Below are 51,529 nucleotides of genomic sequence, written 5' to 3' on the forward strand. Positions count from 1 at the left end.
CTAGAAATTCGGAGAGATCAGAATATATGAAGAGGATTTTGGTCGGGCAACAAGAGATAAGTATGATTTTGTGGTGGATGATAATAATAATAATAATGATAGATATAAAGGTCGAATTAGTGGGAAACCTAATAACTTAATAGAACAGAGCCACTATAATGTGGATGATGAGGAAGACGCGGATATGGATGACAATGTCAATGATGACGGAGAATATGGCCAAGTCGAACTTAATGTGGAAGATTATATAATTGGAGGGGGACTCAAATAAAGGCTACAATCAGAGATGAAAATGAGGATCCCTTAACCTCATCAATGTAGCATAGAGAATATATGTAGTAAAAGTAGGCCCATAAGTTATTTTTTGATATTTTGTTTAGCAATGCAGGAATTGGCCAAATATCAAGTGTCTGGGATATAATATGTATTAGCAACAGAAAAAAGAATATATATTATGTATGATGCAAAATACTGAAAAGAAATGTTATTTTTTCCTTATTAATATTGCAACAGTAGGAGAAAAATTATGTGCCCGATACCATATGACGCTGGTAAATATTTATTATCTCTTCTTTGAAGTGGTAAGTGATCCATCAACAAAGTCATGTTTGTTTTTGGAACGAAGTGTCATTGGCATTGCACAACTCCATTAAATATACTTATCTCCTGTTTGCAAAGGAGTAACAAGAACAGCTACAGGATTATCATATTGATGACCGACACAAGAGTCTATGTTCAAGGTTGTTGTTGTTGAGCGATCAACTGTAAGGAAAACTGGTGGTGGTAAATACATGATGAACAATTGGAAACGACAACTAATATCAAAGAGGGCAAGGAACAACTGATACCATGTAAAATAATAAAGGAGTGACCAATCTTAGATCATAACTTGTACAATGAATCAATAAATTTAAAAGTAAAATAAATGTCTATCGAATTTTTCATTAGTATGAAATAAATACAATTGATATGAGAGCATATCATTGAACTAAATTCTAAAAACTATTTATGTAACATCCCGGATTTTCAATCCAAGACATTACGTCTATTTCTTTCTTTTAGAAAAATAAGACTATCTTTTATTTTTTACAATGTTTAAGCATAATAAATTCTTCACTAGAACTTAACAAAAAGAGTTAAACTAATTTAATTACATACTTGACATTTCAAGCCGAGTTAACTACGAAACTAATAAAATTCAAAACTATTTTAAACTACAATTTAGAAAAAACCCAAATTTGTTTCCCCGTGTACACACTTCAAGCAAAACATCAAGCATATATCATATCTCCTTTGGTACATAAAATGTTGGTGGTAAGGGTTAGCCTTCAACACCCATGGAATAAAATCAATAATAGATTAAAACATCAAATAAGAATATACAACCATCATCTAGGAATCGTAATAAGACATTTCATTTTAGTTTAAAATATTCATCACTTTAAAATATACTATAGGAACAAACACAAGACTCAATGTTAATGCAGATGCATGAAATGCAACTAAACCATGATCCGGATATCGCCCAAATTGGCATAACAATATTAATCGCCCCATTTGGCAAAATAAATTTTAATCGCCCCATTTGGCAAAATGATTTTAATCGTCCCATTTGGCAAAATAATTTTTAATCGCCCAATTTGGCAAAATGATTTTAATCGCCCCATTTGGCAAAATGACACTTAATATGAATCGCCCTATTTGGCACATGAATGTGAATCGCCCCATTTGGCACTTATGACACATTTATATGCAATGCTATGAATGCAATGTATTTTTCCTCCAACTCTTTATAGTTTTATATTCTCAAGCCACATAACTTATCAATTCCACAGAATCACCAACACCTCAAATTAATGAAATTTCTCAAAACCTCTAAGGAGAAAATCAACAAAGAGTCACTTTAAATTAATAAATTATCAATTTCACACACCAACAATCATATATATTAATCAACAAATCATCAATCATACATATAATTACCAAAATTCACATATTCTTAAAAAACAATAGCAAAGTTTACCAAACAACAATAATTTTTATATTTATTAATAACACTTAGTCTCTCCGCTCATCCATTGAATCAAGAAGTGTGTCAAATTTAATATCATAACCTATTATTTTCATTTAAATCATGGTCAAAACTAGAGCCCTTACCTTAAACCTTTTGTTTTTAAGCCAAACTCTAGCAAGAAACTCTAAAGGCTCACACTGAAGGTTGCAAGAGGATTTATATTTGAAGCTTCGATGAAAGAATAATCAGAGAATTAGAATATAAGGAAATGAGGTCGATAAAGAAAGAACTATTTAAAATATTATACCTTTAAAGCTTACACGAAGAGTATAGCTGGGCCAAATCATAAGAAATGATAGACATGGATGGTTTTGTATAGAGTAGCAAGTTACTCGTTTATTAAACGCTTAATAGCAGTTTTAGCCCTTTAAATTTCCCAAAGTTGTGATTTTGACCCTAAGAAGAAAAAAAACTACAAAACCGCCCCCTAAGTTTTGCATCTGTAGCAGTTTTGGCCCCCAAGACCAATTTTGACTCTATATACAATGATGTGGCACCCTAAGTGAGGTGCCACATGTTATCTTTTTTTTTTTTTTTGCCCAAAACTGTTACAGTTGCAAAACTTAGAGGGCGGTTTTGTAGTTTGTTTTTTTAGGGGGCTAAAATCGCAACTTCGTAAAAGTTAGGGGGCGAAAACTGCTATTAAGCCTTTATTAAAATAGAATAGGATTGGTAACCAAAGTATAGAAACAATGGATTTCAATAGTTTTGTAGCCATGAAGATCAAGACATTAGGTAGGCACTTAGTGATGAGAGCAAGCAACAATTTAGTCAAGGTGCATGAGAACGTGTGATAGAAATTGCCATGGTTAACGAGTTGACCATGTGAGTGGTTTAACTTGAGAACATACAATTTTCAAAGGAGAGAGACGTGTAAGGGTCTAATATATATGTTGGCATGAGTTGTCTCCTATGTAAAAGTCAATAATTAGGAGATACACCCTCTGGCCGCAACATGTACAACAATATATATATTAATCAACAAATCATATAAACAAGGTTACGTCTGGCCTCTGGCCGCAACATTCGGTCTATTTCGACCATCAAATCAACAAGGTTACGTCTGCAATGAAGTCAATAAGCAATAGGGTGAGCCCTTGTTTTTGTGAAAGAAAGTAATCATAAAACACTTGTATAGAGCAAGGAAGCTTTTGAAAATTGAGATTGAACATAAAGATTGAAGGAAGAAACTCGCAAATCTAGGAAAATCCTTGATTCATAATGTATTTTCATCAATCATTCTCCCAATGATGGAAGCTCTACACAAAGTTTATCTATTCAAACTAATGTCATGTTTTGATAATCAACTTAATTGAACACTTATAGTATAAGAATTTATCATATAAAGGTCTTATATTTAAGTTATTTATGTAAATAAAGATAAAATGAAGTCAAATTGTGTTCATATAAGCTGAAAAGAGGTTATGGACATGTCATAACTCATAAGCTATTTTTATAAGATCTCTCTCAAAAAGACTAACAAATGCTTATATCAGTAGATAAGTTCAAATAAGTCAATCCAAAAAGACTTGAAGTTGAAAAAATATACTATTAGAGTATAGTAAATAAACCATAGTTAATTGATAACTTAACTATGGTTAGTTGGTTGGTTAGGTTGTTAGGAGTTAGTTAGACTAACTCACGCCCAGGCCCGGCCTGGGGGTGCAAACAGCTCAACAGAGCTGGGCCTCCCCCAGCCATGGGCCTCAATTTTTTTTAATACCCACTAATACTACTGCCCTCCAAATTTTTTTTAATACCCTCAGTCATTCTCTGTCCTCTTGTTTTAGCCTTTTAGGTCTATTAGAATTAGGTCCTCTTGCTTTTGGTGTTAGGTGGGGGTTTCTCATGTATACGGTAGTCATTTTCACCTTTGGGTGTAACGCATATATACGGAACCTTGTATTTATCTTTTAAAAAATATAAATAGAACATTGCTCTTTTAAAAAAAAAAATACGTTTTGATTTTATCACTGGCCTATTTTCATTCCCAGAGCCAAGCCTCCGAATTCTTAGGGACGGCCCTGCTCACGCCTATAAATAACTCTCAACTATTGTACTCTCTTGCATTCATCTTTTATCAAATCTAGTTCATTCTACTATGAGTCTTTATGGATATCTCCCACATGAATACTCTTATACACTATTCCCTGCCGATCACTATGACATTTATCCCTGGGATTCTATGATTCATAACATATACCATTAATATTTAATAATGTAAACATTTAAAAGCATTACACAATACATTTATGTATTATATGAAGCAAAAGTAATCATTAGTTTAAAGTCGTCATATCATTTTTAATGATTATAATTGATTGACAATGTAAAAAATGTTTACATTGATAGTATATTATTTTTTTAAAACATTACATTGACAGTGTATGTACAAATTAAATTCATAAAAAAGTATAATATTAAGTAAAAAGACTAAAACGTACATAACTTAAATGGTCTACCCCCCACTCAAAATAAAAAACCTAAATGGTCCTAAATATGATACAGCATGACTCGTATTAAGAAACAAATTTGAGAAAAGAATAATTTTTTAATAAAAATCATTGCATATATTGTCAAAAATAAAATAAAGAACCATCCAACTACTCAACTCACCATCAAAATATCCAAAAACTCCCTCCTCCAACTACTCAATTCACCATCAAGAAACAATACCTCCTTTAACACCTTGTAGGATGATCTAACCGAGAAAGATCCACCCACATCCGGACTCCACCGCCAAGCATTTGCCTCGTCCATCCCCTCTAACAATTCATTGATTATCCCCGATTCCCAATTAAAGAGATAGTGTAATTTGTAGAATGATCTAAAAAAAATTTGCATTTGAAGAACTATTACTGCTCAGAAAATAGAAATGATTCGTTTATGCCATTCTTTCATTCAATAGGTTGTCAATGACCCACAAATAAAAATGACGTCTTAAACATAGATTCAATACGGAAAAAGACATTTTTATATTTTTGAGCAAATTATACAAACATTTTCTAAGAGATACTTAAATTACATTATTTATCTTTCTTACGCCAAACTATACACTCTCTGTCCAACCCAAATATTCCTGAAATCGAGTCACCAGCATGATCAAATATTCTTGAATCTTTATATGAAAATGCCTCATCCTTTTGGCGGAAGCATGGGTGACAATCTTGGCACTGTAACTAGGTGAGAGAGGATCCCGTGTCCAACATCAACCAATAGTGCATAGGGTTTTCAAGAGCTCCTATACCGATTAACAGGGCCGGACCCTGGGAGGTGCAAAAGGCTCTACTCCAAAATTTGGGGGACCAAAAATTTATTTATTTTAATAACGCATGTGAAGTAAATATATACTATTAACGCAGAAAAACTTCTAGTCATGCAGATACGGCCCAGCTGTATAGCAATCCATGTTGATACTCTCCTCAAGAACTACTTGAGTTCAACTCCCACCCAGGATTCATTATTTTTTTTGTTCAACTCCCACCCAGGATTCATTATTTTTTTTCTTCATTTAATTATGTTTTTTGTTCTTTTTCTTTTGGGACTGTATTATTAACAAACACATTAGAACTTTTTTTTTTTGTACTTTTCATTTATTCATGTTATATTTTTGGCCCATACTTATAGTATAAAATAACAAAAAAGCTCTAACAATAAAATTATAATTATTTTCGTAAAAAATAAAACAAAACAAACGTTATAAACATTTTTTTCTCTTTAAAAAAATTGAGTTTTTTTCCTAGGGGCCTCTCTTTATTTTGAGAACCGAACCACAAATTTCATAGGAACGGCCCTGCTGTAACCATCATATAGTGCAGAGAAGAACACAATTCTTGTATGTTTGAGGAAACAAATATAGTGAAAATTTGAATGTCTAGTTTATTAAGATATTTATATTATATATAAAAAAATTATTTTTTTAATTAAAAATTTGTGAATGTGTTAGAAGCACATATGCATAATGAAAAAAATGCATAATTGAATAAAATTTTGAAAAGAAAAAAAATTTGATTGAGTCAAATTATGTTAACATTTAATTAGATCTTAATTATTCCTACAAAAAATATCAAAAATTAATTAAAAAAATTAAATGAAAAATTAAATATCAGAAATTATGTCAAATAATAATTGTAGTTTGATGAGATATTTATGTCAAATAAAAAAAAATTATAAACATAAATAACTCTATTGAAAATTCAAAAATAAAATTATATTGTTATATAATTAGAGTATAAATGTGTATGTGTTTTTGTTTTTGCAAGCGTATATGTGTGTCTTTTGTTTTAATGGAACAGATCTGTGTAGTGTTTTTTTTTTTTTTATAATATTGTTAGTATGGTATACGCATAATAAATAAAAACAAAAAATCAATCCTTAAAATAAACACAAAATTAAATAATTTTTAAAAAATTATTAACTCAAATTCTTTTATTGTTACCCATGTGTGCATAAAGAAGAAAGAAAGAAAACGAGGTAAATACAAAATAATAGCCGAAGTAAAATACGATATCAATGTAATAATTTCTGACTACGTTTAAATTGTAGTAATGACAAGAATTTCAAATTTGTCCCAACATTAGAACATTACAAACAAAAAATATGATTATTAAGAAAAAAAATATCAATTATTTAATAAAGGACTTGACAATCATTTTATATTTCTAACATATATAGCATTCTTTATCACTTAACATGTGAGACTCCAAGAATCATACTTCATACGTGATAAATTAGGGAGAATGGATTCAGTAGGCATGCATGTAGTTGGTTGGTTGTATTATTTTTTATCGATATGCATATAGTTGGTTAATGATGTTCCCTGGTGATTGATATACATGACTCAATGATCATATTTATTACATGAAAGTGAGATAGAATCAATTGTATATGATTTATCTAATAATCAAAATTAAATTAATATGATATGTTATTTAAGTTTTCATCCTTTCTTTAATTGAAATTTGTAACACTTAAATTTATAAATTAAACGTAAACTTTTATATTTTAAATTTAGTTTAAAATTAAATTCTCAAGAGTACCCTAGTTTTTTTAATCTCTAACTAGAACAATAATTGACATGTTCTACTGACCTTCCGATTAAAATTTCAGATTGCAAGAACCTCCTTCTTGGTTGAATTTTCAAATTTTAAAATATATGATATGATTACCAAAGCTTTTCTCCGGGTTGAATTTCACAAAACTATTAGAAAAATAAAATATAAATATTGCTTAGGAAAAGTTAATAACAAAAAATAATCGTTATCAAATAAGATAACAAAAATTCATATCGATCATATAAAATAATTAAAATTAAAAGCATTCGAACAAAACATTAATCGTTTTTCTCATTCCCTTTTATTTAAACAAGTATTAGGGTCAATTTTTGACCCCAAGTCACTCCTTTTTCTCCTTCCCCTTTATTTAAACAAGTGATTTTCATATCAAATTAAGATTTTCTTTCATGATTTCGTCGTTTTAGTGCGACACTGTTTTGTTTGTCGTCTGTGCGTCGTTGTTTTTTTTCCTTCTTCAAATTAAAATGACTACAAAATGCCTACAAATAATACGATAAAATTAAAATGATTGGAGTTCCCCATGCCTCCGAATCTGCAAGGTTGACATCCAAATCATTGATTGAATATTTGATCTTTCAATAGGAGCCAAATGAACACCGAAACAAACAAGACGAAAAATCAAACAATGCTGCACAAGACGGCGAACAACAAAGCGTTGCACTCACACGACGAAATCACGAAGAAAAAAACATTATATCTATATGAAAATCACTTATTTTTATTGAAATGGAGAGAAAACCTAGATAGAAAACATCCCCTCAATGAAGGAAGTGGAAAAGAACACCTAGTGAGAGAAAACTAGAACCGATTTGTTGGAGAGGAAATAATCTAGCAAACCCAATTCAAAATGCAAACTCAAATAAGTCATTAAATTCATTAAATAACACTGATTTGTTGACCATAATAATAGAGTTATATTATTTTGGAACATTTTGAAAGTTCAATTTCTTAAATTCATATATTTTTTTATCGATTTGTCTTTCTTTTTTTTTTCTTTTAAATTCATCGTTTTTTTATGGATTTGAACTTTCCTCTCTTTTTTTTTTTTATGATTTCTACTCTTTGTTTTGTTTTTTTTCTTTACAGATTCCTTTTTGTTTTGTTTTTTTATGGCCATCCATGTCATCAGTTGTTTTCATAAGTTTCCTATTAAGTTTTTATGAGAGTATTCCAAAAAAAAAAAAAAAAATGTGTTTATGAGAGTAGACAAGTCTAGTTGGTACAAATTCCTTTTTCAAACAACGGTCGATATATCAAAATAGAGATATAAACAATAATAACAATAATGATACCTTCAAAGGAAGGCTAAAGAAGAGAATCCCTAATGTCTTATAGTAACAATATCAAAAACAATAACACCTTTAGCGAGAACGGTAAGACCAACAGTTGCAGATTCAATAATGTCGCCGAGAGAGAGAATTCATGTATTATCCTGAAGTGGTGGTTTGATCCATGGGATAAGAGGTCACTCAACTGTGCATACAGTTCATGCATTTAATTAAGCCAGCCCAATTCTTAAAAGCCCTAAGTGCTTCCATTTTTCTGACATTCTTTTTCCTTAACCTGGCCACTTTGAGCTTTTTATGTGTCTCCATGAACGCTTGCTTGTATCTCCATTTATCAACAGATATTTTCATCTCTATAGATTTCTCTACAACTTGCATCACAACATCAAAGAAACCTCCATTGACCATAACATACAGGAATGCATCAACCTGATTCTGGTCAAATTTGATCCCCTTCGGCCCATCCCTCGCTAACTTTCTCTTAACCTCATTCCATAACATCATTACATCAAAATATTTTTCTGCCGAAACATATCTGTTAATCAGGGACAAGTATGTCTGGTCATTCAGCTCAAATTGTAGGAATGTCATCCTTCTGAAAGTTCTTCTTGCATCTTCTAGCCTTCTGGCTTTACAAAAAGTGTGGATTATAGAATTCCAATCATGAGTACCAACTTCAATACGAGGATCCTCAACCACCTCATCTAAGAAAGCTAACATCAATTCAGGTTGATGATTCTCCATCAAATCTGTCATTATAGTGAAGTAACTCCCTTTCAAATCAAGAACCCTCGCCCCTCTCATGTCCCAAATGGAATACTTCAGCTATTAGAACCCATTAAATGGTTAGGATAATATATCAGGAAAAAAGTTTGGTAAAAATGCGATATATTACTATGATGATAAAACACCATCACAATACTAAAAAAGTAAAGGCCAACAGCCACCATGCAAAAACACCCAGCCAGTTTTCTTTTCCTTAGACCATCAAAAGAAATAAGCTAAGGAGTACTATTAGACATTAGTTGAAGTGAGTGATAATTTGTGAAAGTCTTGATTCAAATCATGGTAACAATGATTATTTATTTAAAAAACCTAAATTACTCGGTTCATATCAAAAGAAACAATCGAGAATCCTCTGAAAAGAATAACGTGAACCTACAACATCGACCTTTAATTTGTTAATTAAGAGTGGATATTGCCCATTTTACACTCTAAAATAAGTTGCTCACTTTAGAAAAGCCGGATTCCAAAAGAACAACCATTAAATAGCCACATTAGAACAATGATTATTCATTTTCAATGAATATAAGTAATTTTATATAAAAGCATTGAATTACAAGTTATCCTTATATATATCTAAGACAAAATATAACTAACATAGGCTTGCACCTTCCATATAAAATAAAACTTGACAAAGTCTTCATATTTTTCCATTTCTCTCATAATATCCTAACCTTACTTTCTCCTTGTATACACAATGAACAAGAAGGGAAACCATATCCCTTTGATGCATATAATAGATAATTCAAAACCACCATCCTCAGAGTCTTATACCTCAATTACACAACTATGTTAGTGGATGAGAATTAGAGAGTCCAGAAGGTCTTGGTCGCAACTAGGATTTTATCGTTGCCTTGTGATCCAGGCTCTTTATCATATATAGTAGATCTCCACCTCACGGCATGAGCAACACGGGCTACTTTGTCAATTACTTCCGGGATATCCCTCACTATAACAGTGCCCTCTGGCCGCAACATTCGGTCTATTTCGACCATCAAATCAACAAGGTTACATCTGCAATCAAGTCAATAAGCAATAGGGTGAGCTCTTGTTTTTGTGAAAGAAAGTAATCATAAAAAACTTGTATAGAGGAAGGAAGCTTTTGAAAATTGAGATTGAACATATAGATTGAAGGAAGAAACTGGTAATCTAGAAAAATCCTTGATTAATAATGTATATCAATCATTCTTCCAGTAATGGAAGCTCTACAAATAATATCTATTCAAACTAATGTCATGTTTTGATAATCAACTTAATTAAACATTTAAAAGTATAAAAATTTATTGTATGAAGTACTTATATACTATAAGTTATTTCTATAAATAAAGATAAAATGAAGTTAAATTGTAACATATAAGCTATAAGCTGTTTTAATAAGTTATTCTGGAGAGCTTATGGAAATGAGTTGAAAACAGCTTATGGACATGCCATAAGCTATTTCTATAAGATCTCTCTCAAAGAAAGTACTTATATCAGTAGATAAGTTCAAATAAGTCAATCCAAAAGGACTCCAAGTTGAAAAAGTATACAGTTAATTTTCATATTAAAATATGAAAATGCCAGCATTTAAAAGCATTAAAATACATTTATATATTATATGAAACAAAAGTGATCATGTTAAAATAAGTCATATATTCAGTGAAGGCATTCATTACAGATCTAACAAGTTAAATTAATAGCCATGAGTTGGTACAGGGACAGGGAGCAATATTTTCCTCAATCTCTTCCCAGTTGTTTGTGCCAAAAATATTTCAAAACAAGCACTGATATTTCCAATTGGTATATACAATCATATCATAATGCTCCCTACGAAATCCTGGACCAAACATCAAATTAGAATTTTATTTAGCATAAATACCTGCTTTTCCCGGAGGTTGTATCCTTTATAAGTGATTCAATGCCGGCCACATGAATCAGGTCATAGGAGCGGGGATATGTGGAGAAAGGTTCACACCTGGGAACAGTAAATAAACAACTTAGATCTGAAATATCAACCTGTTACAAACTGTAATAAATGTGCAGTGGTAAGAAAGGTTTGACCTAAAAACAGAATCCTATCAAAAGTCTAAAACAAGTCAAAGGTGAAGTACTTCCATGTTCATTTGTCTAAAGAAAAGATAACACTAGAAGCAGCGCTATTATTGTGTGATACACTATTTAGTACAAAATATTGTGAACTATCGGGTGCAGCAAGCTTTATAACACTGTAGCGTAGCAGAATTTGAACTAATCACTATTTTCCGCGATCTGCGATTCAAAACACTGCTTTCAATGACCATAAAAAAAAAAAAAAAAAAAAAAGATGGCTACAAATTTGATTAAGGCAAGCCAAAAGGTAAATACAGAAAAACTAATAAAATACTTGAAATGCTAAGCTAAAACCTACCAATCATGATAGACTCCGATAAGACCCCTGTCAAAGATCATGTCAAGAGTGGATGGCTTGCGAGATGGAACTACATTCATTACCCAAACAGGATCAGATTTCAGTGCTGCTGCAAAACCTCCAAAAAATGCATTCATGTCCATGACATTCCGTACGGCCGGAGTCCCCAACTTTATGTTTAGAGAATTCTTATAGTGTGCAACCCTCCTTACCCAACGCCTAGTGTCAGCATCATATACATCAGCAACGTTTTTTAGGAGTGTTGACCTAGGTGGCGGAGCCGTTAGCCTTTCTGGCCACTTGGGAATCGTCCCAACAGCATATTCTCCTTTCACAGAAGATGTCCTACTGGCACATTTCTTCAATTTGAAGTACCTGCAAAATAGATCATATTAATTTTGGAAGTCCCAAGTAACCACCATTAGAAGTAAGTATGTATTAAGTTTTTATATCAAGTCTAATTCATTCTTACAAAACTAGATTGTAAGGTGAGAGATGTTTCCCACTTATAAACACATTTTTAGGCCGTACCTTTTTTCAAATATGTCCCTTAATGTCTAGAACTATTGGGCTTGGTGCAGAGATAGTTTTGTTGGTAGCCTGAATGGATCTTGGATAGGCTTTGATACTATCTTAAAATTTCGGTTTTTCAAATAGATAGGCTCTGTTACTATATTAGGCTTTTGTAGTTGTAAACAAATAACTAATAGGTTTCACCTTAGGGATATTCTTATTAAGTGCATATGATACAGATTTTTTTTTTTTTTTTGAAGGGATGATACATAAATTTTTAGCAAGCATGAACGTTTATATCTTATAAATGTTGGATATGGAATAACATGAAGCAAATATAGTAAGAGGAAAATTGAACTCGCACAAGCAATAGCGTACTGGAAATTACCAAGCGGAATTTGGATCATCTGATTCATCACATAACTCAAGACCAAATTCGTTTTGGTTGGGGAGACACAGATCCCCTGTTGACTTCTTCCAGATGACAGTGTTTCCATCTACGGCAATCAGTTCATAACACAAAGCTCTTGCTACACCCTGGAGATCGGACCACTCTTTGTCTTGTTTAGCCCACTGAACAGGTGGGCCAGATACTACTAGATATCCACCAGGGCGAAGTAACCTATCCACTTCAAGGAAATAAGTTGCATCTGCAAGGCATATTTTTGGCATTAGGTCAGCCATGTCCATTAAGAAATTTGCAAGATATGTAAAAGGAGAGGTGCAACACAGAACTTACTGTAGGCTGTAAATGGAATTAAACAACGAGAGCAATGGACTAAGTCGAAGCCAAATGCAGGAAATGGAAGTCTGCGAGTACCAAGCATGGCAACAAAGGCTGGTATTCCTCTTTCAAGAGCAAATTGTATCTGTGATTTATGTGAATCCCTTGGAGCAAAGGACATAGTTAAAATATTTTGTGATAGTAGAAATCCTCCAAAACTAGCAACCTGTAAATGAGAATTATGTTTCAGTTGCGCATTAAAAAATAATAAATTCTAGATTTAGATATGTTTTTGCCTCCATAATTATCTCTAATTTTGTTTTAGGTCCCTGTATCGACTTTTTAGTCCCTACTCCCTACAAATAACAAAAATGTGTGGTTTTAGTCCCTAATGAGGAACTAAAACTAAAAGCATGTAGTTTTGTAATTTGTAGGGACTAAAATGTGGACACAGGAACTAAAAATAAAAGGGTTAATTATGTTTCTAGTCCCTGTAAAATAGCGACCTTGTAAGTTTAGTCCTTACTTAATTTTAATAGCACTTTTAGTCCCTAATTTTGTTTTTTTGCCCTGAGTATTAGTCCCTACTCAATTCAAATTTGTTTAATTTATGCTTAAACTCTTAAATTTTTGAACAATTTTTTGCAGACATGTTTAGAACATTACTAAAAGTTCCTCCGCAAAAAATTATCGCAAAATTTGATTTCTACATCCAGATTTTATTACTTTTTATCTTTAACTTTTGTCGTTTTAAAAAATTCATATTTAATTCATTTCATGTCTGAAAATTCTAAATTTTAGTAAACGAACCTTTCATAGTGTTCTAATATTGTCTCAAAAAAATCGTTCAAAAATTTAAGAGTTTAAGGATAATTAATCAAACTTTGTTTTAGCAGGGACTAAAATTATAAGTAATTTTTTTTTTATAGGGACTAAAAATGCTATTAAAATTAAGTAAGGACTAAACTTACAAGGTCGCTATTTTATAGGGACTAGAAACATAATTAACCCAAAATAAAATGTGTAAATTTTATAGCGACTAAATCATATTTGACCCTAAATTCTATCTACTAAGGTCTTTAAAGGAAATAGGAAATAGCTCGTACCCCACACCCCATATCAAGAGCAGTCCTCAAAACACCACCATTCATTGGAATGTATTGACCAAGTTTTTCGATATACTGCTCTGCTCCATCTGGAAACATTGTGCCGCCTCCAGGGAATATAAAGTGTGGACCTTCAAGTTTCATCCATCCCTGATGACCTTTCCTGTCAGCAATTTTGTTGTGCGGCATGTTGCTGTGCCATATCTACATAGGATACATTAGAACTTTTAGACTGATGTGGATCACAAAAGACAAACATGAACATTATAAACTATTTTATGAAATATTGTTGAAATGCCTCGTCAAATGTAAATGAGAAATAAGTAAGGTATATAAAGAAAGAATGTAAACAGAGGATATTCAATTACTCAGGATCCATTAAAGCTACTAGCTATTCAGGGCCCTGTATTGGTAATTTGGGGCCTATTTGCTTAAAATATTCATTTTATTCAACCTATCAAAATACCAAACAGAATACAACTTTGTTTTCACCTTTATTCTTCATTATCATGATTTGTATACAAAAATGTAAATTCGTTCAACATTTCCTATACACCTCTTTAAAATCAAAAAACAAAATGAAATTTTTGTAACTAAAAAATGGAAATAACAACAAGAAATGAAAAAATGAAACGTTTCCCGAAACCAAACAAGCCTTGATTTGCTTAACTATTGTTTCTTTTTTCTTCTCCAACTTTTCCTTATTCTTCTATCTCTCTGTCACCCTTTCTCACTTCACAGTCACACTACATTCTAATAGATGCAAGCCTCGTTTAATGACAAATTTAAACATATCATCCAACATAAAGGCCTTTCCCGAAACATATTATTACCCATTCTGGAGACAAATGTTTTTGTCAATTAATCAAAATGCCTTAGGCCCAAGGTTACCCTGACACTTGGCAGCCATATAATTTGAACAAAGCATTCAATCAGATCACCAATTACCTATAAAAGACATTGCATTTAATATAAAAAGGAAAAAACTAGATACTATGAAGTTAAACCCGACAAAGTGCATGTTTGGTATCAGGGTAGTATTACCAAAATTACTGTGGCTTACTGCGATTGTAGTAAACTCAACGTGACACCAAACATGACCTAATAATTACATACTAGAAACTCGCAAACAGATAGTTTCATACCAAACTAAAACCCAAAAGCTTGTATCTTCCAAAACCATATTGAGTAGCTAAACATGAAACACACTAGCTAGCTCCCAAATCCCAATGCGAAAAGCAAGCAAACAAAAGAATTCACTAATTCAACAACATTCCTGAACTTCTTGAGCATCCAAAACAATCTCACCATCCATACCCTATGTAACATCCACACTACATATTGAAGACGAATATGGTGTCAGACATGTGTCCAACACAAAACATGTGATTAAATTCAATCACTTCCACTTTCTTAAGATATGCTTGGATGTAGGATTTTGGTGAAAAAGAGACGGTTTATTTTTACTTTCTAAATTAAGGAAGCTATGAAGGTGTTTCTAAAAATGACTTAAGTGCGATTAAATGTTATAGGATCCCCCTTCATGTTATTTTTCCAATTTTTTTTTTTTTTAAAATTTCAGATATATACCAAGTATAGATTTAACCCTTCAACCCCTCATATCCCATCCAAACCCGCATTCAAACACACCCTTAAATTATTAAAGTGTCGGTGTAGAGTCAAACAGCAACATGTGTTCGACACAGAACAAAACTGCAATTTAAAGTGTTGATATTACACAACATAAAAGTGAGCTACCTATGCAAAAAGCACGCCCAAAGCACCAAAATTCTATCAGACAAACTAAGGAAAGAATTCGGTAATTCACCTACATTCCTACAATACTTGAGCATCAAAAACAGTCTCATCATTCATACCCTGCCATATGCACACTGACACTTCAAATCAAAGATGTATCCGGTACTCGACACGAATCACATATGATTACATTCAAAATAAAAAATCCAAAATTGGTATCCAGTCCAAGGACCGACTAATCCAGGGATCGATTCCACCATTCACTAGCGCGGACAATTAAAACCAATTCAAAGTTGATCATTACATTCAATTACTTTCAAATTTAGAAATCATATTAGTGTCAGTACTTCATAGGTCATACCTTATGCAAACTCTCCGGCCACTGCACAGAAACCTTATAACCACTCGGCGGCGGAACAAGACAAAGAACAGTATTCTCCACAGGCGGACAATGTCTCTCTCTATAATAATTCATCTCTCTACTCAACTGACTATTCAACCTCGGATCCTCACACGGCATATGATCCACAGCATCAGCAGGACAAGCATCAATAACTCTCTGTCCTACTCCTACTTCAATCGCCGCCACCAGACGCAGACGCTGCTGTGGATCAGAGCCTGACATCAGCAGCGTCTGCCTTCCTGAGGCGGCGAGTGAATCACCTAAGGAAGTGAATACTAAAACAAAGAAAAGAAACACTAAGCCGAAGAACGCGGCGGAGATTAAGTCTAGAAGACGCCAGTGGCGAGGGTTGTAGTTGTTGATGATGTTAGTGATTGTGGGGGTGCGTTTAGAAGGTGGGAGGTTCACGTGACCCATTTGATTTGGTTTTTTTGTTAGTGTAAGATGAAGGATCTGAGATTTTGAGAGTGTAAAGTTGTTTTGATTTTTGTGTGCATGTAATTGTAGAAAGGATTTGTTGTTGGTGACAGAGATTAGATTCTGAAGCAAAGTAAGATAATACTCCACTGAGTTTATTAAGAAGTAAATTAGGAATTTGTGTAAAAATTAAGAAGTGTAAAGTGGAGTATTAAATTGTGTTGAATCTGTTGACGGTGTAAAATAATTTTTTCCACTGGTGTGGAAAAAGGAAGAGAAGGGAAGATTCTGTTTGAAGGAAGAGACCGTCAAACCAGCTGTAATTTACGCTACTCCATCGGGGTCGGGGATGTTAGATTATCCAATTAATTTATTTATTTATTTAAGAAAGATTATACATTTAATTATACTTTAATTTTTTATTTGAGGGATTTAATTATACTTTAATTAAATCATTTTTTTAATAAATTCATTTTATTTTTTATCAACTGAAACATCAAATCTACATCAAATCATTTAAGTTAACTTATAGGGTAAATTATTAAAGATATTTTTAAAGATATTTTAGAAAGTAATCTATAAAATGGTCCTCCATCTAATATCGGATATAAAAAAGGATCATGTTAACGGGCATCGGTTAAGTAAACTAAAAAATGAAGTTTTAAAATGAAATTAACACTTTTTATGCTTTTGAAGAGTTGGCAACACAAGTACCAATGTAATTTGAATCTTTAACCAGTGCCCCGGGGGCACCGGTTAACATTACCCTATAAAAACGTCAAACAAAATAAAGTAGTGTTTGATTCAAATTTTTAACAATATTCATCAACTTTCCTTAAAAAAAAAAAAATCATATAGATCAACTTTGTTTGGTTTTTTTTATGTTTAAGACAGGGTATTATCATTCATGAAGTGATTTGATTGAATACATCAGAAAAATAAAATTACACCAATTGTGTATTTACAAATTAAATCATATTTATAATATTTTGGTGTAAATATATTCTCCGCGCGTAACTGCGGAGACTAATCTTTCGAACATTGTTGGAATCAAATAGGCGACAAGTTCTCTCTATGAATTTTAACGCTACTGCATGTTCAAAGCTTAACCAAGGTCCTAGGTTCGAATCCATCCTTATTATGTTAACGAATATTTATTTTATGTACCAAAAAAGAAAGAGCAATTATTTTTCTTGTGTATATATAAAATGAAAAACATCATCTAAAATTCATACATAAACTACTATGTTCTAACTTTTAAGTTTGAACATGAATAAAAGTGTCAAACTTACTTAGGAATATTCACATTGTCGATTGAGCCAGACATGCAGACATGTCAAGTAATATATTATAAATTAAATAATGTTCAATTTTATTTTTTTACTGAAAAATAATGTTCATATAGTTAACACACTAAATATTAATATCATAGTTGTACCAAAAAGAAGATGAAGTATTGTTTAAAAACAAAATAATTATTAAATAGTAAATTATTAATGTATGTTTGGCAATACATGTTTTTAAGCTTATAGTCTATATCATATGTCTTATAAGCTCATTTAGCTAAAAAAAATATTTGTTTGGCATATCAGGTTACTTTCTCATGAGTTTATAACTTATTTATGAGTTTATAGCGGTTTGTGATAAGCTAATTCAAATAGATTATAACTTAGTACACCAAAAAGTTGTTTATAGTTTATAGCTTATCACTTTTTATCTCAATTTTACTCTACAATCTTAATTGAAAAGAATAAATATTAATTAAATGCGTATTTTTTTTATGTTTTTTCATATTTATAAATTACTCCCATCCCTAATTTTATCAAATATTGTAAATCCAATCAACTAGTTTATTCGCTATTAACTATAAGTTAGCTTAAGTTCATGCACCAAGATGGTGATGGAGTGGAAGGAAGTGAATGTGTCTGGAAATTCTAAAATGGGGAAGAGAGGGAAGAAGAAGCAACAGTTTAATGTTCAACATAGGAGAGCTATCTCTTATCAAGATGGTGATGGAGTGGAAGGAAGTGAAGAGGAGGAATTTGAGGTGCGATCTTTGGAAGGTGGCAGCCACTGTAGTTTTCCTGAGCATAGAGGTGGTTCAGGTATTGGTATGCTGCCGCGTGGTCGGCAAGGATCAAAGGGCGATCAGCTGGAGATAAGAGGGTGGGAAGAAGGGTTGACCTTAAAAAAGTTGGCGGCAAAGAAGGAGCTTTCGATTCAAAAAGGTTCCGGGGTCTCTCATTCTATGAAGGAGGGTCCAATTTTAGATAAATTTGTGGCTTTAGAAGAGGTTGCAGTGAAGATTAAGAGTAATAGGGAGGAGGTGAGAAGGTGTCAATGATAGTGACAACCTTCAATATTAGGGGATTAGGTGGGCGGGTAAAGAAAAATAAAATCCGTGAGCTTGTGCGATTAAATAAGGTGGACTTTTTGGCGATTCAAGAAACTAAGTTGGAAGAAATAACCCCGGCTTTGTGTTACTATCTGTGGGGTAGTCAAGATTGTGATTGGGCGTTTAGGCCGTCGGAAGGTAATAGTGGGGGAATTTTATCCATTTGGAGGAATTCAAATGCTATCTTGTTATCTTCTTTTCAAGGGGAAGGTTATGTGGGGGTGAGCTTGGAGTGGGGTGTAGAGAAAAAGAGATGTATTGTTGTAAATGTCTATTCGAAATGTGACTTGGTGGCAAAGAGAAGATTGTGGGAGGCTTTAGTGGAGGAGCGTGTGGGTAGGGGTGAAGAAGCGTGGTGTATTCTTGGTGACTTTAATGTGGTGTGTAGGAGGGATGAGAGGAGGGGGTGAATGAAGAGGCAACAACCGGCCAATTATTGGAGATGTATCTTTTTAACAACTTCATTGGTGAGATGGAACTACAAGATTTGAATGTGTTAGGCCGACGTTTCACTTGGTACCATCCGAATGGGAGATCCATGAGTCGGATAGATAGGGTGCTCATTTCGGAAGAATGGTCTCTTATGTGGGGGGACACTTCTCTTTGGGTGCTTCCGAGGGATGTCTCGGATCATTGTCCTTTGGTGATGAAATATGGTGAGTGGGATTGGGGCCCTAAACCGTTCCGCTTTAATAATTTTTGGCTTCAGAATCGTAATTTCAAAGGGGTGGGTGAGGAGGTGTGGAGGAACCAAGAGGTGAGTGGGTGGATGAGTTTTGTGTTGAAGGAGAAATTGAAAGTGCTCAAGGGTAAAATTAAAGAATGGAATAAGGACGAGTATGGTGGTATGGAGGAAAGGGTGGAAAGGCTAGTAGAGGAAATCAAAGGTCTTGATGAGAGAGGAGAGGAGGGTACCTTGGATGAGGTGGGGGTTTTGCTTCGTAAAACAAAATTTGAAGAGCTTTGGAGACTTCTCAAGGCAAAGGATGCGATTATAGTTCAAAGGTCTCGATCAAAATGGTTAAAGGAGGGAGATGCAAATTCAAGGTTTTTTTTCATAATTGTCTTAAAGTGAGAACGAGTAGAAATTTGATTAAAGCCTTGAAAGATAATGATGGGTGGGTGGTCTCTCCTTCGGATATTCGAAGAAAAGTGGTGAATTATTTTACGAATCATGTGGCTAATGAGAGATGGGATCGGCCTAGATTGGATGGGGTGAGTTTTGCTCAAATTACCGAAGGAGAAAAGGAGGCTCTAGTGGCACCTTTCTCGTTGGACGAGATAGAGGCGGTGGTTAGAGATAGTGATGGTAGTAAGAGTCCCGGTCCGGATGGGTTCAATTTTGCTTTTGTTATAGAGTTTTGGTACTTGATTAAGAATGAGGTTAGAATTATGTTTGATCAATTCCATGCTAATGAGGTGTTACCCAAAGGTATGTTAGTTTATTTTGTGACTTTAATTCCGAAGGTGTCCTCGCCCTTGGAGTTAAAAGATTTTAGGCCAATTTCATTGTTAGGAAGCCTTTATAAGCTCCTAGCCAAGGTGTTAGCTAGGAGATTGGCCGGGGTTATGAATTCGATCATCTCTCCATCTCAATCGGCTTTCCTTAAAGGGAAAAACTTGGTGGATGGAGTGTTGGTGGTGAATGAGTTGGTGGATTATGCTAAGAGAGCGAAGAAGGATTGTTTGATTTTTAAGGTGGATTTCGAAAAAGCGTATGACACGGTGGATTGGGGTTTTTTAGAGTACATGTTGTATCGGGTGGGTATGTGTGATAAGTGGGTGGCTTGGATGAAGGCTTGTGTTTGTGGTGGAACGATGTCTATCCTTGTGAATGGGAGCCCGACGGAAGAAATTAGTATTCATCGTGGTCTAAAGCAAGGGGATCCGTTAGCTCCTTTTTTATTCCTTTTGGTAGCGGAGGGATTTAGTGGATTGATGAGGACGGCGAGGGAGGCTAATTTATTTGAGGGTTTCAAAATCGGGGATAATGGTTTGGTGGTTTCCCATTTACAATATGCCGATGATACTCTTTGTATCGGGAAACCTACGGTGGATAATCTTTGGGCGATGAAATCGATTCTTCGTGGTTTTGAAATGGTATCGGGTCTAAAGATTAATTTTTTGAAGAGTTCGTTGATCGGGGTGAATGTTGGAGAGGAGTTTATGGAGATGGCTTGTATTTTTTTGAATTGTAGTAGGGGGAGTATTCCTTTCAATTATTTGGGGTTGCCGGTTGGAGCAAATGGGAGGAGTATGTCCACATGGGTACCTTTGTTGGAAACTTTAAATAGGAAGTTGAACTCTTGGGGACATAAGTATATTAGTTTTGGTGGGAGAATTGTTCTTTTGAATTCGGTTCTTAATTCGATTCCTATCTTCTATTTGTCTTTTTTAAAGATGCCGGTTAATGTGTGGAGGAAGATGGTTAGAATTCAAAGAGAATTCCTTTGGGGATGGGTGGGAGGAGGGAAGAAGATTAGTTGGGTAAAGTGGGATACTGTTTGTCAAGATAGAGGAAGAGGAGGTTTGGGGGTGAAGGACATTCGGGTGATGAATGTGAGTTTACTAGCCAAGTGGCGTTGGAGGTTGTTGGATGGGGAGAGAACATTGTGGAAGGAGGTCCTTGAGGAGAAGTATGGGCCTTGTGTGGGAAGGATGTTGGAGAGGGATAGTTATGCTTGGTCGAGGCACTCATCATTGTGGTGGAAGGATTTGGTGAGGATAGATGTTGTTGGAGAAAATGGGTGGTTGGAAGCGGTGGTTTCACGTAAGGTAGGCAATGGTATGAATACTAGTTTTTGGAATGTTAAGTGGAGGGGGGGGTCCGGTGTTTTAGGCTTAAATATCCTAGACTTTACATGATTTCTAATCAAAGGGAGGCGAAGGTGGGGGAGGTGGGTGTGGTGTCGGAGGAGGGTAGAGAGTGGTTGTTTAGTTGGAGGAGACGTCTTTTTGTATGGGAGGAGGAGTTGTTGGTGAGTCTTATGGAGGATTTGGAAGGTATGACTTGGTCCCCTAGAGAGGATGAGTGGTGGTGGAATCTAGAAGAGACGGGAGTCTTTACAGTTAAATCGGCGTATGTTTATTTGAGGAGGTTGGTTGATTCGGAGGTGAGGTGGAATGGGGATGAGGAACGGGTGTTTAGGAAGTTGTGGAAGAGTCCGGCTCCGTCGAAAGTTGTGGCGTTTGCGTGGAAGGTGTTGCTTAACCGAGTTCCAACAAAGGCTAATCTTGCCTTGCGGAATGTTTTAGATCCGGGTAATATTTCGCTTTGTGTTTTATGTAATGATGGTGTTGAAACAACGAAGCATCTTTTTTTACATTGTCATGTGGCTAGTACGGTGTGGTTGCGGTTGATGCTTTGGTTGGATTGGGACTTCTTGGTTACTCCAAATCTTTTTGTCCATTGGGAGTGTTGGAGTGGAAGGGGTGGCAATAAAAATAGGTTGAGAGGGTTATTGTTGATTTGGCAAGTTACTTTATGGGTTTTGTGGAAAGTTAGGAATGCCAAGATTTTTAAAGGGTTGAACTATGAGATAGAGGAGATCGTGGAGGAAATTAAGGTGTTATCTTGGCGTTGGGTGTTGGAAAGAATGAAGATTCCGGTGTGTCTATTTTATGAGTGGTGTTGGAATCCTATTTTTTTGCCTCGATAGGGTGTTGTTGCGTGAGTAATTCTGCTGTGGGGCTGCTGTCTGCTGTTCGGTTTTCTGGCAATTTATTGGGTCGGTTTTAGCAGGATTGGTGCATGCTAGTTCCTTGTAGTGCTGCTTGTTGGAGCTGCAGGTTGGCAATGGCAAAGGTCCTCTTGTTGTGCTGTCTGGTTCCTTCAGTTGTTGGTGGTCTTCGGCCAGTAGTGCCCTTAGGTGCAGTTTTGTTGTGGGGCTTAGTGGCTTTGGTGGTTTTTAGTTTTCTTGGGCGCACGTAGTCTTGACGCAGGGGTATGCTTTTGGACTGTAACTGGTATATGTTTGCGTCATTACTCTCGTGTTGGTAGTCCTTTTTTAGGGGTGGTTTTTAAAGGGGTTTTTGATCGAGCCACGTTATATCCGGCAACCGATTTCCCCTTCTTTTTTTTTCTCCACCCAAGCTTATTAGTGCGTCTTGCACGAGCTTGTTGGTTAATAAAATTTTGCCATTTCAAAAAAAAAAAAAAAAAGCTTAAGTTCATGCACTGTAAACTCATCAATTATAAGTTCAGCCATTGTTAACTAACTTATTTACTTTCTCTTCTTTTTATTAAACAGAATTTTAGAATACCTTATCTTAATGAGAAAGTCTTGTGTAGACACAAAATTTAGGCATACACACATAAATCAAAAAAAATTAAAAGATAAATAAAATAGTCACATTAATCAATATCACTTTAATCATTTTTTTTTTTTAGTTTTATGGGTGTGTGCCTAAATGTGAGGTGCTGGTCCTATTACCAAGTAAGAGTTTCTCTATCTTAACACTAAAATAGTATTGACATGCATTTGATTCCATCGCTAGCCAGTGTTGTCCAAGATGTGTTAGCTTAGGCTTTGTTTGCGAGTTTGGAGGGGAAGGAAATGAAAGGCTTTGACGGGTGCAAAATATGAAGAAAAATAGAGAAATCTTACAAATTTTTTAAAATAGTAGTTTTTTAGAGAATGATAAATTAATGCATATGATTACTTTATTTTTAATTTTAAAAATAATATAACAACCTAAATTAAATTTGAAGAATTCTTATTAACCCTCCAAACCCCCCAAAACCCTCATCCAATACGATTTTTTAGTTCCTCCAAATGAGGAGGGTTTTGTATAATGAAGAAAAGTTAACCCCCTAAAGCCCTCCTCTCTCATTTTCCTCTATTTCTTCCACATGCTCATTCCTTTTTTCCCAAGTCTTCCCCTCCCTTCCCCTCCAAACTCGCAAACAAAGCTTTAGTGTAAAGTTGTGGGTTGAGGGTCATCAATGTACGGTTGTGGGTTGAGATTTAATCAATAGAGAAGCAATTTTCAAATGTAAAACATCAGGAAAAGAAGTGATATGGTATTTCAACATGTGCAAAAAAAAAAAAATACATTTTTCCTGTAGATTGTCATTACTACCGAATAATAAGTACTAGTATGAAATGACAAGCAAGGTTGGTTGGATATGGGTTCAAAGAGACCCATTCATGACTTATGGGACTATAATAAGATTGAAGACTCGTTATTATATAAATAAATAAATAACAAATAAAAAACCTTTGGTCACAAATAACAAATAAAAAACCTCTCCAAAAACAAAAAAAAAAAACAAAAAAGACTCATTTTCATCTGTTTGGTTTGGTCGGTCGGTTGGGTGAGGGATCGAACGAGTTGGTACATGTGTGGGTCACGACTGAATGAGTATTTTAGGCCAGAACAAGAAAAAATTACCAATTTTTTATGCAAAGTTGGGTATTGTTCCATCATATATTTGTGTGTTTTATTTACAGGTTGAGTTAAATTTGAATATTAATGGGTTGAGTTACGTGAATCTGAACCAACCCACAAAATTTCAATATTTGTAACCCCAACCTATTAGCACTTGGCTTCCTACATGTTATGTTAAAACGGTTTTTCTAGAACATGGTTTGGTAGCCTCTGAGCACATCAACTAATTTGATACGCAATTACGCGTCATGAATTAAATCATTCTCAATCAAGACATGATGATTGTGTGGAATATGCTACTGACATTGATCATTTTATCACTAGAGACAGAATGAGTAGTTAGTTGTTACGTTAATATTTACTCATTTATTCGGATTTGATCTCAAGACCTGATATCACTCTTTTGCAGGTTTGAGCTATTCATATCGACGTGGACAGACTATCATGAGATTTTAGCCTAGCTCAATTAAATTTAGGTGTCATTTCATGAAAATATTTCACTTTATTCGTCTTGTATCTAATACCTGGATAGTTCTTCTCATTGCTTGGGGATTGGATTCCCTGCTGTAAATATAGTTACAGCAGGGTGCTGTAACAGCACATGGCCGTCCGATCTGAATCGTGTGGTTAATATGATTTGGAGTGATTTGACAACTGAGTTAATTTAGTGTGCATGATCTATTATCAACGGCTGAGATGCAAAACAGCGGCAAACAGCGTGCTTTTTTACAGCAGGGAATCTCATCCCATATCTCTAATGGCATGTACCATTGACCGATCAGAGTGTGCCATGTGGCATACCTTTTAAAAAAAATAAAATCAAAAAAGCTTTATGAGAAAACAAAACCAGGAACTCGTTCCTCTCCTCCCTGCCTCCTACATCAATTTTCAACTCATCATCAACTTTCCTCCTTTCCTCCTCCACCTGTCACCTCCCTCCATCACTGTTCTGCCATAGACCACCATCGATTCATCCTCTTGCCTTCACAATCTCTTTTCAAATTTGATGAATTGATTTGGAATTGACTTCAAATTGATTGAGGGTTGTTATCTCTTGAGCAATAGGTCAATTTGGGATTGGCGAATTGCGACAAAAGTGGTCAAATTACTATAATAAAGTTGCAGAGAATGGCTATAGTGAAAACAGTTGTAAGGATATGATGGGTTGATTTGTGATTTGGGATTGATTGAGGTATTGTCAAAGCCTATAGAGAATTGATGTCATGACGCAGGACCACAAAGGGAGGTGGCGGATTACAATTTACGCACGCAGGGAGATGAGGAACAGGCGTTCCTCGTTTTGTTTTCTCATGAATTAGCTTTTTTCTAAAAAAAAAAAAAACAGGTGTGTCATGTGGCACACTCTGATTGGTCAATGACACACAACATTGGCGCCATTATGTCACTGAAGTGGAATCCATAATGTTGAGCCCGAGGATTTGGGCAAAAATCCTATCCAAATAGCCTTTATGAGGGCAAGAAATCCTCCCAAATGGGGGCCTAACCAGCAAACACTCGACCTCAAGCAGGATATCTTATTCGACAGAGGTCACTGAAGTTCCACCCACAGAACAGTACAAATTAATCACTTTTTATCTCATCTCATTTTTATAATACCTATCATGGTGATACAATAACTCCAACAATTATGTCAAAGCTCCCTTCTGACAGAGTAACAATACATAAAACAGATAAGGAAATGGAGATCTACTGACGGGTTATTTAACCTATGAAAGAGTATATACAAAAAGCAACCATAAAATTAAATGTTGTACATAATACTATTTGCTGCAGCCTTGATTCAACCAGCCATAAAGTAGGTAAATCTTCTTCAAACTTTCTCTATTGTAGTTGACAATGAATATGTAAAACAGTTACCTCAGTACTGTTGTCTTCAATCCATAATCAAAGTTTCCTTGATGCCCTAATATTGAAGTCATGTTTAATAAGATTTGATCTCAGCAACATGGAACGAACATCACGATCAAACTCCCTTCCAGTTTCTAGAACCCTTTGAAAGGTGGCATTCCTTTGATCTGCATGTCGTGCATACAATATTTTATTGTGTGAGTCAATTCGAGCCTGCACAGATCCAACAGTTTCATAAATTAGGAGGTGTTCAAGTCCCAGACAGGCTTTTTTTCCTTCTTTTTTAGTAAAAGAGACATTGAAAATTTTAAAATTGAATGCCGAAGTTATTTGGACGTGTGCAAACAAAGTTAGAAGCATGCAATACTATAAGATTTGTATAATTTCCCATAAATAGCCTGGTTGAACTTGTAAGCACAACAAACAATGCATAGTAACTCAAACTGGACCTGTATTTGATTATCAGTAATCAATGCTTCGAGTTCTTTCTCAATTCCAACAACAGTTGTCTTGAATGCATTAGCCATCATATTCAAATCAACAGACACAAATGGGAGTGTATACTGGATAAGGGCTTTGTGACGAATTTGATCGTAAAGTGTCTCAACATGGTCATGCAAATGTATGTCCAGCGACAGATTTGATTTGAGGTTCCCAAGGTATTCCAGACAGGAAGCATAGTGGCTGCAAAAACAAAGAAACGAGATCAATGTTTACGTGTACACGGAGACAGAGAAGTCAAACAAACAATGCGTGCATAATACAAACAATTTGAGCAAGATAAAAGCTGTAACAAGTCCATTAATACCAATTACCGATTCAACAAAATTCAAACTCAAATTCCAGTTTTGAAATGTTTTAACTTACTGAGCACAAATCAAAAGGACAACAAATAAAATAACTAACCCCATAAATATCAATTAAGTCTAACTGTCAGTTTCTAATGAATTCATGACTAAACTCTCGATGTGAACATTCCAATTCTTTTCAATTCCGGACATTTTTACAGACAAGCAGCTTAGTACCATGCATGAAGAAGTACCCAGTGCAATTCTACCAAACTAAGACTCTCAATTTTACCTTTGATTCAGTTAAGCAAGAAAAAAATTGTGAGTTTAGTGAGCAATGCTACATAGACCATGTTAAGTAAGAAAAGAAATAAGAGACATTTGATAGAACCATATGCCTAAACTAGTGTATTATATACAGTTATCCTAATTACCATAATCACATGTACTATACATCATACAACTACCCCAAATATATATTTTTTTTCTAATAGACGACATAAGCGAACAACAAAGAAAACAAAAAGAGCACTTGCACCACTTACCTTGAGTAAAAGTCATTTATCAATTCCCTTACTTCAGGTACCAACTCTAAGAAATTGCGGAAGTTGGAATTGTCTATAACTTTACTCTGCCAACAAATAAAATCATGAAGACAATGTCACCAATGTCTCTGAGTAGTCATTAAGAAGAATAATCGTCATGAAAATACAATGGATAACTTGCCTTTAACTCTGCCCTATCAAATGTTGCAAGTGCACAAAGTCCTCCATATGTTGCAACATCTTGAGCTGCAATTACTTCATTATAGGTACTACCCAGTTCTGGGCCTGCTTCTAGAAACTGCATTAAATAGCAGAAACGTGGTTGCCAAAGAAATGAAGTTAATAGGTTATCATGCATCAAACAATGATAAATAAATGTTGAATCCTCAAACTCCAAATAGAATATTTCATAGATCAAGCAGTAATCCCTGAATAATCCAGTAGTTTGAGCAGAATCTAATTAGAGAGAGAGAGAGAGAGAGAGAGAGAGAGAGAGAAGGAACCAACCTTTCGAGCAGCAAGCTTATACTTTTTGGCCTCTAGATTTGCCAATCCTGCGGCGCATCGTAGCTTGGAAGTTATTATCGGGTCAAGGGCATCAGTTGCCTGCTCTGCCTTGTTAACATAGCTTGAGACATGAGAAAATTGACCCATCTCAATGCTGACTAGAATTGTACTCAAACACATATGAATTATATGCTTTGATGTAGTGCAATAATCCCGGGTACGAACATAACTTTTAAAAGCATCCCCTAGTAGACCATGAGAGTAGTAAAAGTCTCCAAAATCATTGTATCCCATTCGTATGCTTTCTTTAATTAAGTTTGTCTGAAAAAAATAAAAGAAAACTTGAAGGAGACAAGTATAAAATAAACAACAATCGTAATTTAATTAAGGTAGTTGGAAAAGGAAAAGGAGAAAGCAGGTCATATTGAAGTATCATATAAGACGAGACAGTCCCATCCCAGTATAAAACCTATTCATGTAGCTCAATATTTTTATTCCTATTTTTGGATTTGGGTGGAATCCGTCTAGCTTCTTTACCATGCCAATTATGGAAAGAAACACTTTTCATGTGTCAAACAAGTATAAAATAAATCTTTAAGGAGAGACAAGTATAAAATAAACAGCAACTGTAATTTAATTAAGGTAGTTGGAAAAAGTAAAGCTCCAATGGGACACTAATTCAGAATTCACAACCATATCAAATAGTAATGCTGTGACAGTATAGTCTGGCATAATTCATACATTTCATCCGAGCACCAATATAAAATGATGCCAAATTTCCAGCCTGAGAGCACACAATTGCTAACAACAGTCATCTAGCCTCAGAAGTTCACAGAACATGGTACACACAACTATCTGCGGAACCCTTTCTCGAGCCACACAACTATTTAACACAACACCAACTTTATCCTCTCGAGCTATGTACATAACCCACTACTAACTGGCATTAAGTATCAAAAAGCATGGAGAACGTAATGAACTGATACTCTATACAAACGAAAAGCTAAAATCTGGGGTTTGTGGGGAAAGTTCAATCAACACCCAAAAAGAAAACTTGACTGTTAACAAATATTACCTATCATAAACAACGCTTGTGTTTAGATTAAGGCCCTATTTGGATACAACTTAATTAAGCGTTATAGCATAAACACTAATCATACAAATGTTCATATATAAACTATTTTTATAGCAAGATAAAATATAATCAAACTGTTCCGATATAAACTATAACCTGTTCTCATAAGCTATCTTGGATAGCGTATATGAAAATAAGCTTAGAAGTGAAAACAACTTATGCACATGTCACAAATTATTTCTATAAGCTCTCCGAAACAATTTAAAGTGTTTATGCTAGTGGATAAGCTCCAAATCCCAACATACCCTGATTCATTTCATGTTGAAAACTTCTTACGATCAAAAATGTAAATTCATCAATTTGCTAGAAAAAATAGAGAAAAAAATCCCTAAACAATAATAACAAAGTTCACCCCTTCCCTCCCTTTATAAGCGGCAAAACAAAACTAACGAAGTTCAATCGACACACAAAAAAGAATTTGACTCTTCACAAATATTACCTATTATACACGACGAAAGATAAAATAACGACAAATGATGTTCCCATAGGTTATAAACTATTTTCATAGGCAATATAGTGGATCACCTAAAATAAGTCAATCCAATACCCTAATTCATTTCATGATGAAAACTTCTTAAAATCAAACTATAAATTCATAAATTTGCTGAAAAAAACAGAAAAAAAAAATTCCCTAAACAATAACAACAAAAAACCAAAAAGATGAAAAGAGAAAATTACCCTATAAGCATTAAGCTCATTCTCAAGCCTCTCTTTCTTCTGCTCCATCTTCCTCTCAACCCCATCACACCAACCCAAATCCATCTCATACCCCTCACCCAACCTCCCATCAATCTTCATCACAACTTCCCTAAACAACTGCGTATTCTCTCCTTTCTTAATCTCATCATACGCCAATCGAAGCGCGTCGAGCTTCACCGTAGCGTTCTTGCTCTTGTTCGCGATGAAGAGTAACCGCATGATCTTTGTTCGACCTGAGTAGAGAGAGGAGTAAGCTTCGATGTCGAGTTGGTCGCCGCTCATGATTGCGCGACGGTTGGTACGGTTGTTGTCGGCGTCGTCACCGCCGTTGGTGTAGATTTCGTCGATCATTGGGTTTGAGGTTTCGTCTTCTGCGTCCATGAATTGGGATTAGGGTTAGGGTTTCTCTGATTTGAGAGTGATTATGTTCAGAGATTGTGTTGAATCTGTTGATGGTGTAAAAGTAATTTTTTCCACTGGTGTGGAAAAAGGAAGAGAAGGGAAGATTCAAAACGCTCCGTTGGGGTCGGGGATGTTAGATTATCCAATAATTAATTATACTTTTTCTTTTTTTTTGGTCAAGAATTAATTATACTTTAATTAATTCATTTTTTTAATAAATTCAATTTTTTTTATCTACGTCGGTGTCATTACATTTATATGAGATTAATTTCTTCTATAGACAGCCCATGAGGTAAATTTTTTACATTTACCTCCAATCAAATCATAACAGATAAATTTGTTAAAGATATCTTAGAAAGTAATGTATAAAATGGTCCTTCATCTAATTTCGAATATGAAAAAAAAAGTTCAAACAAAGTAGTTATATTTGAGGTCACCTATATTTGATTCAAACTTTTAACAATATGCATCAACTTTACTAAAATAATTATATAAACAACTTTGTTTGGCTATTTTTTTGTCTATATTTGAAGCTGAACTATTATCATTTATGAAGTGATTTGATTAGATGCATCAAACACAAAAATTACACCATTTGTGTATTCGCAAATAAAATTACACCATTTGTGTATTCACAAATTAAATCATATTCATATTATGTTAAAGAATATTTATTTTATGTACCAAAAAAGAAAGAGTATTTATTTTTCTTGTGTATATACAAAATGAAAAACATCATCTAAAATTCATGCATAACTACTATGTTTTAAGTTTGAACATGTATGAAAGTGTCAAACTTATCAATATTCACAATGTCGATTGAATCAAACGTGCGGACATGTTAAATTATAAATTAAATAATGTTTTTTTTAGAGAATAAATTAAATAATGTTCAATTTTATTTTTGACTGAAAAATCATGTTCATATGGTTAACACACTAAATATTAATATCACAGTTGTACCAAATAAAAGAGCAAAAGAAGATGAAGTATTGTTTAAAAAATTAAAAAAATATATTAAACAGTAAATTATTAGTGTATGTTTGGCAATACATGTTTTTAAGTTTATAGTTTATATTTTATGTCTTATAAGTTCATATGACTGAAAAAAATTTCTTTCGTATTAGGTCACTTTCTCCCGAACTTATAACTTATTTATATGAGTTTATAGCGGTTCGTGATAAGCTAATTCAAGTAGTTTATTGCTTTGAGCTAATCACTTTTTTATCTCAATTTTACCCCTGCAATCATAATTGAAAAGAATAAATATTAATTAAATGCACATTTTTTTATGTCTTTTCATATTTATAAACTACTTCTATCCTTAATTTTATCAAACACTGCAAATTCAATCAGCCAGTTTAATCGCTGTTAATTATAAGTTAGTTTATAAGCTCATTTACTATAAACTCATCAATGATCAATTATAAATTTATCCGCTATAAGCTAATTTATCACCTATTTGTTGTTTTCTTTAACAAACAAAGTTTTAGAATATTTATTTTAATACTAAAATAGTATAGACAAGACATGCATTTGATTCCATCGTTGGGCATTTTTGTCCAAGATGTGTTAGCTTAGTGTAAAGTTGTGGGTTGAGATTTTAATCAATAGAGAAGCAATTTTCAAATGTAAAACATCAGGAGAAGAAGTGATGTGGTATTTCAACATGTGCAAAAAAAAAATACATTTTTCTGTAGATTGCCATTACTACCGATTAATAGATAAGTACTAGTACGAAATGACAAGCAAGTTTGGTTAGATTTGGTTCAAAGAGACTATAATAATTAATAATAAGACTCGTTGTTATATAAATAAATACTCCCTCCGTCCCGTTTTATCTGAGTCAGTTTGGTTTTTCACACAGATTAAGAAAAATATATAAATAAAGGGGAAGTGAAATATATTGTATTGGGAATAATGAAAGTAGTATTAATTAGAGTTATATTGTATTGGGAATGATGAAAGTTGTATTGAAAATTGAAATGACTCAGTTATTTTGGGACACTTTTTTTTAGAAAATGGGTCAGATATTCCGGGACGGAGGGAGTAACAAATAAAAAAGCCATTGGTCTCAAATAACAAATAAAAAACCTCTCCAAAAACATAAAAAACAAAAAACACTCATTTTCATCTGTTTGGTTTGGTCGGTCGGTTGGGTGAGGGATCGGACTAGTTGGTACATGTGTGGGTCAGGACCTGAATCAGTATTTTAGGCCAGATCAAGAAAAAAAATTACCAATTTTTTATGCAAAATACACAAAGTTGGGTATTGTTCCATCATATATTTGTGTGTTTTATTTACGGTTTGAGTCAAATTTGAATATTAATGGGTTGAGTTACGTGAATCTGAACCAACCCACAAAATTTCAATATTTGTAACCCCAGCCTATTAGCACTTGGCTTCCTACATGTTTAACATGTTAAAATGGTTTTTCTAGAGTAGAACATGGCTGGTAGCCTCTAAGCAGATCAACTGATTTGATACGCATCATGAATTAAATCATTCTTAATCAAGACATGATAAATGTGTGGAATATGCTACTGACATTGATCATTTTATCACTAGGGACAAAGGGAGTAGTTAGTTGTTAAATTAATATTTACTCTTTCGTTTGAATTTGAATTCAAGACATGATATCACTCTTTTACATGTTTCAGCTATTCATATCGATGTGGACAGACTATCATAAGATTTCAGTCTGGCTCAATTAAATTTAGGTGTCATTTCATGAAAATATTTCACTTTATTCGTCTTTGTACCTAATACCCGGATAGTTCTCGTTGCTTGAAATGAACCAACATTATTCATTCTAAATTTGACCTGAATATAAATAATGTCGGGGTTCCACTCTAGGGACATAATATCTCTAATGGCATGTACCATTGACCAATCAGAGTGTGCCATGTGGCACACCTTTAAAAAAAGAATCAAAAAAGCTGTGAGAAAACAAAATCAGGAACTCGTTCCTCTCCTCCCTGCCTCCTACATCACTTTTCAACTCATCATCAACTTTCCTCCTCCACTTGTCGCCTCCTCCCTCCACCACTGTTCTGCCATAGACCGCCATGGATTCATCCTCTTCCTTCACAATCTCTTTTCAAATTTGATGAATTGATTGATTAAGGGTTGTTATCTCTTGAGCAATAGGTCAATTTGGGATTGGCGAATTGTGTCAAAATAGTGGTCAAATTATTATAATAAAGTTGCAGAGAATGGCTATAGTGAAAAAAGTTGTAGGGATATGATGGGTTGATTTGGGATTTGGGATATGAGACTGATTGAGGTATTGTTAAAGCCTACAGAGAATTGATGTCATGCCACAGGACCGCAGAGGGAGGTGGCGGATTACAATTTACGCACGTAGGGAGAAGAGGAACGCGCGTTCCTGGTTTTGTTTTCTCATGAATTAGCTTTTTTTCTTTTTTTTCGTAAAAAAGGGTGTCATGCGGCACACTCTAATTGGTCAATGCCACATGACATTGACACCATTATGTCACTAAAGTGGAATCCATAATGTCGAGCCTGATGATTTGGGCTAAAACCCTATCCAAATAGCCTCTATGAGGGCAAGAAATCCTCCGAACTGGGGGCCTAACCAGCAAACACTCGACCTCAGGCAGGATACCTTGGTCGACAGAGGTCACTAAGGCTTTGTTTAAGAGTTTGGAGGAGAAGGGATGGGAGAGCTTTGGGAGGTTGGAAATATGTAGAAAAATGGACAAAAAATTCACATTTTTTGAAAGAACATTTTTTTAAAGAATGATAAACTAATACTTATGATTAATATACTTTTAATTTAAGAATATTATAACAACATAGATTGAATTTGAAAAATTCATATAAACCCTCCATAACCCCCCAAAACCCTCCCCCAATGCAATTTTTGAGTTCCCCCAAATGAGAGGGATTTTTTATTATGAGTAAAAAATTAACCTCCAAAGCCCTCTCCTCCCAATGTCTTCTATTTCTTCCACTTGCTCCTTCCTTTTTTCCAAAACCCTTCTCTCCCCTCCCCTCCAAACTCCCAAACAAAACCTAAAGGTCCACCCACATAAGAGTACAAATTAATCTCTTTTTATCTCATTTTTCTGAAGGGTAACCTTGGCGAAACTGGTAAAGTTATTGTCATGTGACTGGAAGGTCATGGGTTCAAGTCCTGGAAACAGCCTCTTGTGTAAAAACAGGGTAAGGCTGCATACAATACACCAAATGGTGGGACCCCTTCCTGGACCCCGCATATGCGGGAGCTTTAGTGCACCGGGTTGCCCTTTTTTATCTCATTTCTCTGATACCTATCATTGTGATACAATAAACTCCAACAATATGTTAAAGCTCCCTTCTGACAGAGTAACAATAAAACAGAAAAGGAAATGGAGATCTAGTGATGGGTTATTTAACCTATGAAAGAGTATATACAAAAAGCAACCATAAAATATCGTTAAATGTTGTACAAGATACTATTTGCTGCAGCCTTGATTCAACCAGCCATAAGGTCAGGAAATCTTCTTCAAACTTTCTCTATTGTAGTTGACTGTGAATATGTAAAACAGTAACCTCAGTCCTGTTGTCTTCAATCCATAATCAAAGTTTCCTTGATGCCCTAATATTGAAGTCATGTTTAATAAGATTTGATCTCAGCAACATGGAACGAACATCACGATCAAACTCCCTTCCAGTTTCTAGAACCCTTTGAAAGGTGGCATTCCTTTGATCTGCATGTCGTGCATACAATATTTTATTGTGTGAATCAATTCGAGCCTACACAGATCCAAAAGTTTCATAAATTAGGAGTTGTTCAAGTCCCAAACAGGCTTTTTTCCTTCTTTTATAGTAAAAGAGACATTGAAAATTTTAAAATTGCATGCCGAAGTTATTTGGATGTGCGCAAACAAAATGAGAAGCATGCAATACTATAAAATTTGTATAATTTTCTATAACATAGCCTGGTTGAATTTGTAAGCACAACAAACAATTTATAGTAACTCAAACCGGACCTGTATTTGATTATCAGTAATCAATGCTTCTAGTTCTTTCTCAATTCCAACAACAATTGTCTTCAATGCATTAGCCATCATATTCAAATCGACAGATACAAATGGGAGTGTATACTGGATAAGGGCTTTGTGACGAATTTGATCGTAAAGTGTCTCAACATGGTCATGCAAATGTATATCCAGCGACAAATTTGATTTGAGGTTCCCAAGGTATTCCAGACAGGAAGCATAGTAGCTACAAAAACAAAGAAACGAGATCAATGTTTACGTATAGTATACACAAAGAGACAGAGATGTCAAACAAACAATGCGTGCATAATACAAACAATTTGAGCAAGATAAAAGTTGTAACAAGTCCATTAATACCAATTACCGATTCAACAAAATTCAATCAAATTCCAGTTTCGAAATATTTAATTTACTGAGCACAAATCAAAATGGCAACAAATAAAATAACTGACCCCAAAAATATCAATTAAGTCTAACTGTCAATTTCTAATGAATTCATGACTATACTCTAGATGTGAATATTCCAATTCTTTTCAATTCCAGTCATTTTTACAGACAAGCAGCTTAGTACCATGCATGCAGAAATACCCAGTGCAATTCCACCAAACTAAGACTCTCAATTTCACCTTTGACTCAGTTAAACAAGAAAAAAAATTGTGAGTTTAGTGAGCAATGCTACATCGACCACGTTAAGTAAGAAAAGAAATGAGAGACATTTGATAGAACCATATGCCTAAACTAGTGTATTATATACATTGTATTTACAGTTATCCTAATTACCATAATCACATGTACTATACAGCATACAACTACCACAAATATATATTTTTTCTAATAGACGACATAAGCGAACAACGGAAAAAACAAAAAGAGCACTTGCACCCACTTACCTTGAGTAAAAGTCATTTATCAGTTCCCTTACTTCGGGTACCAACTCTAAGAAATTGCGGAAGTTGGAATTGTCTATAACTTTACTCTGCCAAGAAATAAAATCATGAAGACAATGTCATCGATGTCTCTGAGTAGTCATTAAGAATAATTGTCATGAAAATACAATGGATAACTTGCCTTTAACTCTGCCCTATCAAATGTTGCAAGTGCACAAAGTCCTCCATATGTTGCAACATCTTGAGCTGCAATTACTTCATTATAGGTACTACCCAGTTCTGGGCCTGCTTCTAGAAACTGCAGTAAATAGCAGAAACGTGGTTGCCAAAGAAATGAAGTTAATAGGTTATCATGCATCAAACAATGATAAATAAATGTTGAATCCTCAAACTCCAAATAGAATATTTCATAGATCATGCAGTAATCCCTTAATAATCCAGTAGTTTGAGCAGAATCTAATTAGAGAGAGAGAGAGAGAGAGAGAGAGAGAGAGAGAGAGCCAACCTTTCGAGCAGCAAGCTTATACTTTTTGGCCTCTAGATTTGCCAATCATGCGGCACATTGTAACTTGGAAATTATTATCGGGTCAAGGGCATCTGTTGCCTGCTCTGCCTTGTTAACATAGCTTGAGACATGAGAAAATTGACCCATCTCAATGCTGACTAGAATTGTACTCAAACACATATGAATTATATGCTTTGATGTGGTGCAATAATCCCGGGTACAAACATAACTTTTAAAAGCATCCCCTAGTAGACCATGAGAATAGTAAAAGTCTCCAAAATCATTGTATCCCATTCGTATGCTTTCTTTAATCAAGTTTGTCTGAAAAAAAATAAAAGAAATCTTAAAGGAGAGACAAGTATACAATAAACAGCGACCATAATTTAATTAAGGTAGATGGAAAAGGTAAAGCTCGACTGGGACACTAATTCAGAATTCACAACCATGTCAAATAGTAATGCCGTGACAGTATAGGCTGGCATAATTCATACATTTCATACGAGCACCAACACAGTAACCAATATAAGATGATTCCAGATTTCCAGCCTGAGAGCACTCAATTGCTAACAACAATCATCTAGCCTCAGAAGTTCACAGAACATGGTACACACAACTATCTGCAGAACCCATTCTCAAGCCACACACCTATTTAACACAACACCAACTCTATGCCTCTCGAGCTACATACATAACCCACTACTAACTGCCATTAAGTATCAAAAAGCATGGAGAACGTAATGGACTGATACTCTATACAAACGAAAAACTAAACCTACAGCACAACTCACAAGGTTTCTAAATGTGCACAATTCTATTCAATTCAATACAAACAGACAAAACCAGAAGAATCAACAAAACAAATGTTATGGTCAACAACAAAATCCATCCAATAGCAATACAAAAATTGAAAGTATCTGACCTTACAAAATAGTTTGAATAAACAAATTGGGATTTTGGATCCTTCCAAATAAGGGTGTACTTAAGCACTCTAGAAGGTGAAGTGCAAGTTATACTAGTTAACACTTGATTTTCTAATAAAAATACATACTAAACATTTAATCAAACCTCAGCAAATTAACAATTTATAATACATACACCTATACTAGTTAACAGTTGATATTCAATAAAAATATATACACCTATACTAAAACAAGTTAAACATTTAATCAAGTCTGAGCAAATTAACCAACGGTCTGCAAAGTGCCCCACCCCCACCCCCCGATAAGTGGCAAATCCAAACTAACAAAGTTTAATCGACACCCAAAAAATAAACTTGACTGTTCACAAATATTACCTATCATAAACAACGCTTGTGTTTAGATTAAGGCCCTATTTGGATACAACTTAATTAAGCGCTATAGCATAAACACTAATCATACAAGTGTTCATGTATAAGCTATTTTTATAACAATAACAAGATACAATATAATCGAACTGTTGCCATATACGCTGTCTTGGATAGCGTATATGAAAATAAGCTTAGAAGTGAAAACAACTTATGTACATGTCGCAAACTATTTCTATAAGCTCTCCGAAACAATTTCAAGTGTTTATGCTAGTGGATAAGCTCCAATCCAAACATACCCCGATTCATTTCATGTTGAAAACTTCTTATAATCAAAATGTAAATTCATCAATTTGCTAGAAAAAATATAGAAAAATCCCTAAACAATGATAAGAAAGTTCACCCTTTCCCTCCCTTTATAAGCGGCAAAACAAAACTAACGAAGTTCGATCGACACACAAAAAAGAAATCAACTCTTCACAAAGATTACCTATTATACACGACGAAAGATAAAATAATGTCAGATTATTTTTCCATAGGTTATAAACTATTTTCATAAGCAATCTAGTGGATCACCTAAAATAAGTCAATCCAATCATAACCTAATTCATTTCACGATGAGAACTTAAACTCAAACTATAAATTCATAAATTTGCTGAAAAAAACAAAATTTTTATTTTCCTAAACAATAACAACAAAAACCCAAAATGATGAAAAGAGAATATTACCCTATAAGCATTAAGCTCATTCTCAAGCCTCTCTTTCTTCTGCTCCATTTTCCTCTCAACCCCATCACACCAACCCAAATCCATCTCATACCCCTCACCCAACCTCCCATTAATCTTCATCACAACTTCCCTAAACAACTGCGTATTCTCTCCTTTCTTAATCTCATCATAAGCCAATCGAAGCGCGTCAAGCTGCACCGTAGCGTTCTTGCTCTTCTTCGCGATGAATAGTAACCGCATGATCTTTGTTCGACCTGAGTAGAGAGAGGAGTAAGCTTCGATGTCGAGTTGGTCGCCGCTCATGATTGCGCGACGGTTGGTACGGCTGTTGTCGGCGTCGCCGCTGTTGGTGTAGATTTCGTCGAGCATTGGGTTTGAGGTTTCGTCTTCTGCGTCCATGAATTGGGATTAGGGTTAGGGTTTCTCTGATTTGAGAGTGATTATGTTCAGAGATTCAATTGCTATGTTTGTTGTTACTTCTTTACACGTTAAAATATAGTTTAAACTTAAAAATATGAAGCAAGAGTTTTATCTTAACAGAAAAAAATGTCGAAATTGTAAAGAGAGATCATAAGTTCAAACTCTGCTCCTTTAATTGTACGTATAAGTTTTCGAGTGACTAATGTCATTTCGCTTACCTATACACAGAACCGCCATTGGAGAGTGCGACTAAATTCAAACTCTAGCAATCACTGGCGGCTAACTCATAAAAAATGTATATTAATAAATGGTATAGATCAAAACTCGATGAAACAAGTCATTATAGAGAATGGAATGTAAAAATACTCTTGAAACGGAGTCGTAAGTGTAACCACGGTCGGTTCGTGTGGGTTGTTCCCAAGGGCCAAGCAACCTAAGCAAGGGCTTTAGGCCTCAAAATTATGGGTGAGAAAAAAGGCCTCTAAAAAATTAATTTGGTTATAAGTATATCATATGATAGATAAATTACGGACATTTGCATACCATAATTGATTACTAAAAAGGGCACAATTACTCTTGGTCATGAATTCAAATTTTGATCTCTACAAAATTGATTTTATACAAATATTTTGTTAGAAAAATATATTTTTAAAAGTCACATTAAATTTTTTGCTTTAGGCCTCTTAATCTCTAAGGTCGGCCCTTAAGTTTTCAATTTTTGTCTCTGATTCTTGGATATATATATATATATATATATATATATTTTGAAAGATGAGTTTCTTGGTCTTTATTCGGTGCTACAAGTACAACAACCTCTTTTATAGTTTTATCTTTTGCATTTTGTCATAGTCGTTGAAGCAAACAATTTTTTTCTTCCGGAAACCACAAGGTTAAACTTAAGTAAATTTTCTACGTTTTTCATCAACCTCTTCAAAATTATCAATAGAAGTAACATTAACTATTTATCTATTACATCTTTTGCCAAAGGATATTTACTTGGTAACATATCTTTTATATTTTTTCTACCTGCAGTACTATGGAGATTTTTTTTAGACCAAAAGTGTTTTTGTCATATTTTCTTTCTTCAATGACTTTGTGCTATTTTGTGCACGACAATTATCAATAGAAGTAACATTGGCTATTTATCTATTACATCTTTTGCCAAAGGATATTTACTTGGTAACATATCTTTTATATTTTTTTTCTACCTACTATGGAGATTTTTTTTAGACCAAAAGTGTTTTTGTCATATTTTCTTTCTTCAATGGCTTTGTGCTATTTTGTGCACGACAATTATCCAAAGAATGACCGTTAGAATGCCAAAATGAACAACATCAACATTAAAAGCATAACCCTCGTATTCAACAAATACATAAATCCAAGCAATCTAGTTCAAGTGGTTAATAAGCTTCACCAAAGGAAGAATTGTTCCAGAGAATCTGAGATCGATTCATAAATTAAACAACTTTTTGACGGACTATACTTACCTCACACCAAACTCATGATTATCAGGGATCATTTTCTCCGAGAACCGGATGGTTAATACCAAAAAGAAGAAAGAAAAAAGAAGGAAAAAACAGACATAAATTCCAACAAATCAATATCCACTAATGTTTTTTGCATAATGTTCAAATTTCTTGCTACAAATAGCTTCATCTAAGGCAAGAATAATATCAACATCTTTTGAGATTGAAAAAATAATTTATGACTCCAATATTCAATAGAAAGAAAGAATGTCCATCAAAGCCTTACTCATGGTGTTGAAAGTAAATTAACGAATTTTCACCTTTAGTCATCATTCAAAGAACATGCCCTGGTAGAGCTAATAGTGCTAATAATGTTGCACATTTTTCAATGTCAATAGGAGTACAAATATCATTTTATGATGTCTTTAACACATTTGTTGGTCTCATTATATCTAATTGTGTATGCACGCACATTGCAATTCTCAATGTTTTTTTATTTATAAAAATATTTTAAAACATCAAAATTTCTACGTGAACGAGGAAAAATATTAATTAAAAAATATAATGTCAATATAATAATCAATCATTATATATATTTTACTATCATAATCGAAATTGATTCACTTATTTAACTTAATAAGTAATATAATAGAAACTTTTTAATTAAAAATAGGGTTAAAAATTGACATTTGTCATTTAAAATTGGACTATCATAAATATTTTACTATCCTGGTCCACTCTCCCGCTATCTCAATTCATTTGAGGTCGATATTTCATCCATACCAACTGCCAGCACAGCCCATAAACCCAAATTGTGCTATTGTGGTTCAGCGAAAAGATTTTTGTTTTCCTTCTATTTATCAAGAAGGAAATGTGGTTTGAGATCAAGCCATCATTTGACTCCCTCAACTAAAGGCATGGGGGCAGGGGCAGAGCCATGTTTTAAAATTGGGGGACCAAGTCGTAATAGGTATAATTTAGCAAAGAAACACTAATCTAGAATTGATTCTGATATAATTGATTCTGACAAAATTGATTTATGTTTGGATGCAATAATGTAGAATTGATTAAACAGAATGATTGTTGTTTGGATAATTTTGATCAAAATTGCTTTTGAATGTATAATTACCAAAACGGACATGGCTAAATCGAAATTACTAAATTAGGATAATTAAGTGCAATATAGTCTTAAAATATAAGTTATTACAATACTAATAGCATGAAAATAAATATTACAAATAGATAATAGAATTTAAAGTGCAACAGAGTACTGAAATGTTATGACAAAACTAATTTAAAGTGCATTATAGTACTAAATATTGATATAATAATTTAAAGAATAATACTTATTATTTTGCATGTGCTCAATAATTTCATTGCGGATTATGTTTCGAACGTGATCCATGTCTGACGACGAAACTACATTTAAAACATGTGATTGATCCAAGTTAGATGAGCTATCATCGTGGTGAATAACTGTGCTTTCATCTTCATAAACATTAAAATTAATACTCCCTCCGTTTCAAAATGAGTGTCGCTTTAGGCTTTGGCACACAGATTAAGAAATAGAATGAAATAATCATTGGATATAAAGGTTTTACTAAACTGCCCTTACTTTATAAGAAAAAGACAAAATTAAAGTTGCATTGAAAATTGTGTGAGAGAAAAGTTGGAAGAAAAAAATTAAAGTTGTATTGGAAATGTAAAGCGACACTCATTTTGAAACAAATTTTTTTGGCTAAAGCGACACTCATTTTGAAACGGAGGGAGTATTAATTTATGTCTTCCTTCGGATAAAGTTGTGTATAGCCATTGTTGCGACAACTATTTAAACTTGTGTCTCAAATTTAAACTTAGGCATGCGACGTAGGATTGCAAATCTATTCTTCCATACCCCAAAAGTTCTTTCTATTGTGCACCTTAAACTTGAGTAATAATAATTAAATACTTCATTATGATTTGCAAACCCGTTAGAACGCCTAAATTCAGGAAGATGATATTGTTCATGTCGCGTCATTTTTCGGAGATCAAGGCTATTTGATTAGCTTATTGACTCACTTGATTATTTCACGACCGAACATTTAATTTTTTAATAAAAGGGGAAAAAAGTTCAAACACCCCATACTTTGAAAAGATTTAGGGTTCGGGGGTTAGTTACATAAAGGGAAGGTGTTAGCACCCTTTATGTCCGTAGTACTCTACGGGAACCTCTTGATTTTATTTAAATAATGTGCTATAACTTGCTTGTTTTGAAAAAAATGGAATTTTGAATGATTAAAAATAAAAAGACCTAATTATCTACATTTTATTGATTTGGAAGGACGAGTGTCTTCTGCCTACGTACCCGTGAGGGATCAAAACCTCGTAGTTCGGGGTAAAAATTGACGTTTGATTGGTTGAGTGTTTTTTATTAGTTTGAAAAAGGTTTTAAAATGAAAAGCCAAGTGGCAAAATGAATTTGTTTGTGTTTTTTCATATTAAGGAAAAAAAGACTCAAAGTAGAATTTAAATTGATTAATTTTTTATTAAGAAAATAAAATGAAAAAAGACTGTCACTTGATTTAAGATCAAAGTTTATTATAGAAAAATATTTTTGTGATTTTTTGAACTATTTGCATGTTTTTGTTGTTTTTGAATAATTGGAATGAAATTAAACTAACGGAGCAGGGAAAAAAAGAGCGTACGTACCTTATGGTGGCGTTGGACCACCACGAGGACCTTTAACCTAAACTAGAAAGCATAAAAATAAAACATACACCCACACACACACACACACATGCACCTAAAACTATTACATTAAGCCTACTAATACATTCTAAAGTCTGCCGAAAAATAAATATGCATGATAAATTTACATTAAGCCTAAATATACATTCTAAAATCCGTGTAATAAAAATAAATGACATAAAAAAATAAATATGATCTAAACTAATAAAAAATGCATGAGAAAAGAAAAAAAAATGCTAGAAAAAAAAAATTAAAAAATGCAGAAATTAAAAAAAGAAATACAAAGGGACCACCAGTTCAGTTGATTATGGAATCTCTTAACTTTGACAGCAGCCATGGCAACGCTACTAGTTTTGAACAATTAAAATTGAAGGAGATACCAATTCTGTAAACATCTGGCGACTTTAATTGAGTGAAATTCCCTCGAACAATTTGATGCAGATTGTAAATGTAGAAACCGTGCTGCAAAACACTGGACTAAACAAACAAATAATAACTCTAAACGGCAGCAACAGTGAATAGCAACAAACAATTATTTAATTGGAATTGAAAATGAGAGGCAGCCACACGTAATTGGAATTGAATATATGATAAAGAAACAAGGGAATATACATATAATAGCAATGGAACTTAATAAATACGTAACAAAACAGACTTGTAAAATGGCACAGAGACTCAATTGGAATAAAAAGGAATGATAAAGGAAAATAAACATGCGATTTGATTCAAAAGAAAATATGCTTCAGCACTTCTATCAAAATATGACCGTAAAGCGTTCAAAGAAGACAATAAAGCCAAACTGAAATTGAAAAAGAAAAAAAAACTGAAATAAACGTTCTCAAAATTACGGCAGCTAGCAAACAGTATAGGATTGGAACCAAAATATTATGTATTAGCATGGAAACAATGGAATTATAATGAATAGAAGCACACGTGTGCACAACAAGTTGAAATTGAATGAATGGGAGTATAAATTAAAGTAGCAACAACAAAGTAATAACAAGTGCAGCGGCTGAATTGAAAATTGCAGAGAAACAAAGGTTTTGAAAAAATAGTGTGCGGTGTCTATGGCTGGGAATCGGCTGCCCCCTTTTGTTTGTGCAGGTTCTGCCTTTTATAGTGACAGGGTTTGGGTTAGGGTTTGTTGAGAAGAAGCACAAAAGCTGTGTTTTTGGTTTGGGATGAAAGCAATACGCGTTTCTGATGTTGGCTTGGGGAGGAGGAAAATGTATTTGGACTGGTTTGGCTACATATGAGCCTTGGTCATTTGAACTTATCATCTAATAATAAAATAAAAATAAATAATAAAAAGGATAACTATACTTATTTTGGATTTAGACTTTTTTGGACTTATCATCTAATAATATAAATAAATAAAAATAAATAAAGAAAAAAAAAAGATAAACATGTATATTTTTTTTGGATTTTTTATGGACTTTGAATAAATAAAAATAAAAAAGAACTTGGACGCAAAAGAAAACAAAAAGGGAAACAAGTGACTTAATAATAAAAAAATAGAATTGAATAAAATAGAATTAAAGTTTAATTAATTAAAAAAGAATTTAAATAAAAGATGGAAACTAAAATTAAATTAAATAAAATTTGAGAGAAGATGGTCCGACTTAGAACAAAAATGAGGTATTTTAAAATACCTCTCTGCCGAATTTTTCACTGAAAAGTCAGAGACTGATCAGGGTCAAAGGACACGTGTCGGTGTATGAATGTTGGATCCTTAGGTCAAAAATTGGGGTATGACAGTTCATGTCTGTATGGATCAATGTACCCTATTGGTGTTGGATAGCCAGAATCTACCAAATAATACTTACCTAAAAAGAAAGAAAATATTTAAACTTAAGTTAAATATAACAAACCATTTGTAGTAATATTAAATAACAAACCTGGCAGAGGGTGTGGAGAATTAAGATTTGCATTTGTCAATGCCTGGTCAAAAACACAAGCATCATGAGCAGTATCTTCCCAACCAGCTAATACAAAAGTGAAACACTTATTTCAATCACATACAACCATTATATTTTGTGTAGGATATCCCTTTCTTCCAATAAACCTTGTTTACTCACTGCCACTAACTACACATGAGACATGTGTACCATCAATTGCTCATATAGTATTCTTAAAAAATGGCCAGTAATGTTGATCATTTTTTATTTTGGAATGACAATCATGAAACATAGGATCTTTGGGTTTAATATATTTGATAGACAACTTAAGGACGACATGAAGTACTTGATGAAAATATCTACTTACAGTCTCACCCGCGTGTTGAAACCTTTCTTGAATCATTCTATTACCTACCCCGTGGCCAACAACAACTAAAAACATTGCAACCATTTCTTCAGCCGTCATTCGATTAGTCGACTTTAAACCAAGCTCAACTAATTCAGTGCACAATAGATTAAATACATGTTTTTCCATCCGAAACATCTCATAACAACAAGTGGGATTACCTTGCAATATTTCTTGAACCCAAGAATGACCCGTTAGCTCACTAGTTCTACAAGGTTCTTTGCATAAATGGTTTACTGCATACTCACCAACTAGTGCAAACACAAACATAGCTTGTTGGAAAATGTCATCATCTTCTTCATCTTTATCTCTAGTGTGGTCTGATTACTCATTCCAATCGTTCATGTCTACCTTCACCTATTGCAAAATAATGTTGTTATTAGAAAAATATAGTAGAAACCATACGTACCATAGCAGATTATGTTGCAAAAGTTATATTCTATGCATTTAAATTTTATGCATTTGAAGTTAAATTATATACCTGTTTCTACCTTGCCTATATGTTTGAGATATTAAACATAATTATTGTTCCTATGGCTGCACAGTAGGTATGGTCTGTAATATTTATGCACAACAGAATTATAGCATATTCATACGTATAGGGCAGATTCATATGCACACAAAATTATAGCAGAAAACATGACAGAAAAATGCATAATAGAATTACATGTTACAGTGCAAGTTCTAAAAGGATCCACATCATTAAAGATAACTCCTAATATTAGATCACTCCTAATACTTAAACTTACTCCTAATATTTATAGCAGATTCATACTTAAGCTTACTCTTAATATAAGATAACTCCTAAAACTTAAGCTTACTCCTAATATAAGATAAGACATGATACTTAAGAGAGCCCGAAATAGTTACATCTTCATAAATGACATAGGGTTATTTGCTGCAAACTTAAGCCAATTCAACCTTCTATCCTTAAAACCTTAAAAAGAAACAAACATCTCCTTAGCTGGCTTGAACATCATCAGTTGACAACATTTTGTGAACAAGTATATATCACTTGTAATTTCATCCATGCTATGGAGCTCAACCATCACTTCACCAATAGATGCATTAGTTAAAACATCATTTCTCGCCTTGCATGTCTCAGAAATCTCCTTCACGGCTTCAGCTATTGCCAATGCGGGAGTTGTCTTTTTCTTGGTTTTCTTATCAACACCACCAGCTCTCTTTCCCTTTTGTCCACTAATTTGGCTAGCAGCTCCTTGTAAAATATTCAAATTAATATTTGAAAATTCTCATGTTGCTTCAATACTCGCTCGCATCTTCACTATCACCTGATCCTTCTCCCACATCCAAGTCAATATTATTTACGCCTTGACCAACATTAGTACCACAGTTCACGTTGGGTAATATGCCACTTGAAGGTGCCCAATCATGCTCCCCGTTAGCCACCACATCCTTAAAAAGTGTGGTTAATTGATGAGCAAATGGAAGTCCTTTCTCTCTAAATTTTCCATAGAGAGGATTTTCCTGCATTTCATAACCATCATCATGTAATTAACATGCTAAGTATAAATCTAAGTATTACTAAGCAACATATTTGTGTTTTCCCATACCAATTGTTTGTTCTCCCACCACTCATTTGTTGCATCAAAGGTATTCCTCTCACTATCCCACTCTATTCCGGTAACTTTTCCAAATAGGTTAAACCATACTCTCCATTCCTTTTTCAAGGCAGCATACCTATTCTTCAATTGAATCTTGTCATAATCTCTCCCGGTTGATTTATGAAATTGGCAAACAATGTGTTTCCACCCTTTATTAGTAAAGCTAGTGCCAATGCGTTCACCCTTGACAACTTGATTGAAACATGTTTGGATGAATAGTTCATTCACTTTAAGATCCGACCAATCAGCAGAAACTTTGCTTTGTATAGTCATAATGTTATGTTCACAAAGTATGGTAGGAACAATAAAAGATGAAATGAGCCAACGCTACCTCTATAGATGCATAACAAGTATTCTTTCTTCTGATTGTATAAATTTTACTTCATGTCATAAATATATAAATTTGACATAACAAGTGTTCATTCTACTAAATTTACATAACACCAAGCAATGATCAAAAACAAGTCTTTAAAATTACATTTAAACACTTTAGCATAAATATTTAAATTACTAATTGCATAATTTGCATATCCACATGATCAAACACTTTAACATAACTTTCATATCCATAAAAAAAAACTTTAAACTCTAAGTGACATTTTATCAAACACATATAATGTAATATTTTTCATTGTAGAAATTCATAAGAGATGCTAATTTATGCAACCAAACAAATTTTATCAGCATTGCAGCAAAGAAAAAAAGTTAAATTTGATGAAAGAAGTAAGCAAATCAAAGTTAAAATCACTCAAAAATGTCAAATTACCTTGTTGTTGTTGTCGTTGTTATCTTTTGAGAAGAATTTTTCCTTTTTGTTGTTTTCTTGAGCAGAATATTTGCTTGTAGGTGATGATGTTGTTATATAACCTAATGGTAATAAATTTTCAGATTAAATTTGGGAAGGGTGGTTGAGTTTTAGCTAGAGAAAAGTGGTCAGTGAAGTGAATGGAATTAACGTTCTAGGTAGAAAAAACATATATGATTGGAGAAAGGGTGGGAGAAATTGATGATAATTAAGAGGCCAGTTATGGAATTAATAATAGTTTAATGTAGAATTGATTCTAGGAAAGCCAAGAGTTAGGAATTGTAGCTTTAAGGAGAATTGCTTTTGGAGGATATAAGAAATTCTTAAAAGCCAAACCAAACATCATTGAAGACTCAATTTTTCACTTTTGAGGTTTGTAGAAGTGATTCTTGATGCTGAAAAGCCAAAACAAACAGACACTAAATCTTTAAGTTACATCCAAAATTAATTAGGTTTTTACCATAAAAGATAGAATTGAGGGTTCCAACTTACATAATGGACTTTTTTTTAGAAGTTGAAATGATTTTTTTGCCATGAAAGACAAAGGCCCAACATACAAATGACACGAATGTTAATAATGGGAGGACCATATTCATAACCATGTGTAAATAGCAGTATATAATAATAGTATAATAGTAGTAAAAAAAATTTAAAAATTGGGGGGGGGGGGGGGGGGGACCACGACCACCCCTGGCCCCTATGGTCCCTCCACCACTGCCTGGGGGACAATTGTATTGTACTTATCCAAGTCCAACCCAACAATGAAATGGATCACCACCGAGTAACTAGCCTATAGACGATGTTATGGACACGTTGTAGGGCACACCCATGCAGGACATGTGATAAAATCAAAATCGTGCGATGAAGATCATATCATGATATTTTTGTAATTGTCCATATTAGGTTTTTGGTTATAAAACCTATTCCTTTTCCAGCTACGACTAACTTATGATTCAGGTACAAATACATGATTCATAACCCTAAAAGCCTCACACTTACACTTGTTACTTAGTTGTTTGTCACAATGTTTGTGTAGGTACACCATCCTTTCTTTCGAGCAACCATCGTCGTCAACAACACAATCATCTCTCAAGCCGTCGATCTAAGTCTGATAAGGATCACAATTGTGCATTATAACACATTGACGTGCGATATGATGTGTTGATGGTTGGTGACTTTCTTCATCGGCCTTTTAGTTCCAACCGAGTGAGATGGTGTGAGGGATGGCTATGAGGGAGATCAAGGTGAGGTGAAAAAAAAGAATGAGAGTGGTAGATAGTGTGGGAAAAGTTATTTTGAAATAATTTAATTGTCTAAAATATGTCATATGTTTAATTGATCCAACAATTGAGGATTTTATTGTAGGGATGACTATGAACATACTCATTATCGATGTTCTAAATCTTTGGTTCAATTGGAAAGAATCCCTGGTAGTTTAAATTTTGACTCGGATGTATTGTTAAAGTCTAACCATGAGTTGTTCTAATCATGATTCAAATTCGGATATTCTTTTGATGTCACTGAATTTATTAATCACTAGCGAAAAGACGGGAACTCACGTGTTCGTCTTTCCGCTTCTTTTATTGCGCTAATGTTATAAAATTATTAACAGTTTTTTTTTTTTATAAAATTTTGATTTGGATTAAAATTAAAAATATAAATGTTTGTTGTTTTCAAGTTATAAGAGAGAAACTAATCCTGATTATTTATTATATGACACCAACAATATAACAAAAAAATATAATCTAATTTTTTTTAATGACACCAACAACGATCTTTACAATAGAAAACATTGTTTTAGGGTATAATTGGGATTATGAAAAAGTAAGTATAAATTTCTCATTTAGTTTGTTACACTTTTTAAATGATAAAGGAAAAAAAACCCAGATCTATATATATTCATATCGTGTTTGTTATGTTTTTTTTTTATATTTAAATTTATTCTTATCTATTTGTTACATGTGTTATTTTTATTCAAAATTTAGGGCATTTTTAGAAAGAGAAAAAGACAACCCAAAAAAGCTGAAAGGGGTTGTTTTCTTTATATATAGTATAGATTTAAGCTCAAACACTTGGTAAACTGAGCGAGTAAAGAAATAGACAAATATTATTACACTTCATATATACAAGGATTTTAAAATACAAGGAGAATGAGCCCATGGTAATCTGAAGTTCGATCGAGAGAGAAGTAAAGCTGATAAAAAAATATTCTAAAGAATTGAACACATATTCTTTCAAATAGTTGGTGAAACTCATTGAACACTTGAGCCCGATCACTTGGTTTGCGGGATTTCAAATTTGTTATTTATGTTTTGTTGTTTGACCGAAGAAGAAGAAGAAGAAAGATAAAGAAAATAGTTAATATATTAAGTACATTGCATGGATATTTTTAATATATATTATACATTATATGAATTTGTTTATAGATAGAAATATAATTAAGGATATATGAATTTGTTTATAGATAGAAATATAATTAAGGATCTTTGGGAAAATAATTTAATTAAGAAATTTTGTGCTTTAGCAATTTTTTAATTAAAAAATTTTGTGCTTTTCTAATAATAGACAAATTTAAAATACATTTTTCTAAAACTTTTATATTTGTACTTTTGCAATTATAAACAAATTTAAAATACAATGATCTCATATTTTTAGAAGTTTAAAATAATTTTGAAAATCAACTTAAATAATATAAACTAATTATTTTTAATTCAAATGGTTGTTGAAAATTATAATTACATATTATTTAAAATATCATATAAGAAACATAAAAAAATCCGCATCAAACGAATTATTAATTAAAAGTAAAAAAGAAACACTATATTTGATTCAATAAATAAATTGAATAACAAGAAGAAATCGTCACTGTTTGAGAAAAATGCATACTTTTTGTATTATAAATTATATTCCTTATCTTTTTTTAAGGAGAATTATATTCCTTTATTTAGTTTCAGGGAAATGACCATTAGTAATTTGGAGCTTGATGAGCCTAACCGATTTTTTTTTTTTTGAGTAACAGAAAATTATTCTTGATCATTTCGACTGTCATATAAGCATTTTCTTTTGAAGGATGTTTTAAATTTATGCACGGATGTTTCAAAATAATTTCAAAAGAAGAGAATTATGAATGACATACATATTTTTTTGGTACATGAAGGACATACATTTTTATCTTACGTGAGTTTTGATCAAACTTATAAATAAAATTGATATTATTTATTTGTTATTTTTTAGGAAAAAAAATTCAGTCACAACATAACATTTTCAATGTAATGTGATGGATTCAATCAAGTGTATTTTGCCCCATATACAAATGCTGATTAATAAACCATGTATCTAACCTCTGTTTTTTACGATTACCCTGTATGTAACCTCATTACTTTTTTTAATACCATTTTTAACATGAACTATACACTTCATCGAAATTAAAAACATGGATGATACACATTCCCCATTTTTTCATATAGAAATTTTTTTAATCGAAATTAAAGACATGACCGATACACATACCCCA

At 33.5% G+C, this 51,529-nt stretch overlaps 4 protein-coding genes and 2 pseudogenes across 4 annotated transcripts; all 6 read right to left on the reverse strand.

Annotated features, from left to right (window-relative positions):
• Positions 1-9,704: 9,704 nt before the first annotated feature.
• Positions 9,705-16,655, reverse strand: QUA3 (S-adenosyl-L-methionine-dependent methyltransferases superfamily protein). The gene is made up of 7 exons (XM_085737502.1): positions 16,067-16,655; positions 13,948-14,151; positions 12,857-13,067; positions 12,506-12,767; positions 11,605-11,979; positions 11,077-11,172; positions 9,705-10,232 (listed from the first exon to the last, which is right to left on the reverse strand). Exons 1-7 carry the CDS (start codon positions 16,523-16,525, stop codon positions 10,025-10,027), a joined length of 1,815 nt encoding a protein of 604 aa, XP_085593628.1. The 5' UTR covers positions 16,526-16,655; the 3' UTR covers positions 9,705-10,024.
• Positions 16,656-25,910: 9,255 nt separating this feature from the next.
• LOC146897927 (COP9 signalosome complex subunit 1-like) lies at positions 25,911-30,382 on the reverse strand. Its single transcript, XM_085737503.1, has 6 exons — positions 29,834-30,382; positions 28,021-28,341; positions 27,695-27,811; positions 27,514-27,599; positions 26,630-26,864; positions 25,911-26,393 (listed from the first exon to the last, which is right to left on the reverse strand). Exons 1-6 carry the CDS (start codon positions 30,233-30,235, stop codon positions 26,217-26,219), a joined length of 1,338 nt encoding a protein of 445 aa, XP_085593629.1. The 5' UTR covers positions 30,236-30,382; the 3' UTR covers positions 25,911-26,216.
• Positions 30,383-34,637: 4,255 nt separating this feature from the next.
• On the reverse strand, positions 34,638-35,393 carry LOC146897928 (COP9 signalosome complex subunit 1-like). The gene is made up of 2 exons (XM_085737504.1): positions 35,255-35,393; positions 34,638-35,018 (listed from the first exon to the last, which is right to left on the reverse strand). The coding sequence occupies exons 1-2, from the start codon at positions 35,333-35,335 to the stop codon at positions 34,842-34,844; spliced, it is 258 nt and encodes an 85-aa protein (XP_085593630.1). The 5' UTR covers positions 35,336-35,393; the 3' UTR covers positions 34,638-34,841.
• A 938-nt stretch (positions 35,394-36,331) lies between these two features.
• LOC146897929 (COP9 signalosome complex subunit 1-like) lies at positions 36,332-39,241 on the reverse strand. Its single transcript, XM_085737505.1, has 3 exons — positions 38,669-39,241; positions 36,656-36,976; positions 36,332-36,448 (listed from the first exon to the last, which is right to left on the reverse strand). Exons 1-2 carry the CDS (start codon positions 39,065-39,067, stop codon positions 36,701-36,703), a joined length of 675 nt encoding a protein of 224 aa, XP_085593631.1. The 5' UTR covers positions 39,068-39,241; the 3' UTR covers positions 36,332-36,448; positions 36,656-36,700.
• A 2,457-nt stretch (positions 39,242-41,698) lies between these two features.
• On the reverse strand, positions 41,699-45,812 carry LOC146897930 (uncharacterized; annotated as a pseudogene).
• A 441-nt stretch (positions 45,813-46,253) lies between these two features.
• Positions 46,254-47,483, reverse strand: LOC146897931 (uncharacterized; annotated as a pseudogene).
• Between the last annotated feature and the right edge of the window lie 4,046 nt (positions 47,484-51,529).

This window comes from Medicago sativa, chromosome 8 (genome assembly GCF_051527215.1).
Source record: "Medicago sativa cultivar Bolivia chromosome 8, Bolivia_mono, whole genome shotgun sequence".
Taxonomy (NCBI): Eukaryota; Viridiplantae; Streptophyta; class Magnoliopsida; order Fabales; family Fabaceae; genus Medicago; species Medicago sativa.

Coding starts and splice junctions, on each gene's coding strand:
- QUA3 (XM_085737502.1), bottom strand. CDS start 16,525: ATGGGTCACGTGAACCTCCCACCTTCTAAACGCACCCCCACAATCACT. Junction 11,980..12,505: donor GATGATCCAAATTCCGCTTG/GTAATTTCCAGT, acceptor TCTATTTTGCAG/GTACTTCAAATTGAAGAAAT. Junction 11,173..11,604: donor ATCGGAGTCTATCATGATTG/GTAGGTTTTAGC, acceptor TACTGTTCCCAG/GTGTGAACCTTTCTCCACAT.
- LOC146897927 (XM_085737503.1), bottom strand. CDS start 30,235: ATGGACGCAGAAGACGAAACCTCAAACCCAATGATCGACGAAATCTAC. Junction 27,600..27,694: donor TTGATAGGGCAGAGTTAAAG/GCAAGTTATCCA, acceptor ATTTGTTGGCAG/AGTAAAGTTATAGACAATTC. Junction 26,394..26,629: donor TTACTGATAATCAAATACAG/GTCCAGTTTGAG, acceptor GGATCTGTGCAG/GCTCGAATTGACTCACACAA.
- LOC146897928 (XM_085737504.1), bottom strand. CDS start 35,335: ATGATGGCTAATGCATTGAAGACAATTGTTGTTGGAATTGAGAAAGAA. Junction 35,019..35,254: donor TTACTGATAATCAAATACAG/GTCCGGTTTGAG, acceptor GGATCTGTGTAG/GCTCGAATTGATTCACACAA.
- LOC146897929 (XM_085737505.1), bottom strand. CDS start 39,067: ATGGACGCAGAAGACGAAACCTCAAACCCAATGCTCGACGAAATCTAC. Junction 36,977..38,668: donor ATGAGCTTAATGCTTATAGG/GTAATATTCTCT, acceptor ATTTTTTTTCAG/ACAAACTTGATTAAAGAAAG.